The sequence below is a fragment of the Loxodonta africana genome, chromosome 2 (assembly GCF_030014295.1).
Source record: "Loxodonta africana isolate mLoxAfr1 chromosome 2, mLoxAfr1.hap2, whole genome shotgun sequence".
Classification (NCBI taxonomy): domain Eukaryota; kingdom Metazoa; phylum Chordata; class Mammalia; order Proboscidea; family Elephantidae; genus Loxodonta; species Loxodonta africana.
In genome coordinates this window covers 49,486,451-49,547,398 of record NC_087343.1, presented here as the reverse complement: position 1 = coordinate 49,547,398, position 60,948 = coordinate 49,486,451, and the positions used below count along the sequence as shown (strand labels likewise).

Below are 60,948 nucleotides of genomic sequence, written 5' to 3'. Positions count from 1 at the left end.
TAAGCTGATTTTTCAGAGGCTGGAAGAGTGTACTGAGGATTTTATCTCTCAATTCATGTGTTAGTCATATTAAAACAGGTGCATAAAGACACATGAGAAAACATCTCTGATCATACATCAATTTCCACACTGGTATCTTAAAAAAAAAGAGTCATGAACACATTATTTTAAAGTTTACTTTAAAAATGTAAGTATCTCCCAATATTCAACAGGTAAAGAAAATAGCATATTGGTTTATTTTATGTGGTTGTTATATTTTATTTTCCAAGTAATACTGATTAAAAATATTTACACACCTACTTTTAAGTCCACAGTTTAGCACTCTTATCTGTATGGCTTTAAAAGGTATAGCACAAGATCTTTACATGAAGGATCGGGGAAAAAGATTCCATTCAAAACAAAGCCTGATATATACACGTTTTTCTCTGTACTTTATTTTAAATACATTAATTTTTTAAATGATGCTCATCCTTTTTTTCATCTGGTGGTAAAATACTAGTGCAAACTTTTCATCAAAATAAAGTTTACCACAGATGTAAATGAATTTTCCCAATTGAAAACGGCCCTTTCAGCTGCCATTAAATGAAATTTCTCAACCTAACTTAAATGAAAAAGAATTGGTGGTTGACATTTGTAAGCAAAAATATAAAACACTATAGCATCATCTACATTGCTCCTTACCACACAAACTTTGAAAGAACCAGAGATGCTTTACAGAAGCTTACTTGGTTTTGAAAAGGCACATGGGTGTGGTTTTTTTTTTTTTTTTTTAAACATTCTAGAAATTTTGCCACCACCACTCTGTTCCTGTTGCAGAGATGGCTTGTGTGACTACTGGGGTAGACAAGAATATTCAAACTAAAGGAAGCCAGAAGCCAAAATTTAACTGCACAGTAACAACGCACTTTTCTTCATGCAGCCTTGTTTCCTATATATTCAATTTTCTAACATGCATTAGAATACATAAACTCGTATTCTAATGATTTTACATTTGATTTTACAACAGGGGAAAAAATTTGAGGAAGAACATGACCTGGGAAAGAGAAGGGAGAACCCTTACCACAATGAAAATAGATACATTCGTACCCAACTATATAGTAAGAATTATGATGCATTTATGTTTCCAGATATAGACTTCTCAAAGTTTCCCGTTCACTTATGGGAAAGTTCCCTCCTCTGTGGCCTTAAGTGGGGTAGAAACCAGTGTGTTTCAATAGAAACAGTCAGCACAACAGTTAACTTTGGTCCACTTTTCTGTCAACAAGGACAGTCACACTGCCCATAATCAGCTGAAAAACTCAACATGTAAATTAAAAAATATATTCGTCTGTTATTTCATTCTAAAACTGGCATCACTGTTCTGTCCTCATTCCCTGCCTTTTCAGCCTGCGAATCCACTGCTGATCCAGTCTCTAAACCCTCAGCATCTTCGTGATCTTCCCTGGTGTCCTCAGCAGGACCTGCTTGGCAAGGCTTTCTCTCCTCCTGGTTCATGATTTCAGGGGTCACTTGATCCAAGTCTGCTTCCAGAAGCTCAGTTTGTACTTCCACTGGCATCTGATTTACCCGTTCGACATGCAGCTCCTCTACATGTACTTCTGTACCTTCTTCAGTCTGAATCCGACCCACTTCCAGATAACTCACCTGGACCTGCTCTGGGAGCTCACTCATATGTGACTCGTGTACTTGGCCGTCCTGGAGCAGGTCTGGATGGACCTGCTCCACAGTCACTTGTGCTGAATCCACCTGAACCTGAAGCAACGGTAGCACGTGTACCTTCCCAACTTGTTCTATAATTGTCATTGACGTTACAGGTTCAGTTTGCACACGTGTTTCTACTGAAAGAACTTCTTCAGTTATTAGACGCTCTGAAATATTATGAGTATCACTTAGATGCCTCCTTAACTCATTCCCTTGCATAAACCACAAATCACACAGAGTACAATGGTTGGGTTTATCTCCAGTGTGAATTACTAAGTGATCTTTGAACTGGTCCCAGCTGTTAAACACACTGTTACAGACCTGAAAGAATCAAACACATGGTGTTAACAATACTTACATTCAAACAGAAGGAAAAATAGATGCATTTATTCTCTGTAAGAAAAAGTTGATTTTTTCCTGCAAATGTTATGAATACGGTATTTGCAAAAATCTAGTTCAAGCTATTTCTTAATTCTTTAGTCTTTTAGCTGATATATTGGTTAACTTCCTAAACATACTTTGAGAAACTTTTTAATATTGCCTTCATTGGTTTAAGCATCACATAAATTCTAGGAACATAAAGTAACAATACTGTAATTTCCCCCAGGAGATCAACATTTAAATCCACTATATTATTTGAGAAAAAAATGGATTAATCATGGAAGAATATCCAATTACAGCTAGTTTGCCTGTCCTCCTTTACCCTCCCCTCCTTGGGAATTCTAATGATTGCTCTATAGTTAAGAATAACCTCAGCTTCAGACTGCCTGTCATATGGAACATAATTTTTGTTGATACTGGTTGTCATCTAAGGTTGTATAAAAAGACTATTGTAATTCCCCTTATAAAATCAAGGCAATGATATTCTCCACTTTCATTTCTTTCCAACACATCAGCTCCATACCTTTGCTTTACACTGTTATCCTTCACTATGTTTTATTGTGGTAAAATATATCTAACAAAAAATCCACCACTTTAAGCACTTTTAAGTGTACAATTCAGTGACATTAATTATATTCATCAAGTTATACAACCACCACCACTATCTATTTCCGATTTTTTTTCATCACCGTTTTAACAGAAACTCAGTTAAGTAAAACCCACCTCTCTCCCCCTCCCACCCACCCCTGGTAACCACTAACAAACATTTGCCTATCCTGGATATTTCATGTCAGTGGGATCATACAGTATTTGCCCTTTTGTGTCTGACTTATTTCACTCAGCATAATGTTTTCAAGGTTTATCCATGTCATAGCATGTATCAGAACTTCATTTCTCTTTATGGCTGAGTTTATATTCCACTGGATGTATACAGAGCGTTTTATTTATCCATCCATCTCCTGATGGACACTTGGGTTGTTTCCACCTTTTGGCTATTATGAGTAATGATGTCATGAACACTGTGTACAAGTATCTGTTTCCGCTCCTGCCTTCAAGCCTTTTGGATACGTACCTAGGAGTGGAATTGCTGGGCCATTCGTAATCCTAACTTTAACTTTTTGAGAAATCATCAAACTGTTTTCCACAGGGGGAGAACCATTTCACATTCCCACCAGCGATGAGTAATGGGTTTCAATTTCTCCACATGCTCGCCAACACTTATTTTCTGTTTATAACAGCCACCCTAATGGGTGTGAAGTGGTTATCCTTCACTTTTAAATATTTCAGGCATGGACTCCTTTGTTAAGGACAGAATATACTCACACATACCTGGCACTCATAAAGCTTCTTTCTTCCCTTTTTTGCCCCCACTCCAGTTTGGCATGCTGTCAAGTGACATTTGAGCGTGCTATTTCTAGCAAATCGTTCATGACAATTTGGACATTCAAAGGGTTTTTCACCTATTAAGAGAGAAAAATATACACATACTGATAAATTAAGAAAAACAGTAAAAGCAAATAAATTTTTAAGACTTTTTTTCTTTCTGGTTAATTTTAATAACATATTCTTGAGGATCAGAATTTATAATTCAGATGTTTTTACCACATCCAGAGGCAGAAATAACTTAAGTCTTTAAGGATTATTATAATTGTACCTGTCATCTGATGAAGAAATAAAATTTTGATCTGAATTCTTTTCCATGTTTTTGTATTTCTTAAAAAACTATGTATTTTTCCTTAGATAAAAATCCAGATCCATCTCAAATTCAGGAAAACGCAGCACTATCCATTCCACAAGCATTTTTTGAGCCCTTACAGTGTTGTATGCCAGATCCTGTGCTGGGTGATGGAGACGAAAAGATAAACTGTCCTTGTTTTCAAAGACTTCGTATCCCAGGCCAGGGTGTGAAGGTGAAATACATGAAAACAAACAACTGCAATGCAGTGTAGGTAAAGGAGCAGGGAACGTGTGCAGTAGCCTATGGGGCGGTGGGGGGGGGGGGGGGGGTTTGATTCTGCCTTGAATGTGGGAAGGAAAGAAAGCAGCTCATTCTAGGCCGAGACAGAGGGTTAAACAGCATGACAGGTGGGGAGTGAGGAGGGATCAATACTGACTCTCAGACCTCTGGCTTAGAATACCAACCAGGATAAAGAACACAAGAGTCCATGCAGGTTTGGAGTGGGGTATGCTGGTTAAGAGCATAAATTCCGTTGTGTCCATTGAGTTTGAGGTACCCACGGAGCAGAGTAAAGATGTCCGGTAGGCAGCTGCATGGTGCCAAAAAAAGGGAGGACTGATTCATAGATAAGGGTTATTTAAGTGGTAATAAAAATCTTAGGGGAGGATGAAATTTCTCAATTATGTTGTATGATAAAAGAATCACCAAGTTAAAACAGCAAATAGATGAGCCAGCAAAGGAAATGGAAATGAACAGCCAGCAGAAGGAAGACTAGAAGAGAATACGGAGGGAAATTAAAGAAGAAATTTTAGAAGAATAGGGATAGTAAATAGTGCCAAATTGAAGAGAGATGTCACATTAAGACATTAATAGGGGATTACAACAATGCTAGCAAAACTGTCAGTGCTGTGGTGGGTCAGAAGCCAGACCACAGTGGATGAAAGAGTGAGTGAGAAACAAGTAAATGAAAAGTCCGTATAGAATTCTTTCAAGAAGGCTTGGAAGTAAAGAACAGAGGTGGCTAGATGGGGACAAGTCACTAAGAGGGTTCTTTAAGCCAGGGGAGGCTTGTTTATTTGTGGGGAAGAGGAGACACAATGGGGAAGGAAAGGAAGAGTGGGAATGACAGCAGGAACACAAGTCGTGGACATCAAATTTCATGGGATCTAGAACATGCACGGTGAAGAAGCAAAGGGAAACTTCTTCTAGACTAAGGGAGGAGGAGACAACAAAGATGGATGCTGCCACAGGTAGGCTGGTGGCAAGAAGACAGGCATGTCATCTGCTGAGAGGTGGGGTGTGGGCAGAGGTCTCAAGTGAAGGTCTGGAATAGCAGTTAGGAAAAGAAAGATATAAAGCAGACACCAAAGGGCCTAATTTAAGGTCTGAGATAAGAATTTTCTCCAGTAGTGCTCAGCAATCAGGAAGTAGGAGTAAATGGTTGCAATGATTCCAGGATAAAGGGTTTATTAGAGCAGGTAGAGTCAAAAACCAAGGGAATATGCTAAAGTACCAGAAACAGAGACTCAAGTACTATACAACAAGGTCCAGAAAGGACAGAGAAGCCAGAAATGAGGCAATAAACTAGGTACAGAGGGGGATGAAGAGACTGAAAGGCTAAATAAGGCAGCAGTGCACAGAGTAAGGAAAGGACTGAGTGAATTCAAGGGATAGGATGCTGCTGGTAGGGAATGGAACTAAGCTTTCAGAAGTGCAGCCATAGTGGTGAGGTCCCAGAATGAGGCCCACGTATGTCACTAGAAGGGACACTGCCAAATAACTCTGAGCCATGTTTTTTCTCCCCTGCCAAAACATTTATAGTTTATTTTGTGCAATTTTCATGTGATTAAAAAATTAATTTGGGAGAGACAATCTAATCACCTGGAATTAGTATTGGTACAAAAACTCCTTCTCAATTCCAAAAATGTTGGAGAGATTGCTAAATACAATGGTAAGTTTTGTGGTTTTATTAATAGTTTTTTTGTTGTTGTTATTCTTATTATTTTACTATAAATGAAACCTACAGATATAAATTGGCACAGCCTCTTCAAAGGACAATTTGATAAAATTTGCCAAGATTTAAATCGCACGTATTCTTTAATGTGGGAATTCTGCTCTTAAAATATTTAAATTACTTGAACATGTGCAACAGGATATATGTACAAATATGCTTATTGCAGCATAGTGTGCAATAACAGAAGACTGGCAACAACCTCAATGTCTATCGATGGAGGGAGTGATTAAGTAAATTAAGGTTATACCCATACACAGCAAAAAAGGATTAAATAGATTCATAAATGTTTCATGTTTAAAAAAAAAAAAAAAAAAGACTCCAAGGTAAACGGCTTAACACTGTGTACTGCATGCTCTTGTTTTTGTTTTTTTTTTTAAGTAGGTGTATGCGTGTTTACTTGAAAATGCAAGGAATACAACTAGAAGGATAAATTAAAAAAAAAAAAACGATAGCAGTAGTAGCTTCTGGAGAGAACTGCTGAAGTAGGAAAGAGATCCACTTTTCATTGCACACTAACTTAATCTTTTTATTTAAAAAAAAAAAGTTTAGTTAAGTCCAATAAAATCCAGAAATTTCAACTTTAGATACAGGCAGTACTGTTTACAAAGTGCTTCTACCATTATCTCTGATTTGTCACAACCTTGCAAAGTAAGTATGATTATCCTTTTTTACAAAGAAAGGAAAGTACCCCAAAGGTAAGTAACCCATCAGGTTCATTACACTGGCAAAAGTCAGAACTAGAGCTGAAATCGAATTCTGATTTCTGGGCCCACATTCTTTCCAGGATACCACACTGCCTCTCTGGGAAACTAGGGGACGGCTATTTGAAAATATGGTTAAAAGACACCTCAGGGTTCTCTTTCACACAAGGTGTCCCACAGGAATATATGTCAATGTCTGATACCCTCCCCTGCAAAACTGCCTATCCTTCTATATTCTCCTTTCTAAGTTAGTAATACCTCCAATAATGTCACCACCCAGACCAGAAAGCCTTCATTATCTAGCTGGTCACCAAATCCTGTTGATTCTGCCCACTTAAAAAAAAAAAAAAAAAAAACCCTGTTGCCATCGAGTCAACCTCCTATGTCCTAGGACAGAGTAGAACTGCTCCACAGTTTCCAAGGAACGGATGGTGGATTTGAACTGTCGACCTGTTCGTTAGCAGCTGAGCTTTTAACCACTGGGCCACCAGGGCTCCTCTGCCTACTTAGTGTTACTCAAATGTACAACACATTTCCACTACCACTGCCTTTAGTCAAATCCTCATTCTTGTTTAGATTACACCAACAGCTTTTTAATTAGAGCAAGCAGGTTTCAGCCCACTCTAATCTACCTGTCAATAATCCACCTAAAATATAAACCTGATCAGGTATCTCCCTGGTTTAAAATCCTTTAAAATGGCCCCCAGAACCTTCAGGATCAAATTCGAACTCATTTACAGCACTTACAAAAAGAACTACATGAGCTCAGCCTCACTTCCCAGCATTCTCTCTTCCTCTTGCCCTTAAGCCACTTGTAGATCCCCCATGACGCCTGGGCGCAAGCTTCAGGGTCAGTCCTTTCTACCTCTTCAGCCACATATCCTAGCATTCTTCTACTTGGACCCAATCCTTCAGCCATAACAAACTACCAGCAGTGCCCGAAACCGGCTGCTTCCTTTCGTTCCTCTATGTCTGTGTATGTTTCATTTCCTTTGCCTGGAATGCCCTTCTTCTGGCTTCTTTTCCCTTTAGTCATCATGGGGTAAACCTCCTTCCATCAATGCCCAGGCAGACGTTCCCACAGGACTCTGTGCTCACCTCCATCAGCACTTAACCCATTACACTGTGACTCTGCCTGTTCTCTTCCTCAACATAACAGGGACTCTAAAACTCTCTTATCTCCATGGCCTAGCATGTTGGTATTATTACTATTTTCCAAATGGAGACAAAATAATGCAGAGGTCAAGTAACAATTCAAATTTTGTAAATCAGGCCATAGATAACAGTGCATGTTTCAAGAATACACAAGAAATCAAACTGCTAATCTAATAAAATTTCACAAAATATAAAACCCAGGGACATGTATACGTGTGTTTCAGGGGGTAGGACATGAAGGCCCTGGTGGTGCAGTGGTTAAGAGCTCAGGCTGCTAACCAAAAGGTCGGCAGATGGAATCCACCAGCCACTTCTTGGAAACACTACGGGACAGCTATACTCTGTCCTACGGGGTCGCTATGGGTTGAGGGTAGGGCAGAGGGACAGGATCATCTTTACCATTACACTCAGTTTGTTTCAAGGGAAAAATGACCCACCTTTTATTAACTTAAACACAATTTAAAACTATTTACTTATGCTCTTCCTGAATTCACTTATTGATTATATCTGCAACTATCCTGTCACTACTAATTATTAGTATAGCGACTGGCTGAGTTTAAAGAAAACAATCGGTTTGATTTATGTGCTGAACTGTTCCTCCAACTGGCATCTGATTCTACAATTTGTAACAACTACTAAGTTATCTCATCATTTTGGAGGGAAAGACAACATATTCCATAGTCCAGTCCAAAATACAAAGCACAAGACCCGAAAAGCACATTTACAAACTTCCAAAGTGGTCTCTGCTATCCAATTTTCAAATAGGTAAATGTCACTAGACAACGTTTTGGACAAAAGAGACATTCCTAGGAAATAATACAAAAGTGACTGTTACGTTACACCAAATTTCTATCAAAGTGCATTAGCTACTCAATAACATTTATTCACTAATTTAATGTGCTGCTGGTATATCAACCCTTTCACAAAATTAATCCAGTTAACCTAAAAAAAAAAAAAGGCACATCAACAGACCATTAAAATAGATGAGTGTTTGTTTTTTAAGGACCGAAAGACATAACTATAGACAGTCTCCAAATACACAACAGACAGATACACACAATGTCTGAAAATGGGAAAGCATTTCCCCAAAGATTTCTAAATGCCTAGTACCCACCCACTGCTGTTGGGTTGATTCCAACTCACAGCGACCACATAGGACAGGTTAGAACTGCCCCATAGGATTTCCAAGGAGCAGCTGGTGGATTCGAACTGCTGACCTTTTGGTTAGCAGCCATAGCTCACCATAGCTCTTAACCACTGCACCAATAGTACCTTAAAGCCTTTTAAAATTACACTGAGCCTTAAGTACAGGATGAGATTCCCCTGCTATTCATCTGTTCGTTCAGTTCCTGAGTATTGATACCAAGAGTCTACATACATAGTGCGAGGTACCATATTATCTGAATTTATTTGCTTCCTCAATTTCAAGTGGTGTGTAATGAGCAACTTTGGACGGTGAGAGGTCTATAAAAAAAATTTCACCAGAAGTTATTCCAATTCCGATACCAAAGAGAAAAACTCTAAACAGTGTAAGATACCCAATGTTGTATTTATTATATATTAAGAGTCTAAAAGGCCTTAATCACCACACGTAACAAGGACTTGGGAACACATGTCCAGACGTAGGACACTTAACACACCCAATATAACTGCTCTCTCCACACTCCCGTTAGAGCAGGTTTAGGGACTCCCCAAGATTCAAGTCATTGGTGGTAGCTCCTGTGTCTGGTACAGGAGACCAGGAAAGAATGTTTGGGGAATGAGAACTGACAGAGAAAAAACAGGCATAGGGGATGCAAAACCATGAGGGCCAGAGGCCCAAAAGTAACCTCTCTGGGATGTCTCCCTCATGCCCAAGATGGCTCCCGGGACAAGGAACAGTATGAAGAGCTTATCCTTCTCATCTCCCTGACTGTCCACGAGTCCTCACACTTCTGCCCTTGGAGAGATGGTGGGGAGATGGAGCTATACTGCTTACTTATTTACCAGGTCAAAACAGAGAAAGACTACATGTACCCAACAGTATAAACATATAAGGGACTGTGTGCATTATATGTACTCATCTATGTAACATGTTAACATGATAGAGAAAATATAAAAATACTGAAAATTCAATGCAATTAGGATTTAATGACTTATGACTGCGTAGTAAATAAATCAGAAACCATGTTTCACATTCTTTAAAAAAAAAAATTGGCAAAGTATTAAGAGTGACAGTTTCTTTCAGAGCTGATACTGATTTTGCTGTTTAAGAACCAATATTCCAAAGTAATATTATATAAACAATGTGTAAACTGCACATTAGAAAATACAAGAGCTAGTCTCTATGGTATTAATAAAAAGAGGATTATTAGCACTTAAGACTTGGAGAGAATGTGGAAAAAATATACTTTTAACATAAAAAATTTCCTAGTTACCTGTATGTTTTCGAAGATGTTCTTTAAAATGTCCAAAGTGGTCAAACTGTTTCTCACAGTACTGACATATGTGAATTTTTTTTCCAGTTCTTTGCTTCTTACTGACTCCACCTTCTTCCAGGTGGTAACAATTGAGGTGCTGTTTCCAGGCGCTCTCCCGAAGATACCTTTTATTGCATATTTCACACTTGAAACTCTCAGTGGAGTGTGATTTCATGTGCTCCTTAAAATGGTAAAACAATTTAAATGAACGGTTACATTTCTCACAATGGAACAAGTCCTTCACATGTGACAGCTGAAGTTCCACAATTTCAATACCTTCTACCTGTTTGCTTGTGGGGTCAGATGCACAGCCATCTTCTTCTTTAATCTGCCCTTTTCTATCACCTTGACGGTACTTGCTGGTAATATCCGCCAACAGAGCTAAAGCAGAGTCATCGGAGGAACCTGTGCTCTGAATGTACTTTATAGACTGCTTGGCAGAAGCCACTTCCTCTAATGTTTCGAGGCCTTCATCTTCCACTTCGATTGTGCCTTCGGCAATCTCCACCTCAATTTCAACAGGTTCTGATTCTGCAGATGGCAATGACTCAGTGATAACATTGGAAGTTTCTGCAATCTTTCTTTTTTTTGCCTCATTTTTTCCTGTGTTATTTTCCTCAAGTGGAGCTGCATTTTCTTTGTTCCTGAAACACATAATGTATGGATTAAAAACGTCTATAAGGCCAATCAAAATCCTAACAGGCTTTTTTGAACAAATTGACAAGTTGATGGTAAAATTTATATTAAGAGACAGAAAACAAGATTGGAGGGCTTATACTACCCGATTTTAAGACTTACTTTAAAGCTATAGTAATTAAGACAACGTGATATTGATGAAAGAATACGCAGGTTGATTAATGGAACAGAATAAAGTCCAGAAATAGACCCACACTTATATAATCAATTACTTTTTGAAAAATTTTCCAAAGTAATTCAATAGACAAAAGATAATCTCTTCAACAATGGCACTGGAACAAGTGGTATCTGCATGGGAAAAAAAAAAAACCTCAACTCTTACCTCACACCCTACACAAAAAATTAACTGAAAAGGGATTACAGACTTAAATATAAGAACTCAAACTACTAAAAACTTCTAGAAAAGAAAAATTTGTCACATCAGATTACGTCAAAGGTTTCTTAAAGAACATACAAAAAGTAGAAACCGTAACAGAAAAACTGGTAAAATGAATTTCATCAAAATTAAAAACTTCTGCCCTTGGAAATAGTTTTACAAGGCAAGCAAGACTGGAAAAAATTTTTGCAAACATACATCTCTCAGAGGGCTTGTATCCAGAAAATAAAAAGAATTCTCTCAATTCAATAAACTCAGTAAAGGCCATAAAAAACTGTTTAGAGACAAGTCTCCATGGGTCTCTTGTGTCTCTGCATGTCTTGTGAACAGTCACTGACAGCTTTTGTTCCGGTCTGTCTTTTTAAGAATGTTTGCAGTACAGCCAATAGCCTTGGAAAAGAGACAGTGTCTCCCTTTGGAGCAGAGGGAACTTTTTTTTACTGTCCAATAAAATAATGTCCCTAGAGGGGAAGAGGTGAGACAGGTCTGCATGCAGGCCATTATAAAAGATTTGGGTTTCCCAAGCTGGAGATTCTTCAGCTGTAATGTAAACCCCCTGTGCACAGAATCCACCCCTGCCCCTCTGTGTCACCCCCACTGGACTTAAGAGGGGAGAAGAAACTGACACAAATATGAAATTCATGCTGCTTGCTGCACTAGAGTAATAAAGTCCTTTGCCTCTGACCCTGCAGCAGCCTTGGAAAGTCTTTCACCAGCAACCATGAAATGATGGGACCCTAACTTGTTGGCTTGCCAAACAGAATAAAATCTGAGACCCCTCAGAGTTCCTGCAAGTTTCTAGAAATGAGAATAGGACATCGAAATAGATGAGGCTTTCTGGAAAAGGAAGGATGAGGCCTTACAGAGTGATTAAAGGGACTTGAGGTTAAGTCCACCAGAACCAGAAGCAAACACGTTGACCAAATCATATGGTCAACCAGGCAATAGCTGGTCCTCCACTTTATTGCAATTAATGAGGAGAAACTGAGAAGATGGTTGCAGAATGAGTATGGGCAGTAAATTCAAGGGTAGTTGCTGGCATGGTGCACTGGTTGTTACAAACTCCCCTCTGAGTGGGGCAGGGAGAAGACAGGGAACCTTCCCTGAGAAGCTGGTGATCAGCCTTGGTCTGTTCCATCAGAACAACTAAGATTCATATTGGTAAGAGGGACAAAGGCTCCACCTGTTTTCAGACAAGTTACAGTGACGTGCACCTATACCAAGTGTAAAAGCAGGGAAATTTACAACCACCTATGGGCAGAGACCAGGTGAGTCATTAGAACTTTGGTTGGTTCACATGCAAGAGGGTGACTTAATGCTTGTCAAGCAAGAATGACACACCTCCAGCAGTTTACCGTGCCCATCTTAGATCCATTTAGAGATGAGAGTAAAAGATCTCAGAGTTTTTTTGCAGTGGGCCCTGGATACTAAAAGGGTGCTCTGGCCCTCTTAAGGAGATTTCCTTGAGACAAGCTTCTGTGGGAAACCACAGATGAGGCACTGACTAGTAATAGAGCCTTCTTGCTCAATTGGGTGTACAAAGCTGAAGAAGAAGAGCCACTGGAAAATGAGAAATGAACCCAAAAAAATCTAGATAAATTCTTTCCCTAATCCTTATGTTAAACCAGGCAACTGTAGCAAGGGCAGGGGTTTGGGGACCATAGTTTCAGGGGACATCTAAGTCAAATTGGCATAATAAAATCTATTAAGAAAACATTCTGCATCCCACTTTGGAGAGTGGCTTCTGTGGTCTTAAATGCTAGCAAGCGGCCATCTGAGATCCATCAATTGGTCTCAACCCACCTGAAGCAAGGAAGAATGAAGAACACCAAAGACACAAGGTAATTACGAGCTTAAGAGACAGAAAGGACCACATAAACCAGAGACTACATAGCCCGAGACCAGAAGAACTAGATGGTGCCTGGCCAATGACTGCCCTGACAGGGAACACAACAGAAAACCCCTGATGGAGGAGAGCAGTGGGATGAAGACCCCAAATTCTCGTAAAAAAAGACCTGACTTAAAGGTCAGACTGGGACTAGAAGGACCCTGGAGGTCATGGTCCCCAGACCTTCTGTCAGCCCAAGACTAGAACCATTCCCAAAGCCAACTCTTCAGACAGGGATTGGACTGGAATATGGGATGGAAAATGATACTGGTGAAGAACGAGCTTCTTGGATCAAGTAGACACATGAGACTATGTTGGCATCTCCTGTCTGGAGAGATGAGAAGGCAGAGGGGGCCAGAAGCTACCCGAATAGACATGAGGAGAGAGAGTGGAGGGAAGGAGTGTGTTGCCTCATTAGGGGGAGAGCAATTAGGAATGTATAGTAAGGAGTATATAAATTTTTATATGAGAGACTTACTTGATTTGTAAACTTTCACTTAAAGCACAATAAAAATTAATTAAAAAACAGGCAAAAACACAAGAGATGTTATCATGGTAACAGGGCACCAAATGTCTCAGATTAAGGTGTACTCCTTAAAAAAACTCACCACTCCGCAAGTCAAGCCTGAATCAGCCAAAAAGCATAAACCTCACAGCCCAACTAGAAAGCAATGTGGACGGGGATGCTGAATCAAGAGGTCCCCTAAATAAGTGTTAACAATGACAACTTTACTGCCTTAATATAGGGCTCTGGGGGTCAGCCAAAAACACTGGAGACTTGTTTGGTCAAGCTACAGGCAGCTTCCACACTGCTTGAAACCAAAAGTAAATGTGCTTTGCTTACTGGCACAGAGTCATTCTCTCTCCAGACCACCTGATCTCTTCCTCTCCTCTACCTTGACTTCAGCTGCTTTAAAGATAAATATGGATGGAGGTGAGGTCTCCCTACTTTCAAGTGAGACCAAAGGCAACATATACACACTCAAATACGCTGGAAAAAATCTCGTAAAGAGAGGGACTCAAACTTTTAATGGCTCTGCCAGAAACAGGTGTTCAACTCATCATTCTACCCAGTCCCATGGGGAGAAGAGGTGCCTGCATTCAACTGATGGGGTCTGGGCAAAATCCACAGCAGGAAAGGGAGGCTATCCTGATCTTGTGGGTGGGTCCCTTTGGGCTGATTTTATGTACTATTGTTGCTTCTACATCTGAATATATAGTACAAATTGGTATATTATACGCATTTACTTCCCTATCCCATAAGAACCAGAGGGGATTATCCTGATTAGGAAGAGCCAAACATAGAGAAGTACTAATGGAAAAAACCTCCCTGATACTTGCCACCAACAGAGGGTCAGGATTTAGCATGAGTGTCTGTACCTTCTGGTGGCCAAAGTTTACACTATATTGATAATGCCCCATTGACTGGCAAGTCAAAACCTCAGACTCAAAGGGCCTGAATACAGTGCTATCACACCACCAGCAGCATGCATTGCTGATAAAATTCAGAGGCCTGCTCACCAAGTTAATTTTCTTGGGCCTGTGCAGGTGGATTTACCATGCTCAATTCCTCCGGCAGCCAAGGAAAAATTACTGTCTCATCACCTCTTCTCTCCCATCACCAAAGGCGGCTCAGCATCTTATCAGATTTTTTCAATTCTAGAGACAGTATTACCTCACTTGGGCATTCTACTTGCTCTTTTATATCACCTAATCTGCAAATCAGCATTCTTCAAGCGGTATGCCAATCCAAGAGGCTGCTGGAAGCTGTCCAACGAGCTGAGATACATTATCTCTGGGGCCTCATAACTCTAAGGATCTCTTTAAGCTACAAATCTCTTAAAATGATGACTGTGGATTAGAGCTTCTGGAAAAACGAGGCAGCCTTCACACAAAAGTATTTCTTGAGTTTTGGATTTGCTGACTTCCTGACATGGCTACAAAGTACAAAAAACCCCTTTGAAAAGAAGCAATCAGCTTGCTGTTGGGCTCTTGTTGAAACTTGATGTCTGATTCACAGAGGCCGTGTGACTCTCCAGCCTAATATTCCCATTTGTGAATGGGTTGACTCAGACTCCATGACTAAAAAGATGGGACAGGTCCAACAAGCCACATTCATCAAATGGAAATGGTATATTCAAGAATGCAGCTGGCCTCTCGGTTTTACATGAAAAAGTGGCAGCTCCCCAATTCTGCTGACCAAGGTAAAGCCACTGGCTCAATGGGGTCCTTGATTCACAAGGTTTCCCTAAATGTCTAGACCTGGATTACTGATGGTTTGGCTAAACTGAAACTTGGTGTTCACTGGAATGCTGCAGCTGCTCAGCCTCAATACCAGCTATGGAAAACCAAAAGTGGACATGGTGGCTCTGCTCAGTGGGCAGAACCAAGGCTGTTCTCACAGCTCTGGCCAATATTCCCTAAAATGAACCTTGTTATATTTTTTACTGACTCTTGGGCTGTTTCCAATGGCTTAGGTGTCTGGTCTGCTACTTGGAAGACTACTGATTGAAGTCTTGGCAGATTAAAGACATCTATCTTTGGAAACGCAGCTATAGAAAGAAACAGCAGTTGCTCCAACATTGTTTTGGTCATGGCAACGCTTCCACCATCACAGACTGGGCACAAAGTAAAGGACCTTAGGTTTCTGATGCAGAGGGTGCCACTCCATGCCAGACTCATAATTTCTGCCCAAAGTTGGCCTGTTTGTGATGAAGGAGGCCACGTCGCACAGGGCACTGTGCCCACCCATTTCCAGCAGAATGACTACACCAATCCTTTGACCCCATCTTTGGACTATCAGTGATGCCTCACTGCTGATGATACTTCTTCAGGTTATACTGTTGCCATTCCAGCCCAATTAGCTGACTCTGGCCTCTGAAACCAATCTGTCATATGTTCAGCTTTCTAGACCATCTGCAGTCTGACAATGATCTAGCAAAAGACAAAAGTTGCTAATAATGGGCTGAGAGTCAAGATAAAGACGGACCTTTCTTTCACACTCACTACCATCCACATGTACTGTGTAGAATACTGGAACAGCCTTGTTAAGAATTGTGTCTCCCAAAAAGATACAGTGAAGTCCTGTGAATGTGGCCTTGTTTGGAAATAGGGTCTTTGAAAATGTTATCTGTTAACATGATGTCATACTGGAATGGAGTGTGTTGTAATCCAATATGAGTGGTGCTCGTATTTAAAAAAAAAAAAAAAGATACACAGCAACACAAGGCGAGATGGCCACGTGTCATGAAGGCTGAGATTTGGAGTGGTGCATTTATAAGCCAAGGAATGCCAAGGATCAATAGCTATCAGCAGAAGCTAAGAGAGAGGCATGGAAAAGATTTTCCCTCAGAGCCTTCAGAACAGGGACCATACCCTGACTTTAGACTACAAGCCTCTAAAACTGGGAGACAATAAATTTCTGTCATTTTAAGATACCCATTTTGTTGGACTTGTTATGGCAGCCCCTAGGAAACTGTTACTTGCCTCCTCAAATACTGACTCAAAAAGATTTGACTCTACTTCCCTCACTTCCTCTTTGTCCAAAAATTTGGGTATATATCACTTTGGTCCTTGAATTTGGTCATCCCCACAAATGGGATCATCTCAGCTGCTTCCTGGGTAATGATCAAGATAAAAGGGGTGGGAAGTTAGATAAACCTAGCTGGAAAATTCATAATACTACCCTGATCATTCCCAAGCATTATGTTTTTCTTTACCCTAACAGCAACCTTGGACTAGCCCAATTTGTATATCCTCCAGGTGATAAGTTGGTTAAAATGGGTCTTGTTGTTGTTGTTAGGTGCCGTCGAGTTGGTTCCTACTCATAGTGACACTATACACAATAGAATGAAACAAGGCCCGGTCCTGCGCCATCCTTAGAATCATTGTTGTACTTAAGTCCACTGTTGCAGCCACCGTGTCAGTCCATCTCATCCAAGGTCCTCCTCTTTTTCGCTGACCCTCTACTTTACTAAGCATGATGTCTTTCTCCAGGGACTAGTCCCTCCTGATAACATATCCGAAGTATGTGAGACATAGTCTCATCATCCTTGCTTCTAAAGAGCATTCTGGTTGTACTTCTTCCAAGACATGCCTGTTCGTTCTTTTGGCAGTCCATGGTATATTCAATATTCTTCTCTAACACCATAATTCAAAGATGTCAATTCTTCTTCAGTCTTCCTTATTCATCGTCCTGCTTTCACATGCATAGGAGGCGAATGAAAACACCACGGCTTGGGTTAGGCACAGCTTAGTTTTCAAGGTGACATCTTTGCTTTTCAACACTTTAAAGAGGTCTTTTGCAGCAGATTTCCCAATGTAATTAATTCATCTTTTGATTTCTTCACTGCTGCTTCCACGGGTGTTGATTGTGGATCCACGTAAAATGAAATCCTTTACAACTTCAATCTTTTCTCCTTTTATCATGTTGCTTATCGGTCCAGTTGTGAGGATTTTTGTTTTATGTTTAGGTGTAATCCTTACTGAAGGCTGTGGTCTTTGATCTTCATCAGTAAGTGCTTTAAGTCCTCTTCATTTTCAGCAAACAAGGTTTTCTCATCTGTATATCACAAGTTGTTAATGAGTCTTCCCCCAATCCTGATGCCACATTCTTCTTCATGTAGTCCAGCTTCTTGGATTATTTGCTCAGCATACAGACTGAAAAGGTATAGCGAAAGGATACAACCCTGACACATACCTTTCCTGACTTTAAACCATGCAGCAGCTCCTTGTTTAAACAACTGCCTCTTGGTCTGTGTAAAGGTTCCTCATGAGCACAATTATGTGTTCTGGAATTCCCAGTCTTCACAATGTTATCCATAATTTGCTATGATCCAGACAAATGCTTTTGCGTAGCCAATAAAACACAGGTAAACATTTTCCTGGTATTCTCTGCTTTCAGCCAAGATCCATATGACACCAGCAATGATATCGCTCGTTCCACGCCCTCTTCTGAATCCTGCTTGAATTTCTAGCAGTTCTCTGTTGATATACCGGTGCAGCCACTTTTGAACGATCTTCAGCAAAATTTTACTTGCATGTGATATTAATGATATTGTTCAAAAATTTCTGCATTTGGTTGGATCACCTTTCTTGGGAATAAACATAAATATGGATCTCTTCCAGTCATCTGGCCAGGGAGCTGTCTTCCATATTTCTTGGCACAGACGAGTGAACATTTCCAGGGCTACACCCACCTGTTGAAACATCTCAGCTGGTATTTCATCAATTCCTGAAGCCTTGTTTTTTGCCATTTCCTTCAGTGCCGCTTGGACTTCTTCCTTTAGTACCTTCGGTTTCTGATCGTATGCTACCTCCTGAAATGGTTAAACGTTGACCAATTCTTTTTGGTATACTGACTCTGTATTCCTTCCATCTTCTTTTGATGCTTTCTGTGTCATTTAATATTTTCCCTGTAGAATCCTTCAGTATTGCAACTCGAGGCCTGAATTTTTTCTTCAGTTCTTTCAGCTTTAAAAATGCCAAGCATGTTCTTCCCCTTTCGTTTTCTATATCCAGATCTTTGCACATGTCATTATAAAAGGGGGCGTAGCAGATTTAAACTTAATGCTGGTTCAGCAACCTGTATTCTCTTGTTGGACTGGTATGTTCTTAGATTGTAAGAAGGATGACTACTTGGCTGAATATACTGCTCACCAGATACACTTACACTGGTCCAAATAAGCTAAAGTAGGAAACATGACTGCTGGGTATTCTATCCCCCGTCAGATGGCTCTGGCCATGATTTGATCACCATTTCCCTTAACTTCACCAAAAAGTTCCTTGGTAAGACCAGGTGATGGCCAAGCTCCCCACCTCCCATCCAAATACAAGATGTTTGCCCTATTACCACTTCCACAGCAAGGCTCAGTCCATGAGGCAAACAAACGCCACTCAGCTGGCATTCAGGTGCTGCTGATGAACACGACAGACTGAACTGACTGCCCTCAATCCCTCCAAAAACAAGGACTAGACTCAGTCACTCAAACTGAACTGGACAAGGAGGAGGCCACACAGGCAACCTGTGTCCCTAACTGATGTAGGTCCCAATTTGGGGGCCCCAACAATCATAAACAATACTCTTTCCAAGCTACCGTATGTACTTCTGAGACTCTACTTGTTTAGAAGTTAGGTATTAACTTCCTTCCCTCCCAAAAACACAATGATTTGTACCTCAGGATTGGTTTTAAGAGATTAATAACTGATTCATTATTCATGCACACCCTGTAGACAGTTTTCCCTATAATGGTAGTCATCCAATTCAAAAAGGTAGTACAAAATTTGTCCCTGACTTAAGCCTATTTGATCACTGGCTTAGTTCTGGAAGGCATTCAGGTCGGCTTCAAAACACTGGCCAGAGAGAAACCAGATAACTCGGAGCTCCTAAAAATCAAACACCTATGCTCATCTAAAGACTTCACCAAAAGAGGAAAAAGACCACCTACAGACTGGGAAAGAATTTTCAGCTATGACATCTCCGACCAGCCCCTGATCTCTAAAATCTATATGATTCTGTCAAAACTCAACCACAAAAAGACAAACAACCCAATCAAGAAATGGGCAAAGGATATGAACACGCACTTCACTAAAGAAGATATTCAGGCAGCTAACAGATACATGAAAAAATGCTCTCGATCATTAGCCATTAGAGAAATGCAAATTAAAACTACGATGAGATTCCATCTCACTCCAACAAGACTGGCATTAATCCAAAAAACACAAAATAATAAATGTAGGAGAGGCTGCGGAGAGATTGGAACTCTCATACACTGCTGGTGGGAAGGTAAAATGGTACAACCACTTTGGAAATCTATCTGGCGTTTTCTTAAAAAGTTAGAAATAGAACTACCATACAACCCAGAAATCCCACTCCTTGGAATATACCCTAGAGAAATAAGAGCCTTCACACAAACAGATATATGCACACCCATGTTTATTGCAGCTCTGTTTACAATAGCAAAAAGCTGGAAGCAACCAAGGTGTCCATCAACAGATGAATGGATAAATAAATTGTGGTATATTCACACAATGGAATACTATGCATCGATAAAGAACAGTGACGAATCTGTGAAACATTTCATAACATGGAGGAACCTGGAAGGCATTATGCTGAGCGAAATTAGTCAGAGGCAAAAGGACAATTATTGTATAAGACCACTATTATAAGATCTTGAGAAATAGTATAAACTGAGAAGAACACATACTTTTGTGGTTACGAGGGGGGCAGGGAGGGAGGGTGGGAGAGGGTTTTTTACTGATTAATTAGTAGATAAGAACTGCTTTAGGTGAACGGAAGGACAATACTCAATACATGGAAGGTCAGCTCAACCGGACTGGACCAAAAGTAAAGAAGTTTCCGGGATAAACTGAATGCTTCAAAGGTCAGTGGAGCAAGGGCAGGGGTGGTTTGGAGACCATGGTTTAAGGGGACTTCTAAGTCAATTGGCAAAATGATTCTATTATGAAAACATTCTGCATCCCACTTTGAAATGTGGCGTCTGGGGTCTTAAATGCTAACAAGCGGCCATCTAAGATGCATCAGTTGGTCTCAACCCACCTGGATCAAAGGAGAATGGAGAACACCAAGGTCACACGGTAACTATGAGCCCAAGAGACAGAAAGGGCCACATGAACCAGAGAACTACATCATCCTGAGACCAGAAGAACTAGTTGGTGCCGGCCACAATCGATGACTGCCCTGACAGGGAGCACAACAGAGAACCCCTGAGGGAGCAGGAGATCAGTGGGATGCAGACCCCAAATTCTCATAAAAAGATCAGACTTAATGGTCTGACTGAGACTAGAGGAATCCCAGCAGTCATGGTCCCCAAACCTTCTGTTGGCCCAGGACAGGAACCATTCCTGAAGACAACTCATCAGACATGGAAGGGACTGGACAGTGGGTAGGAGAGAGATGCCAATGAAGAGTGAGCTATTTGTATCAGAAAGACCCTTGAGACTGTGTTGGCATCTCCTGTCTGGAGGGGGGATGGGAGGATAGAGAGTTGGAAGCTGGCAAAATTGTCACGAAAGGAGAGACTGGAAGGGCTGACTCATTAGGGGGAGAGCAAGTGGGAGTATGGAGTAAGGTGTATATAAACTTATATGTGACAGTCTGACTTGATTTGTAAACATTTACTTGAAGCTCAATAAAAGTTAAAAAAAAAAAAAAAAACACTGGCCAGGGTTATTATGGATGACAGATGCCCCGTACTTCCACCCTGTGGGCCAATGCAGAGTTTGTACAATTGCTAATACGTCTTACTATACTTAGATCAATGCCTTGAGCTGTTAATAGTGGAAAAGTCAATACAAAAACTAAAGGAGAAAGCCACCTAGAGGTAGATCCTGATGTCTTATGGTATTTGTTCAGTTGGTTGAGTCCAGGACCTTAGGAGGAAAGGGGAAGTCAGGGTACACAGTTAAGGGTCAGTACTGTAGGGTGGCCTCGTTCTGCTGCTTGGAGTCCTGTTGATAGTAGTCTTAATTAAATCCAGTATGAGATAAAACAAATGGATTTGTTCCCAATCCCTGTTAGTCAGATTAATCAGAGTCACTGAGTACTCATGGGAAAATTTATCAGAAGCCAAGATAATACAGAAACAAGGACAACGCTGAGTGACAACTCTCTCTGGATCTTATGTGTTCCTACACGTCTTGTGAACAAAGGTACTGATAATCTTTTATTCCAGACTACCTTTTCAAGGTCCTCTGTACAGCAAATAGACTGGGAAATTAGTAGTGTCTTCCTCCAGAGCAGAGGCCAGTTTTATTTATTGTCCATTATAATAAAGATAAGTCCCCCTCTGGGGAAAAGGTTGGGCAAGTTTGTTTGCAACTCTTTACAGAAGATTTGTTTCCTAAAGCTCAGGGTTCCTCAACTGTAACACAAGCCCACTGTGAGCACAGCACGCACCTGGGCCACTTTGTGTCACCTTGTGGGACTCTGGGGCAGGGAAAATCGATAGGAATATAAAGGTCATGCTGCTTGCTAGGTAGTAACAAAGTCCTTTCTTTCTGACTCAGGAGTCTGTCTTCTTCTAGCATCCATGAAACTGTGGCAAGCCAATTTATTAGCTTACAAACAGGGTAAAATCTCAGACCCTTCAGTTCTTGACAACCCAATTTAAGGAATGGGCAAAAGATCTGAACAGACACTTCACCAAAGAAAATAAACAGATAAACACGAAAAAATGCTCAACATAGTCACTAAAGAAACGCAAATTAAAACCGCTACACATCCAATAAAACCCAAAAAAAAACCCCAAACCCACTGCCGTCAAGTCGATTCTGACTCATAGCAACCCTAGAGGACAAAGTAGAACTGCCCCATGGAGTGTCCAAGGAGTGCCTGGTGGATTCCAACCGCCGACCTTTTGGTTAGCAGCTGTAGCACTTAACCACTATGCCACCAGGGTTTCCACGCATCCAACAGCACGGATAAAATGATAAAGACTGATTATGTCAAGTATTAGCAAGGATGTAGAGCAACTGGACTCTCATACACCGTAGGTTAGGATATAAAATGGCACAACCATTTTGGAAAACACTTTGGCAGTTTCTTAAAAGTTAAACATACATCTATTCCATTCCTAGGTATTTACTGAGAGAAACTGAAGCATATATATGTCCACACCAAGGCCCGCACATAATGTTTGTAGTCACTGTATCTGTAAAAGCCAAAAATTAGAAAAAACCGAAATGTCCATCAAATAGGCAAACAAATAAACAATTGTCATATATCTACACAATGGAACACCCACTGCTGTTGAGTCGATTTTGACTCAGTGACCCCATAAGGTTTCCAAGGCTGTAAATCTCTACGGAAGGAGACTGCCACATCTTTCTCCCACAGAGCCACTAGTGATTTTGAATCACCAACCTTTAGGTTAGCAGCCAACTGTTTTAGCCACTGCGCCACCAGGGTTCCTTTACACAATGGAATACTACTCAGCAAATAAAAGGAATTAGCTAACGGTACATTTAAAAAAAAAAGTTTTGTTTTTTTTTTACCACACATTTAGCAGTACAGATGAAATTTCAAAAATAATTATGGTGAGTGACAGAAATTAGACAAGTACATACCATATGATTAACACCTATGTAAAATTCTAAAAAACACAAAATAATCTACAGAGACAGCACATCAGTGCTTGCCTGGCGAAGGGGACAGGGGTAGTGAGAGAGAAATGGATTACAAAAGGCCGTGAGGAAATTTAGGGGGTGATGGATATGCTCATTATCTTGATCATGGTAATGGTTTCACAGGTATATGTCAAAACGCATCAAATTGAATATTTTGAATATACACAGCTTAGTATACATCAATTATACCTTGTTAAAACTGTTAAAAAAAAATAATAACTATAATCATATACCACCATATACCCATTGCTGCTGCTGCCGCTGTGTGCCACAGGGGTCAATTCTGACTCACAACCACTCTTCAGGACAGAGCAAACTGTCCCACTGGGTTTCCCAGGCTGTAATCCTTACAGGTGCAGACGGTCAGGTCTTTTCTCCTGCTGGTGGTAACCCGAACTCTTAACTACTGCACCACCCATGGCTCTCATATACCCACCCATTAGACTGCTTAAAGTAGGAGTCAACACACAGCCTTGCAAGCTATTTTCTGTACATAAACTTTTACCGGCACACAGCCACACTTGTCTATTTACATATTGCCTATGGCTGCACTGATGCTACAACAGCAGACCTGAGCAGCTGCAACAGATGTATGGCTCACAAGTGTAAAATATTATGTGGCTCTTTACGAAAATGTTTGCCAACCCCCAGCCTAAATTAAAAAAAAAAACACCTGACTAAGTGCTGGTGAGGATGTGGCAAAACTGGAACTCTCCTGCACTACAGGTGGGAATGTAAATGATACAACCACTTTTTTAAAAACTGTTTTCCAGTTATTCCACTCCTACGCAATTACTAAGAGAAATGAAAGCATATGTCTGCTCAAAGACTTATAAACAAATGTTCACAACAGCATTATTCCATTAGTAAAAAACGGGAAAACAACCTAAATGTCCATCAACTGATGACGGAGGCATAAACTGCTGTTGAAAACCCTATGGGGCAGTTCTCGCTGTACACACAAGGCCACCATTAATCAGAATCAACTCAACAGTAACTAACAACAAACCATACTATAGAATACTACTCTGCAATAAAAAGAACAAAACAGTAGTAATATCCACAACAACGCTGACAAATCTCTGTAACAATTTGGTAAGTGAAATTTAATTTATAGGAAATTCTAGACAAGCAAAACTACAGTGATAAAAATTAGATCAGTGGTTGCCTGCGGCTGGGGGGATCACTATCAACTATATATAAAGGGTTATAAGAAAACTTTGTAGGGTGATGGAAATGTCCCTATATTGTGACTGCAGTGATGGTGACACCAGTGTATATGATGACCAAATTCATCAAACTCTACACTTAAAATGGGTGAATTGCACTGTACGTAAATTATCCCCCAATAAGGCTGGGGAAGAAACATCCATAAGCAACTAAGAACACTGACTGCCATCAAGACGACTCTGACTCATAGCGACTCTACAGGACAGAGTCGAACTGCCCCATAGTTTCCAAGGAACACCTGGTGGGTTCCAACTGCCAACCTTCTGGTTAGCAGCCATAGCACTTAACCACTATGCCACCAGGGTTTCCAAGAGAGAACAGAAACCTTAAACAATGATGCAATTCTACCAAAGCAAAATAAGGCCCTAGCATTTTTTTTTCAATGTCACTGAAAAAGTGTACAGTATACTCCAAAAAAACCCTTCCATACAGCAAATGTGGTGACAGCATCTTTTGAATCTACACTGTTGCAGGAAGTAAGTTTACACAAAAATCAACTCAATATATAGTTGTCTTAACCAGTCCATTTAACCACAACTAAATTAATCTAATCCCAAATTGTTCAGCCTGTAAGATCACGTATCTTCCATTCTCAGGTCCTATAAAGCTCGTGTTACTGCTTTCTAAGAGAAAATAAGATCTTCCCTCTGATAACGGATAACTGCTCCATTAACATGAAATTAATGCCCCACACTGGAATGGTCCAATTCCACAATAACTTTCTGCTTTCGTATCAACTCCCTGTATAATCATTTTGGTATCAATAATGCAAATAACTGAACTGACATAACTGAAACCAACTCAGGACTACTGCCTAGCCACTCAGTTTAAAGAGGCTTCATTCACAGTGGTTAAGAGTTCGGCTGCTAGCCAAAAGGTCAGCAGTTCAAATCCACCAGCCACTTTTTGGAAACCCTACAGTGCAGTTCCACTCTGTCCTATAAAGTTGCTGTGAGTTGGAATAGACTCGATGGCAGTGGGTCTGGTTTTTTGGGTTCCAATTTTGAAAGAAATTAAAATATGAAAAAGATGTGCTTCTCGTAACAAAGAAGTTGTTTCTATTTTGTTTTTTCTAGCACACACACAAAAGAAGCACACGGTAAATCATAAACTACTTCTTAACCAGCTTTCTTATGTTTGTTTATTTCTGAGTAAGACCTGGTAAACTCAGATCCCTGCCGCAAACAAGCATAATTAAAGAAAAGGTGCTGTTATCTCAACTGGTGAATAGATAAGCAAAATGTGATATACATGTACAAGGGAATATTACTCAGCTATAAAGAAGAATGAAATTTTGATGCATGTCACAACATGGATCAACCTAGAGAATATTACACTGAGCAAAGTAAGTCAGACACAAAAAGACGAATGCTGTATGACGTCACTCATGTGAAATAAGCATGTAGGAACCAAAAGTAAAAAGATGCTGTCTATAAGACATACACTTCAGGTTCTGTCTACAGAAGACACACTAATTTAGATTTAAAAAAAAATAATAAGTTGAAAGTAAAAGGATGCACATGCACACACACACACATTCAAGTAGCTATACTAATATCAGACAAAATAAAACCTCAAAACAAGAACCTGTACACCAATGTTCATTGCTGCACTTTTCACAATAGCCAAAAGGTGGAAATAAGAGAAATGTCCATCAACAGATGAATGGATAAAGAAATCTGGTATATATACATCATGGAATACTACTCAGCCATAAAGAAAAATAAAGTCCTGATACATGCCACAACATGGATGAACCCTGAGAACAGCACACTGAGTAAAATAAGTCACAACTGGACAAATATTATGTGATCTCACTTACATGAAATAAGTAAATATATAGAAACCAAAGATTACTGGTTACAGGGGTGGGAGGGAGTAGGAAAAGGGGAGGTTCTGCTTAGGGAGCACAGTTGGCCCTTCCTATCTGACGGTTCCACATCTGAAAATTCAACCAACCGCGGATCAAAAATATTTGGGGAGAAAAAACTTTGTCATTATTCCCTAAACAATGCACTATAACAACTATTTATGTCGCATTTACATTGTATTAGGTATTGTAAGTAATCTAAAGATGATTTAAAGCATACAGGAGGATGTGCGTAGCTTGTATGCAAATACTACACCATTTTATCCAAGGGACTTGAGCATCCTCGGATTTTGGTATCCATGGGGGTCCCGTGGATACTAAGGGACAGACGACTGAGTTTATGTTGATGGTGGCAGAATGATATGGAAAAGGATAGCAAAAACAGCTGCATAACTTAAAAAATGTAATCAATATCATTGAATTGTACATGTAGAAATTGTTGAGATGACATGTTTTGTTACGTTTATTTTCACCTACGGCTTCAAACCAGTTCAGTCGGGTTTGACCCGCTGCTGAGAATTTGCATTTCTACCCCAGATATTCTGAATCAACTTGCAGGGCCTCAAGCCAAATTAAACTGTTCAAAGCCCTGTTTTCACCACAATAAAAAAAAAAACCTAGCAAACTGAATTTAGCAACACGTAGAAAAGGTTTATACATCGTACCAAGTGGGATTTATCCCAAGAATGCAAGGGTGGTTTAACATATAAAAATTAATCAGTGTAATACAATATATTATAGCATATTAATATCCCATGAAAGATAAAGATAATATCTCAATAGACACAGATAACCGAGTGTAAAATTAGTGGGTATAAATTAACCATGTCACCTACATTCTAGAATATACAAAACTAACTTTATCACTTAGAATTCATTTGAGTAAGTTTTTACTCTCGTTTTTTACTGATGTGCTTTGGGTTAGTCCCTGAAACTTACGAGTAACTCAAAATGCAACATACTAACACTAGAAAAAGGAGCCCTGGTGGCACAATCGCTAAAGCGCTAGGCTGCTACCAAAAGGTCAGCGGTTCCAACCCACCAGCCGCTCTGCAGTGAAAAAGATCTGGCAATCTGCTCCCGTAAAGATTACAGCCAAGAAAACCCCACGAGATAGTTCTACTCTGCCCTAAGAGTTACTGTGAGTCAGAATCAATTAAAAGGCACACACCACCAACACCACTAAAAAATTTACACATGCACACACACACCCAATGTGTGAGTGTATATAAATATTTGGATAATTCAAAATAGGTTTACTGAGCACCTACTATATGCCAGTCACTGTTCTAAACATCTTACAAGAATAAATTAAGCCTCACGACAACCTAACTACTATCATATCCAGAATACAGATGAGGGAACTGAGGTATGAAATGAAGGGAGCTGCTAAGGTCCTCAGCCAATAAATGCTCCCCCACTAACCAAAGCACATACGTAAATAAACATCATTTTTATGCGCCATTTGATGCACACAACTAAAAAAAAAAAAAAAAAACTACTTGGTTCTGATTTGCTCAAGGTAGCTAGAATCTGAACCCAAGTTTATCTTAGCTTGAAGCCAAGGCTGGGTTTGATGCTGATCAGTGAAGCTATTCATTTTTGCAATATCCACTTATCTGTGGCTTTACGGGCAGTTGGATAGTCACATTTAATTCAAAGTGCAAGTTCCTTAAGAACTTCCATGATTTAAACTCACAAAATAAAAAACTAGTTTTCAAAGAAGTAAATGAAAAACTGGAGAATGGCTCTTAGGATGCATAAATTTACAAATATTGTTTATATTTCATGCTTTTATATCTCCTAGCCTTCTTAATGGGTACACAATCCTAAATTACATCATGGTGGTGGTCTGACTTCTTAGGATCTGAAAAGTTAATTTGGGCATACATGTTTTAGTACTAGCTCCACCACTCAATAACAATCAAATGATACATTACAGGACATAAGGTATTAAATTAGAATGGTTACTCTTAAAGAAAGAAAACACTGGAGACCCCAAATCACTCAGTTTCTAGTACACATAAACACCACAGTTCATATAATAATGACAAGATGGGGAATAGTTTTGCTTACCAACCGAAGTATTCCTGCCATTAAAAAAAAAAAAAAAAGTTCCAGAATTTATATTAAAGAATTTTTATAAAGTTAGGTGCTGTTAATATTTGCATAAAATGTAAACCCACGGTATGTAAAAACTAAAATGAAATGATTGCTCATTTTCTACCTAAAAGGATTTCATGTAGCACTAGGGTTATGCATACTATGCTATCACTCACACTGTACTACAATCGTCCCGCCTTTAAAATTTTAACATAAAAGACCAAAATGCAGTAAGATGATGGAAAGGCAACACAATAATCTATGGAGGAAAATAATTTAAGATTTTAAATTACACTTATACCAATCAATCCAAGCCCTTAAACCAATGTGGACCTTAGCTGTTGCAGTTACTAGAACTTCCCTTAGCCTGCTAAATATAGCATGATGTAGAATACATATGTATTGGTTTATGTGTTTGGAAAGGGAGGGATAGGTAAACAGATCTCTAAAACAGCAGCTGCTACTACTGAGTTATTTGATTTTCTTTCCAACCTTGAAACTGAATATTTCACCTTAGACTATAAAGCCATCCTCACTGTCAGGCTTCTTCCTCAATGATTCTAAACACATCCCCAATCCTGTCTGTCTGATACCAACAGCAGAGCGACCATGCGGGCTAACTGGCATCACTGAGCATATGCTGAAGCCCATAAGCCTTGAAAGCTGACATGCTCAATCTCTCACAGGATCCAGACGCCTGCTATATTTTCCCTTGATAAAGTGGAGGAAAAGACACTAAGTAACTATAATTGTAACCATGACCAGGTAGCCCCTACCAGTCTCAAACACTTCAATGCACCACTCCTCCCACCAAGATACAGGATTTGTTTCCCTTGCTCCTTGAATCTGGGCTAGCTCTGTGACTTGCTTTGACCAAGAGAATGCCACAGTAATGATGCTGGGTGATTTCTGGGCCTTGTTCTTATAAGACCTTGCAGCTTCCTTTTTCACACTCTTGGACTCGAGCTGCCAAGCTATCATGCTGGAAAAACCATGTCGAAGAAACGGAAGCACCTCAGCAATCATCAGTGCCAACTATCAGGCAACACCTGAGCTCCCAGCTCAGCACAGCCACATGAGTGACATCAGCCAGTAACAAGTGGAGCAGAACTGCCCAGTTAAGCCCAGTCAACCAACAGAATCTTAAAAAATAATACAGTGTTGATGTTTTAGGTCACTAAGTTTGGGGACAGTTATGCAGCAATAAATAACTAATAGACCTCTGCTGTTCTTCCCAGAGAAGCCTAAAATCTGCTGGGAAAATCCTCAGCTATAACTAGTGTATAATATAGCTGGTTTCACAAACAACTGAAGACTGTATTACACGTTGATTTACTGTCCTGTGTGCTGCTTAAATTTACTTACTGTGGAACATCAGTGGGAAATTTTAACTGTTGGGAAGGCATACGGTACAATGAAGAGTTTTAGACATGGGGTCAGATTTGGGTTTAAGTCCTAGCTCTATTACTTACCATCTATATGACTCCAAACAAGTCAACCTCCTTGAGCCTCAGGTTTCTATTCTGCAAACTAGAAATAATGATCTGGCAGACAGAAGGATCAAATAAGAGCATATGTGACAGTGGGTATAAATAAATTTTTTTTTTATTGTATTATAAACCAAAAAACACACACACACACACACACACAAAACCCACTGCCATCCAGTTGATCCCGCCTCATAGGGTTTGAAAGGCTGTTAAGTCTTTACGAAGCAGACTGCCACATTTTTCTCCTGTGGAGCAGATGGTGGGTTCAGACCTCCGACCTTCTGGTTAGCAGCCAAGCACTTAGCCACTGAGGCCCCAGCGTTCCTTACTTATTATCAACAGCCAATATGTAACACTGCAGGCTTCCTGTTTTAAAAGGAACTCTTCAGAGTATATTGTATGCCTATTTGGTTCAAGAAACAATGGAACGTTACTGTATTTATCCTGAAAGGCACTCATGTTGTAATTACTATTCAGAACCTCTGAAAGGCCTGCCTGAGGAAGTAACTGTACCCAGCTGTTCTCACCTTCATTTCCCAATGAATATATACGCATGAACTCAATGAGTTTCCAAACCCCAACCTAAGCCAGTGTTACAGAATAGGTTCTACTGTTCTGTCAAATTGCCAAAGACTTTCCCCTTGAGATACTAAGTAGCAAAGAGGCCACAGACAAAACTTTCCAGAAGGTTCTCATTCAAGATTTAATCAAAAAACTGATATGCTCCACCCACAATTTATTCCCTAGCCTGCCTCCATCTGGAGGAGGGACTGCCTTCTAATAGGGTATGTATCTTCAGTATACCACTATTTTGCTACCCATGTCTCAGCTCCCTATAGGACAGCATGATCCGGTCTTAATCAGCATGCATGGACGCAACCATCCATTCACAAATGTTTATGGAACATCTACTATGTGGCAGGTACTAAGCATCAGAAAATATAAACACACCAAGTTCTTGACAGAAAAGTTTAATCTTGAACTCTGTCATCAAACTAATTAAAAACTCATTAGGAGAAATATTATCTATGGATGATTACAGTTCAATTATTTCTTATAATTTTTTCTAAATTTCATCTTTCAATTAAACCACACCAGCGAGTTGGACTAAATCATTTTGCCCCTATGTGAAACTGATTTTACCACACTGCGCTTTGGTGTCATGACAACGGCCTACACTGAGGGTCATTATAAGAAAGAGCATCAGCAGGCCATTACAGTAACAATAGTTCACATTTAGAACACTACATGCCAGATACTACACTTAGCATTTTTTACACGCATTTAAAAGATCCTATATGTTCTCATTTTATAACCATGAATAACATATCTGACTACTTTTTTCTCTTCAACTACTCTTCTTTTCATTGTACTGGGTGTGAAAGAACTCAGGTTAGCCCATCTGGCAAGTAAACAGACCTAAATGGTACGCATTTTTGCTACCTTATTTCTAACTTCACCGTTATCTCCTTGCCCCAACCTGGTCTATTTATTTTATCTTCACCGATTTCCTCACTTTATTTTAAAGCAGTACTACATTAATCTTTGTAACCAAAAAACCAAGCCAATTGTCGTCAATTTCGACTCACAGTAACTCTACAGGACAGTAGAACTGCCCCATGGGGTTTCCAAGGAGCAGTTGGTGAATTTGAACTGCCGAGCTTTTGGTTAGCAGCCATAGCTCTTAATCACTATGCCAACAGGGTTCTCAAATCCTTCAAGTAAGACTTCGTAGAAACGATCAACTTAAATCCAACAAAAAGGTTTACAGGGATGCAGAGTACTACTCCTTAAAAGCTGTTAGGAGATTCTGCCTAGTCCTCATTTTATTAGATACAAAAGAAGCTACTTTACTTACTCTTATGACAGTTTTCACTTAAGAGCACGAAATCACGTGTGAGTGAAAGAATAATCAGTATCCAGAAGAATTTTTATAGATGCTTAAATATTCTTAATTCCAAAACGTCAGTTCTTCACTGCATGGTGAAAATGACTAAATATGGCTATATGCACTTTACTAAAGGAATAAAGTAATTACCTGACTTCAAGGGCTTTAATGGCTTCTAGCATTTGTAGAAATTCTGCTGCTTTCCACACATCATTGGCTTCCTCTTCTCCTTGTATCATTAACTTTGCTGTATACGTGAACTCAATTAAATGACGAAAGGCCATCTTACTGACACCTGTAAAGAAGATACGCATTAACACTCATTCACACTGATTCAAAGCTTTTAACGCTCAGCAAAGACAAAGCTCAGTGCTTTTATTTTTCAAAGATTTCCTGGCAGAATTCTCACTAATAGTACAGTAATATCGTAGCGAAGTTCCAGCGCTAACAAACTAAGGCTTTTTCCAAAGGCTTTTACACAACAGTAAGATCTATCACCCAAATATATTTGTTGGTTAAGTATTACATGTCAAATATGCTATGTTTCCTGCCAGGCAGACTGCAGCTGTGTCAGTCTAGTGTCAAAATCCTCAGTGGTTCTCCAGAGCTGAGTAAATCAGGTGCAGTACCTCTCTGCCTTTATTTCAAGACCCCTTCACATTATTTTTCTATTTACCACCATTTTGCCTCTCAAATTTTAAACTACATCATAACCAAATTATTTATTATTCCTCAAACCTTGGACTTTCTAACAGCTTCCCTGCCTCTCCTTTCTGAATGCTTAAACCACTTTACATCTGGTTGTACAAATCCTATCATTTTTGAAGTCTCCACTATAATGCCACATCTTCAAGAAACATTTACTACTTCCTCCAGGCTGCGCTCTGTACCTGTCCTATTACAATTCGTGGACTCCTCTTGAGGAAAATTATTTTTTCTCTTTAAGTTCACCTCATAGTACTCAACACTGTGCTTCATGAAAAGCAGGTACACAAAGTAGGAATAAATGGGAAAATTACAGAATGCTGCCCCCTTGAGCTTCTTCCTAAGCATTGCTGTCAGGGCAAAGAGGTTAAGTGTAAGAAATCGGTTGCCCTTGAGTCAATTACAACTCACAGGGACCCTATAGGACAGAGCAGAACTGCCCCACAAAAGGTTGGCCTGTGGAGTTTGCTCACCTTTTGATCAGCAGCCCAATACTAAACCACTGCACTCACTACCAGGGCTCCAAGACATATCTCAGAGCCCTGGTGGCACAGTGGTTAAGAGCTCAGGCTGCTAACCAAGAGGTCAGTAGTTCGAATCCACCAGCCACTCCTTGGGAAGCTGTCCTGTAAGAGCACCGTGAGTAGGAATCAACTTGACCGCAAGAGATGTATATCTATATGAACCCAGGTGCTTCCTACGTGGCTGGCCCAACACTGTCCTAGGAAAATCTCAGTGGCCTGACTAGCTAACATGAAACAAACTCATTAACACCTGCCCAGGTAAGCAAAGCAGTGGTAGATGATGCATGGTTTCAAAAATATTTTACTCTCTATCAGAACTAATTTGGGAACTTATAAATCTCAGTCCATTTTCTCATCAACAGGAGTGTGCAGAAGGATACAACTTTTTTAAGAGAGTCTCTAAGAAAAATGTTAATATGAATACCTTAACCTGAATCTTCACCCTGACAGCAATGCTTAGAAAGATGCAAAAGGGAGCAGCATTCTGGAATTTCTCCAGTCTTGGCAAATTCCCAAATTGATGGAAAACTCCTACTTACAAAAATGAATGAACATGGACTTGGATGTTCTGTCCTCAATACTTGGGGATAAAGTTTCTGGACATGACAGTAAAGCAGCTATTAGAGAGAAACTAGGAGCTTACTGACCTGTGGTTTCAGGAGGGGGAGGAAAAAAATGCATTTAGAAAATTGTAGGTTCAGAATAGGAGGAGGCTATGTGTTCTGAGCAAGGCAATATCTGTTGAAGGTTTTATGTGGTGTAAAACCAAGTCACAGAGCTGAGCTGAGATGCAACTGGCTTTAAGGACAATTTTGATTGGAAGCCAAGGGTGAACCTATGGTTCTAATCAAAGGTAAGTCACCAGGGACCCAGAAAACAGAGATAATAGTTTACACTCATAGAGCATATTACAATTTAAAGTTTTTTTTTACACACGTCATTTGCTTTCACAAAACACTATAAGGCAATGGTTCTCAACACTGGCTGCACACTGGAAGCATACCAGGGCAGTCCTGCTCTAGAAATCTTTTGAGAATTTTGTTAAAAATAGATTGATTCAGTAGGTCTGATTCAGTCGCTTGAGGGTCTACAGTCCTAACAAGCTCCCAGGTGATACCCATGCTACTGATCCTTGGACCACACCTCAGATAACAAGATCCCTCGCTGGTGTAAACGGTTAACGTGCTCGGCTGCTAACCAAAAGTTTAGAGGTTCAAGTCTACCCACAGGCACCTCTGAAGAAAGGCCTGGCAACCTACTTCCGAAAGAATCAGCCACTAAAAACCCTATGGAGCACAGTTCTACTCTGACACACATAGGGTGTCACACAAAGATGCTGTGAGTTGGAGTCCACTCCACAGCAACTGGTTCAGGAAATTCATAAACACAGAGGCCTGGATTCTACCTTACGAAGACTGCTTTAATTATCTGGAGATGCAGCCTATTGGTATTTGAAAAAGCTCCCCTGGTAATCCTAATGTGCAGCTAAAGATAAGAACCACTGCTACAAGTCATTATCCGTATTTTACAGATTGTTCCAGTTCTGGCTAAAATGAATAAAGCACATTCCACCCCATGTCACCCATTAATTACATCTAAAAACTCTAGACAGAATACATAAAACAAATATGTGAGACTCTGAAAAATACACAGAAGCAAGCACACTGGGGAGAGAAAACCCCTGCATTTTCCTTCTCTCGTCCCTGCCTCAAGGCGAGCCCCAGTTCTGATGCTGCACACCTGCGGCTGGCCGCAGCTGCAGCAGGCACCCACACTCTAACAAAGTCCTTCTCTCTGACTGAAGAACTGAAGAGTGTGGAAGGAATTCCTTTTATTTTTTCTCTCCCTTCCTTCTCTTGCCACTTCATTCAGGAGATGGACCCCGCTGCAGGAAGTGTACAACAGCATAGGGAGGCTAAAACTCCAGCCTTCTAGCCAGAGGACCAGGAAAAGCTGTGCAGAGGAAATCATGGAGAGGAGGGAGCTGCAGAAAGGGATCCTCTAAATCTGTGTAGGCAGGCTCAGGCTCACCACCTGGGCTGCATGAACGTAGAACTGACCCAAAGCAGCACAGCAAAGACTCTGAGAATTGCACTGTGGAGTCTATCACCACTCCAGGTTTTGAAAACTAATAAACTGGCATCGGATCCATAGCCAGAAGGCAGTCTGAACCTAACTAGGTTGACTGCCTGCTAAAAGAAACAAAACTGCAGTATTCTCCGGAGGATTTCAACAACAACCAGAGACTCATAATACTCAAAATATCCATGAAACACTCAGTTACCCGACATATTTTACAGATTAAAAAAAAAAAAGGAAGCCAAGATGTCCACGGTCACAAACCTGACAAATAGTAAAGATAGTACAAAAACTCAGGCTTTGTAATTACACGCCCAGTACTTTCTCTACTGCCGAGCGACCTATCCAGATAGTATAGTAATCCTAAAGTGAAGGGCTTAAGAAGACAGAGCCAAAATGATTCTTTAAACCTGGGTCTAGCAAAAAAAAAAAAAACATTTTCACATTTTCCTTTCTTGTCTGTATATACTTGAATACTGAAGGTCTGTGTATGCTGTTGATGTAATTAAGGACATAGCAGGTCAGAAGTACTGAAAGATACAACAGCAAACCCCAAATCAGGCAGTCTTTGGTAAAGAAGACTCTACTTTTCCAGGTGTTTCAGTCATTCTCAAGGGGGAGGGTCTTCTCCCCCCACCCACCCCAGAACATTAGGCAACAGTTGGAAGACATTTTTGATTGTTAAAAGTGGGGAAGTGCTATTAGCATCTAGTTGGTAGAGAGCAGGCCTGCTGCTAAACATCCTAAAACACACAAGACAGCGCTTGTCAACAAACAGCCTAAAATGTCAACAGTGTTGTGGTTGAGAAATCCTGAGTGACTGCTGATGGAAACTTGCTCAAGGGCTTCATTTTAGTGTCTGTGGGAGGAAAGCAGGCATTTCATTAAAAAATGATAAGCTACATAGATTTCAATTAAGTACATTATCAGCCTTCAACTGTAAATTCGTATAACTCTAATTTGAATCCAGACTAACTGCAAGCAACTGTGAGTCACTGGGAAACACATAAATAAGAGATGGCCCCTGACTTCAAGGAGTTTACCACTGTCTACTAAGAAGTTATCTACATGAGAAAATTCCAAAACAACAGAAAAATATAACCGTCTTCTTTATTACTGTAATCTTGTCAACAACTTCAGTAGGTAATCATAAAAGCCTCCTTCTTTAATGACACAAAATCAACCAAGCACATGAGCTGATTAAGCTGTATGGATCACTTAATCAGTGATGTTGTTTTTAGATGCCTTCTAGTCAGTTCCGATTCATAGCGACCCTATGTACAACAGAACAAAACACCGTCCAGTCCTTCCTCTGCCATCCTCACCGTTGTTGCTATGCTTTAGCCCACTGCTGGGGCCACTGTGTCAATCCATTTTGTTAATAGTCTTTCTCTTTTTCACCAACCCTCTACTCTACCAAGCATGATGTCCTTCTATTATCAGTGATAACCAAAACACCAAACCCATTGCTCTCGAGTCGATTCCAACCCAAAGCAACCCTATAGGACAGAGTAGAACTGTCCCACAGGGTTTCCAAGAAGCAGCTGGTGGATTCAAACTGCCAACCTTCTGGTTTGCAGCCATAGCTCTTAATCACTGGGCCACCAAGGCTCCTCTAATCACCAAGAGCAACTGTAATTTTAAATTGTCATATTATTCTTCATTTCAGATGGGCATATAGTGGCCTCCTTTCAGCAGTTCCTTGGAAACACCCTTATTTTAATGCCCCAAAGTCCTTAGCCCTCTTCTCACTCTATAAATCTATTCACATACTTTCATCCACTCAAGTCCAAGCACCATTTATATTGATGCGTTTTAAGTCTATAAGCCTTGATCTGGAAACGCTGGTGGCATAGTGGTTAAGAGTTACTGCTGCTAATCAAAAGGCCAGCAGTTCAAATCGACCAGGCGCTCCTTGGAAACCCTATGGGGCAGTCCTACTCTGTCCCATAGGGTCACTATGAGTCAGAACTGACTCGGCAACAACAGAATGAATGGAAAAGCCTAGATCTTTCCTGAGCTTTAAGGCCCATGGGTCCAAACTACCTGCTGGACATCCTAAGCTTATGTCCCACTGATAACCTCAAATTTAACATAGCCAAAGCTCATCTCGTTATTGTTTCCTTACCAGCCTGCTTTTCTCCCCGTATTTAAAATCTAATGACACCATCATCTAACTTGTCACCCAATGTAGAAACCTGGAAGTCATCCTCTTAACTTCCCCCAATGCAGTAATCAAGTTCTTTCAATTCTATCTCCCTATCTACTCTCGAATTCATCACCACAATCAAATCCTCAGCCTTCGTTTCTCATCAAGACTAACTTTCTCTTCTCTACCTTCAGTAAAATCTTTCCTTTACATCAGTTTATTTGCTTTTTTTAACTACCAGGTATGGATTCGGGGAGTTTTGAAGAGGCCACAGAAGTAGGGGTAGAGAAATCAAGCAGGCCTGTGCCTCTCATCCCCATTTCAAGCTGGGAAGCTCCACTTTCATCTGTTTAACATCCTGGACATTCTTATATTTCATTTAAGCCAAGTTTGACAATCACTGCTCTACATTGCTGCCAGTGAACTACGATTCTCGAACTGATTATGTCATCCTTAACTCGTCCCTTCAATGTTTATATTTATTCAAAATTGTAAAAAACCTAAATGTTCACTAGTGGAAGTGCAGATTAAATAAATTAAGGCCTATCCACTCCTTAGAACACTATGCAGCCATTAAAAATTTTATTTTTTATAGACATGTTCATGTTCTACCACTGAGTTTTGAAAAATGTATGTTATAGTGCTATTAGGCTTGCATTTTTTTTAAAAATACAAACTTTACATCAAATTTTATGTATAGAAAAAGCATGAAAAAATATATACACAAAAACATTAGCAGTAATTTCAGGGTGGTTAAGATTATAGATCTTTATTTTCTTCTTTTGTTTATTTGCATGTGCTAATTTGTCTACAGCAGCGGTTCTTAACTAGGGTGGTGCACCCCTTCCTCCCCAGGAACATTTGGCAATGTCTGCAGACCATTTTGATTATCATGACTAGGACGATGTTACTAGCATCTAGTGTATCTAAGCCAGGGATGTTGCTGAACCCCCTAGAATGCACAGGACAGCCTGCCCCTCACAATAATTATCAAGCCCAAAATGTCAGTAGTGCCAAGAATGAAAAACTTGCAAGCATATTTTATTTACTTTTGAAAATAAAAAGCTCAAACTCCTTATCATAGGGTATTAAGACCCTCTGTGTACTTCGTGGGAGTCCCTGGGTAGTGCAAACGGTTAACACACTCACCACTAACCAAAAGTTCGAGCCGATCCAGAAATACCTGGGAAAAGCCTAATAATCTACTTCTAAAAAACCAGCCTTTGAAAGTCCTATGGAGCACAGTTCTACTGTAACACAGAATCGCCACGAGACAAAGCCAATTCAATGCCAACTGATTTTTTTTAGCTGTCTACATTGTGACTCACCTTTTGCTATATACACTCTTAAAACCTATGATCTTACTTCCCCAAGTTTGTTGGGCACTTTTATACCCCAATGCTTTTCACTCAAGTTGTCTCCTTCCTTTACCAGCAATGTTTACCCCAGCCTGAGCTACTTATTTTTAGACTTTAAGATTCTGCTAAAAACTCAACTCCTCTTTGAAATTTTTTCTATCTAAAGTAGACTACTTATTGTCCATCCTCAGACATACCGTTCCACAATAACACCCTCTATAACACTTTCTGCTCCCTTTTCTTTACCTGTTGCTTATCCCCTAGTAAACTGGAAGTTCTTTAAGGAATGTGTAATTCATCGATTCATCTCCTGGGTCTAGCACAATACATAATATACAATAGATATTCCATATGATAAATAGCCTCCATTTATTGAGCTTTTACTTTGTGCCAAGCAGTATGTGAGACACTCTGCATGCACTATTTTCAATTAATCATTAGAAGCATATTAACACACTTTTAGGATGAGAAAGCAAATAAGCAATTCAAGTAAAGGAACCTGCCTAGACTCATACACTTAGTAAGCCTCTGCTGAATGAATAAAAAAAAATGAATGGACCCTATAAATGGTAGCTATTATTACAAAAAGGTCAACCAAGTACAAAAATTAGGGCAGTACCTAGTGGCTGACCCCTCCCATCCTAGACATTCAATAATCACTAGAAGGTCCTCTGAATGCTACTTCAGTTCATCTTTCCTAGCCCTTTCCACATTATGGCAACCCATTTCACATTCTGGATCTCAACTGTACCTGTGCTAGTACCTCACTACTTTCGCTGGTACAAAGGCCTCTAATGTAACTTGTACCATCCCCACCAGTATGAAACATAAGCCCACTGAACATAGCTGACAATTCACTTCCAAAACATGGTTTTCAAAAGACAGTGACCGGTGGTTTCAGCAATGGAAAAGGCCTCAGATCAAATAAAACTCCTTTAAGAGACCAATATCCACCATCTAATTTAAGTTTTTTCCTGGCAGATCATCTTACCAAGCACTTTAGTGAAAAGTAAGAATTCTCAAGTGCCAAAAGAACAATTTATCTAGTCACTTAATAGGAACTACTGATGCCTGCTTCCCATGGTGTCTTGCAAATTTAACTGTTTAAACCTTCTTCATTGGTTATAATGTTTACTCAAGTGTTGCATTTAAAAGAAGTATTTACCTTCTATCTCCACCAAAGGTTCCTGAGTAAATTCCTGAAAGAATTTGTAGAAGAACTTACTGCAAGCGGCCAAAACAGCCTTGTGGGCCTTAAAATGGTGCCCTAAGAAAAAAAAGAAAAACAATCACAAAAGGCAAGTGTAAAACCATAAACAAGTTAAAAAAAAAAAACAAAACTATATAAAGTAACATGTTTTTCTTTATAATGTAAATATATAAACACAAATTACTGGAAACATAAATTGAACTAAAATCAATATTCTTGGCAGCTATTTTGGCAAATTTTAATCTCTGTTAGACAGGAAGCAGTAATCTTCCTCAAACGCCTTACTAACTCAGTTTAATAAAGGCCAGTTTATTGCACTTCAGGAGATAAGGTGCTTCACACCACTGAAAAGAAGCACTTTCTGTTACTTTCAATGAGGGAGTAAAAGGCATATCCTATTAACTTGAAACTGCTAAATATAAAAGTTACATACCACTTCGAAAGAGAGAAAAAAAAACCATAGAATAATCACAGACTTGGATGTGTCTGCTCTGGAAAACATTTTAATATGCCTAATATTTGCAAGTCCAATCTACAGCAGACCTATAATAAAGAAAAGTTTTCCTTGAGAAGCCTATGTTCACTAAACAGCTAGATTTTCACCTCCTTTATATTTACAATCCCTGAGAAAGACTAATAGAGACTCTATTTTATTTTGGGGGCTCCCAAAGGGGAGCAACTGCTGCAAAAAAGAATCTGTCACATTCTCCCTCCAAGACCATTTGAGAAACCAGCAACGAATCAACACTTCCCAAATGCTTCCTGTGAGAGACTTCTCAAGAGAAGCTTATCAACTGAAGATTATTAACCAAAAAAAGAAAAAAAATAGAGAAATCTTCCCTATTCCTAAGGCATCAGCTTGTGCTCGTGTGCAATGAGACCAAACTTCAAGGGGCTGCAAGAACTTAAAAAGCAATGAACGCCAGACTGTGCTAAAAGCGTGACTGGCCGAACAGCTTGGGGAGCACGGTCTCCATGGCGGACACAGGCAAGTGCCCCCTGGTCCCTACGCACACCCTCCGCGGACTTTTGGAAGAGACCCCATAGCGGGTGAATAAAAGGTGGGTGAAGGAAGGGAAAAACTGAAGCCACAAAATCGTTCCTCTGCCCACCACCCTACCCACCGTCGACAATCAGGGTGATGTCAGTAAACCGGTCCTGCTCTCGCTGTTCATTCAATCGGTCCAGGATCATTTTATGATGTTCAGGGAACTCCTGAAGGCATTCCATCGTCTCTTCAGCCTCCATGGCCGTCGGGTTGCTCTACAAAAGAGGAGCATGATAATGTACACCCATGAGCTCGGACTGAGGCACAACAAATCCCCTAACACATAAAACAACAAAAAACAAAACCCCAGCAACGTGAAAAGAAGGGGGGAGGGTAAGGCAAGAGGAGAGGAAGGCGAGGGGAGAAAGAAAGGCTAGCCGGGTGGCCGCCGCGCGTTGGGGGCCGGAGCCGCGGCCGCGGGACTCCCAGCCTGACCTAATTGGAGTCGGGAGACGCGAGCTGGAGCGGGGTGGGCGCAGCGCCGGAGGCTCCGGGTGCCAGGGCGCGCAAGTCCGGCAGGGGAGGGGATCCGACAGCAGCGGCGGCCCGCTAACGGCCCGCCAAACCCTCCCGCCCGGCCCGGGCTACCGCCGCCCAGAGACCCGGTCCGGCCCGCGGCCCACAACGACTCCCGGGTCGCCTCTCCCTCCCCCGCCCTCCCTCTTCTCCCCCGCCCCGACCGGGCCGGCACTCACTCAAGGAAGGAGGAGCGGCCCGGGCCTGCGCGTCACTTACGTCGCCGTCCTGCGTCACCGCGTCAAACTCCGGCTGACGCGGACGCCTTCCGAGCGCCGACCAAGGAAGAAGCAGGCTACGCCCCCGCTCTTCCCTCCTAGGGCTGGGGCGGAGCGAGCCAAGGATTTGGCGCCCGCCGAGGGCGAGACCGCGCGCTTTGGGAAGAACCTATTCGACTGCGGTGGGGTTAGGCCTATTCAAGGCCTGGCTGGGCAAGGCGAGCCTAAATCGCAGCTCTTCCACTTCCCAAACCTCCCCGCAGACTGGCGCTCCAGACGCTCAGATTAAACTCGCTAGCCGTTCCCAGCGTGCTTTAATTCCGCGGCTTCCCCAGCCCCGCCCCGCCCCGCCCCGCCCTCTTTCCTCCCAAGCCATAGGTCGGCCCGCCTTACCTAGCTCCAGGCCCTCCCACTCTCCTTGCTTTCCCCTAAATCCTTTACTTCCCTGCTTTCCCTTCCCGGGGCGTAAGTCGCCCCACACCTTTCCGTACCCCTAGGCCGCGGCTCGCCCTCCATTTTCCCTGCGAGAGCCTCGGTGTTCCGTCCGCTCGCGTCCAGCCGGCGCACGAGCGCTGCGACTGCCACGGGGGCGAGCACGTTCCGGCCACCCAGGATCTTCCTCCCCTGTGCCCGCCCCTGGCGCGCCGGGCGGGCCGCACGTGTTTGCTATGCTCGGAAACCTGGATCAGCTCGGAATTATTTACACTTGATGCTATTATTACAGTCCCTCCTCACAGAGACCCAAATCAAAAAACCAAACCTGTTGCCGTCGAGTCAGTTCCGACTCATAGAGGCCGGTGATCCATAATCGCATGCATGTGACTGACTCATTCATTCAAACGAAGAAATGCTTCCTGAGGATAATATGGTACTTGAGATTTACTTATTCTCTTCTCTCAAGTAACTTGGGAATGGGGTTTAGGCAAAAACACAAATAGCTACATGCAAGGGTGAGTGTAGTCCTTGTAGCCGATAGTCATTGAGAGCCAACAATGTGCTAGGCACTGTGTAAAGGGCTGGGGAATACAACTGTGAACAAAACACATGTAGTGCCTGCCCTCAGAATCTGTCTGATAGAGTAGATAGACATTTGAATAGTAATCACCTGGGTATTGACTGCCCAGTGTTATGAGAAGCTAAGAACAAGGTAATCTAGGGGTCAAAGAAAGCCAGTGACCTAAGAGAAGCAAAATAAAGTTTGAGTGTTCCACCCAAGGGTGCAGCACATGCAAAGGTGTTAAGATTAAAGCATTCCAGAAGGAGAAAGCATGATGCTGGGTCAGACCTATGGGGGGCCTTGTAAGCCATGTTAAAGGTGTTAGACTTTCTTTTAATACTTAGGGCTCTGAACAAGGTCTAGCAGGGTGATGACAGCATAAGATTAAAAAAAGTAACAGTTAAGAGGTCGGCTGTCTGCTGCTAACTGAAAGGTTGGCAGTTCAAACCCACCCAGCTGCCCTGCTGGAAGAAAGACAAGCTCTGGTAAACATTACGATTTTGAAAACCCTGTGGAGCAGTTTTACTGTGTCGTATGGGGTCGCCAGGAGTGAAAATTCACTCCACAGCACCTAACAACACAACAGCCCTGTCTTAGTCATCTAGTGCTTCTATAACAGAAATACCACAAGTGAATATCTTTTAAAAACAGACGTTTATTCTCTCACAGTCTAGTAGGCTAGAAGCCCCAACTCAGGGTGTCAGCTCCAGGGGAAGGCTTTCTTTCTGGTAGTTCTAGGGGAAGGTTCTTATCACCAATCTTCCCTGGTAGAGGAGCTTTTCAGCGCAAGGACCCTAGGTCCAAAGGACTTGCTATTCTCCCAGCACTTGTTTCTTGGTGGTGTGAGGTCCCCTATGTGTCTCTTTTCACTTCTCTCTTTCATATCTCAAAAGAGATTTGCTTAAAACACAACCTAATCTTATAAACTGAGTCCTGCATCATTACCATAACTGCTGCCAATCCCACCTCATCAATATCATAGACATAGTATTTACAACACATAGGAGAATCATATCAGATGACAAAATGGTGGACAATCACAATACTGGGAATCCTGGCCTAGCCAAATTGATACACATATTTTGGGGGACACAATTCAATCCATGGGAAGCCCCAATATGGAAAATGGATTAAATGGGACAACAGTCAAGGAATAGTGAGGCTCCTAGCAATCTAGGTAAGACCATGGCGGCAGATACGACATAGAGAGCTAGATGGATTCTGGAGATAGAATTAACAGGGCTTGCTGATTCAATGCCTCTAAAGCATGTTGTAAGTACTAAATATATATTGCTGGATGTAATCATAACAAGGGAGAAGGAATAGTCAAGGATAGTTCCTAAATTTCTGGCTTGAGCCTGTGGATTGGTGGTATCGTATATCAAAACAGGGAATGCAACTGCGGGAGCTGGCTAAGGAGAGATGAAAGGAATAGGAGGGATAATTTCAACAAGACAGCAAAGTGGAGATGTCAAAGAGGCACTTAGATCTATGGGTCTGTATATTACTTGCCTTGTCCCTAAAGCATTTGAGTTTGGACTCCTGATCGAAATGGAAGAGGGTGTAAGACTTTAGCCCTGAGAAGCATTACGTAATGTTTATGGATTGAGAAGAAAAGGAAGAACCTGTAAGGACTGAGTATAGCAGCTAGAGAGATAGAAGGAAAACCAGAAGAGGGTGACATCAACGAGGCAATGAAATAAAAGTGTTTTAAAAGAAAGGGTGTGATCAGCAGTGGTAAAGGCTGCCAAGTAGACGAGCTAAATAGTAGGAATGGTCCATTAGATTTAGCATTGTAGATGCCTTTGACAGAAGAATTAGCAATAACCGTTTTAGTGGAGTTCTGGTGGAAAGAGTAGGGAAGTGAACAGTCCATATCCAAGCAAGTTAAGGTATAATTAGGTAAAGAAATTGAGATGGCCAATGTATAACTCTCACTTAAAAATGAAAGGAGAGGTGGGGCTAAGATGACGGAGTAGTCAGATGCTTCCTGTGGTCCCTCTTACAACAAAGACAGAAAAAAACAAGTGAATCTTTTGTATACGACAATCTAGGAGCCCTAACATCAAAGACAAAGTTGCGGGGTCAGAAGGAGTGGCAGGGGGAGAGAGAGACAGTTCAGAAGCAGCAAGGATTTGCTAGATCTGACCTGGCTGGCACCCTGGAGGCTGGATCAGCGGGCATGTGCGTGCTAAAGCAAACGGTAGAACTCTGGACTCATTTTCCACACCGGAAGAAACCCTGTGGTGGAGAGTCTCCTCAAGCCTCCAGAACGAGGAAGAAACAATGCTGAATCTGCGAAAGTTAAGTGCAAGTGTCTAACCTACCCCGGGATCAAAAAAACCCTTCCCCCTTCTGGGACGTACCTCTCTCCCATTTACTCACCCCCTCCCTGCTCTGCTCCAGTCCTGGTCGAGCTTCAGCAATTGCCACACCCCCTGGGTTGGAAGTGGGACCCATTTTGTGTCCTGAACCATTCTCCCAGCTTTGGAAATGGAACAGACTAACGAACAGGCAAAAATAATCTGCCAGCTCCCCTAAGTTGGGAACTCAGGTCAGGCACAGCCCCTTTGCCTAGGCACAGGCATAAGGGGTACACATAATTTGAATGCCTTTCACACGTGCCTACACCTGTGTGGATCCATTTCAACAGCATAGGCCCTCATTAACACAGTACAACAGGGGATATACCTGAAGCCTATTTTCAACTGCAGCAGCTTAGGGGGAGTGGCAGATTCATAACATTTGATAACTGCTCTGTCCATTAAGCAGTGTCTTTGCCTACTCACATCAAGGCCCTGAGAACAGGTGGATCCACCCACTCCACCTAACCACCCATAAAAGGGTCTAAGAATAAGTGTTACCACCCAGTCCTTATAGCCAGCACCATTGGGTACCCAAAGTCCAGCTGCAAAACCCACCCACCTATGTGCTGTAGGGAACAGGGACACATCTTCCACACAGCAGTCAGGGACAGACATCATCCCCCTACCTTGCTCAGCACATAACCCCCTACTCCAGCCAGATACCTGTGCCTACTCCAATCACCTCTACATAGTCCTGCCCACCTAGGACTGTAGGTAAGAACCTGCACCCACACACTCAGTGACTGATGACCTAGACACCTCAGCTGAATTCACACAAGAAAAGTAAACGGACTCCTGGGCTCACATACCTAGTAACAGCTCTAATCACCTGGTGACAGGACATGATAGCTTCAAATATACCAATAATCAAAGTAGCTCACATGACCAGCCTATTTGGGCATATCAAAACAAAACAAAACAAGAAGCTAGGACACAGTAAGCAAACATAAAATAAGTAAATATAATAATTTATTGATGGCTCAGAGACAATGGTCAATATCAAATCACATAAAGAGGCAGACCATGATGGCTTCAGCAAGTGACCAAAACAAAGTACAAAGAAACCTTCCAGAGGAAGTTAAGATCTTGTAATTACCAGAGGTAGAATTCAAAAGATTAGTATACAGAGTTCTTCAAGAGATTAGAAAGGAGATCAGGCAAAATGCAGGCCCAGCCAAGTTACACACAGGCAAAGCAACACAGGAACTTAGGAAGGTTATACAAAGCATAATGACAAATTTAACAGGCTGCAAGTATCCATAGAGAGACAGCAAACAGAAATCCAAAAGATTAACAATAAAATTTCAGAATTAGACAACTCAATAGGAAGCCAAAGGAGCAGAATTAAGGCAATGGAAGTCAGCATTAGTGAGATTGAAGATAAAGCACTTGACACCAACTTATTTGAGGAAAAATTAGATAAAAGAATTTTAAAAAATGAAGAAACTCTAAGAATTATGTGAGACTCTATCGAGAGGAATAACCTATGAGTGACTGAAGTACAAGAACAGGGGGATAACAGAAAATACAGAGAGAATTGTTGAAGATTTGTGATATTGTGAAAGATGAGAATATATCTGTATGAGAAGCTCATTGAACCCCACACCCAGTAGATCCCAAAAGAAAGTCACCAAGACATACTATGATCAAACTCACCAAAACCAAAGATAAATAATTTTAAGTAGCTAGGGATAAATGAGTCTACATCTCCATCTACAAAGGAGACTCAGTAAGACTAAACACTGACTACCAGCAGAAACCATGCAGGCAAGAAGGCAATGGGATGACATATATAAAGCCTTGAAGGAAAAAAAATTGCCAGCCAAGAATTGTATATCCAGCAAAACTGTCTCTCAAATATGATGGTGAAATTATGGCATTTCCAAATAAACAGAAGTTTAAGGAAATTGTAAAAACCAAACCAAAATTACAAGAAATACTAAAAGGAGTCCTCCAGTTACAGAATCAATAACGTCAGCTAACAACCCAAGACTAGAACACAGGAGAGAATAACCAGATATCAATCCAGATAGGGAAGTCACAAAAATAAATCAAGGCTAAAACAAAAAAAAGAGGGGCTAAATAATGTAGTCATGGAACTTTCGTATTGAGAAGAAGTCAAGGCAACATCAAGAAATGAAAGACTGGTTTAAACTTAGAAAAATAGAGGTAAATATTAAGGTAACCACAAAGGAAACTAGCAATCCTACACATCAAAATAAAAGAGAAGAAAAACGTAAAGACTCAGCAAATACAAAATCAATAGCAATGAAAAAGCTGAAAACAAAATACATGAAGAAAAATGACTCAGCACAGAAAAGTAGTGGAACAAAGAAACTGTCAACAACACACACAAAAAATACATCAAAATCACAGCACTAAACTCATACCTATCAATAATTATGCTGAATGTAAATGGACCAAATGCACCAATAAAGAGACCAAGTGGCAGAATGGATTAAAAAAACACAATCTGTATATATGCTGCCTACAAGAGACACACCTTAGACTGAAAGACACAAACAAACTAAAACTCAAAGGATAGAAAAAAATATATGAAGCAAAGAACAATCAAACAAGAGCAGAAGTGGCAATATTAATCTCTGACAAAATAGGCTTTAAAGCAAAATCCACCACAAAGGATAAGGAAGGACACTATATAATGATTAAAGGGTCAATACACCAGGAGGACATAACTGAAATAAATATTTACTTACCCAATGACAGGGCTCCAAATTACATAAACCCTGACAGCATTGAAAAGAGAAATAGACAACTCCACAATAATAGTAGAAGACTTCATTGCACCACTTTTGGCGAAAGACAGAACATCCAGAAAGAAGCTCAGTAAAGACACGGAAGATCTAAATGCCACATTCAACCAACTTGATCTCATAGACATATACAGAACAATCAACCAAACAGCAACCAAGTACTCCAATGCACATGGAACATTCTCCAGCATAGACCACATATTACGCCACAAAGCAAGCCTTAACAAAATCAAAAACATATTACAAAGCATCTTCTCTGATCATAAGCCATAAAAGTAGAAATCAGTAACAGAAAAAGCAATGAAAGAAAATCAAATACATGGAAACCGAACAATACCTTGCTCAAAAACTACTAGGTTATACAAGAAATCAAGGACGGTGTCATGGATTGAATTACGTTCCCCCAAAAATGTATGTATCAGTTTGGCTGGGCCATGATTTCCATTATAGTGTGGTTGTCCTCCATTTTGTGATTGTAATTTTATGTTAAAAAGGATTAGGGTGGGATTGTAACAGGCTTACCTAGGTCCCATTCCTGATCCAATGTAAAGGGAATTTCCCTGGAGTGTGACCTGCACCACCTTTTATCTCTCAAGAGATAAAAAGGAAAGGGAAGCAAGCAGAGAGTGGGAGACCTTATACCACCAAGAAAGCAGTGCTAGGAGCAGAGCACAACTTTTGGACCCAGGGTCTTCTAGTCTGGGGGAAGATTGATGAAAAGGCCAACAGAGAGAGAAAGCCTTTCCCTGGAGCTGACACCCTGAATTTGGACTTTTAGCCTACTTTACTGCGAGAAAATAAACTTCTGTTTGTTAAAAGCCATCCACTTGTAGTATTTTTATTATAGCAGCACTAGATAACTATGACAGACAGAATGAAGATATTCAAAGAATCAAATGAGAATGAAAACGCATCCTACCAGAACCCTTGGGACACAGCAAAAGCAGTACTCAGAGGCCAATTTATAGCAATAAATGCACATATCCAAAAAGAAGAAAGGGTCAAAATCGAAACTTTAACCCTACAACTTGAACAAATACAAAGAGAGCAGCAAAAGAATCTCACAGGCCCCAAAAGAAAGGCAATAATAAAAATTAGAAAAGAAATGAATGAAATAGAAAAAAAATTGAAAGAGTTGAAAGATCAATGAAATCGATAAACCATTGGCCAAACTGACAAAAGAAAAACAGGAGACAAAGCAAATAACCTGAGTAAGAAATACCATGGGAGATTTCACAACAGGCCCCACTGAAATTAAAAGAATCATAACTATTCTTTGAAAAATTGTACCTCAACAAATTTGAAAACCTGGAGGAAATGGACAAATTTCTAGAAACACTAAAAAAAAACAGAGGAAGAACACCTAAATAAACCTATAACAAAAGAAGAGATTGAAGAGGTAATTTAAAAACTCCCAACAACAACAACAACAAAAACCCAGGCCTTGATGGCTTCACTGGAGAACTCTACCAGACTTCCAGAGAAGAATTAACATCACTACTACTAAAGGTATTTCAGAGCATAGGAAAGAATGGAATACTCCCAAACTCAATCTTTGAAGCCAGCATAACCCTGATTCCAAAACAAGGTAAAAACACCACGAAAAAAGAAAATTACAGACATATACCCCTCATGAACTTAGATGCAAAATCCTCAATGAAATTCTAGCCAGTAGAATTCAACAACATATCAAAAAAATAATTCACCATGACCAAGTGGGATTCATACCAGGTATGCAGGGATGGTTCAACATTAGAAAAACAATCAATGTAATCCATCACATAAGTAAAACAAAAGATAAGGGTCACATGATCTTATCAATTGATCCAGAAAAGGCATTTGACAAAGTTCAACCCCCATTCATGATAAAAACTCTCAGCAAAATTGGAATAGAAGAGAAATTCCTCAACATAATAAAGGGCATTTATACAAAGCCAACAGCCAACATCATCCTAAATGGAGTCTGAAATCATTCCCCTTGAGAACGGGAACCAGACAAGGATGCCCTTTATCACCACTCTTATTCAGCATTGTGCTGGAGGTCCTAGGAGAGCAATTAGGCTAGAAAAAGAAATAAAGGGCATCCAGATTGGTAAGGAAGAAGTAAAAGGATCTCTATTTGCAGATGATATGATCCTATACACAGAAAACCCTAAAGAACCCACAAAAAACCTAGTGATACTAATAGAAGAGTTCAGCAGATTATCAGGATACAAGATAAACGTACAAAAATCAGTTTGATTCCTCTACACCAGCAAAGAGAACATTGAAGAGGAAATCACTAAATCAATACCATTTACAATAGCCCCTAAGATGATGAAATACTTAGGAATAAATCTTACCAGAGACATAAAAGACCTATGCAAAGAAAACTACAAGACATGACAAAAAGAAACCAAAAGAGACCTACATAAGTGGAAAAACATACCTTGCTCATGGATAGGAAGACTCAACATTGTGAAAATATCAATTCTGTCCAAAGCAATCTACAGGTACAATACAATCCAGATCCAAAGTCCAATGACATTTTTTAATGAGATGGAGAAACAAATCATCAACTTCATATGGAAAGGGAAGAGGCCCCAAATAAGTAAATCATTACTGAAGAAGAAGAACAAAGTGGGAGGCCTCACACTACCTGATTTTAGAACCTATTATATGGTCACAGTAGTCAAAACAGACTGGTACTGGTAAAACAGCAGATACATTGACCAATCGAACAGAGTTGAGAATCCAGATGTAAATTTATCCACCTGTCAACAGCCAACATTTGACAAAGGCCCAAAGTCCATTAAATGGGGAAAAGACAGTCTCTTTAACAAATGGTGCTGGCATGACTAGATATCCACCTACAAAAAAATGAAATAAGACCTAGACCTCACAACATGTACAAAAACTAACTCAAAATGGATTAAAGACCTAAACATAAAATCTAAAAAATCATGGAAGAAAAAATAGGGACAACACTAGGAGCCCTAATACATGGCATAAACAGAATACAAGCCATAATTAACAATGCACAAACAGTAGAAGAGAAGCTAGGTAACTGGGAGCTCCTAAAAATTAAACACTTATGCTCATCAAAAGACTTGACCAAAAGAGTAAAAGACAATCTACAGACTGGGAAAAAATTTTTGGCTACAACATATCCAATTAGGGTCTAATCTCTAAAATCTACAAGATATTGCAAAACCTCAACAACAAAAAGACAAATAACCCAATTAAAAAATGGGCAAAGGATATGAACAGGCACTTCACCAAAGAAGACGTTCAGGTAGCTAACAGATACATGAGGAAATGCCCATGATCATTAGCCATTAGGGAAATGGAAATCAAAAGTACAATGAGATACCATCTCATCCCAACAAAGCTAGCACTAATCCAAATAATAAATATTGGAGAGATTGTGGAGAGACTGGAACACTTACATGCTGCTGGTGGGAATGTAAAATGGTATAACCACTTTGAAAATCTATCTGGCGCTTCCTCAAAAAGCTAGAAATAGAAGGATCATACAATCCAGCAATCCCACTCCCTGAAATATATCCTACAGAAATAAGAGCTGTCACACGAATAGATATATGCACACCCATGTATTCATCGCAGCACTGTTCACAATAGCAAAAAGATGGCAACAACCTAGGCGCCCATCAAAGAACTAATGGATAAACAAATTATGGTATATTCACATAATGGAACATTATGCAACGATAAAGAATAGGGATGAATCCGCAAAACATCTCACAACATGGATGAATCTGGAAGGCATTATGCTGAGTGAAATTAGTCAGTCGCAAAAGGACAAGTGTTGTACGAGACCACTCTTATGAGAACTCAAGAAAAAGTTTAAACGTGGAAAAAAAATTATTTGATGGCTATGAGGGTGGGGAGAGAGGGAGGGGGGAATTCCTAATTAGTAGAGAAGAATTATCTTAGGTGTAGGGGAGGACAACACACAACACAGGGGATGTCAGCACAACTGGACTAAACCAAAGAAGTTTTCTGAACACAACCAAACACTTAGAGGGACAGAGTACCAGGGGTCTGGGGACCATGGTTTTGGGGGACACCTAGGTCAATTGGCGTAACAAAGTTTATTAAGAAAATGTTCTGCATCCCACTTTGGTGAGCGGCATCCGGGGTCTTAAAAATCTTATGAGCAGCCATCTAAGATGTATCAATTGGTCCCAACCCACCTGGAGCAAAGGAGAATGAAAAACACCAAAGACACAAGGAAAATATTAGCCCGAGAGACAAAAGGGCCACATAAACCAGAGACTTCATCAGCCTGAGACCAGAAGAACTAGATGGTGCCCAGCTACCACCAATGACCTCCCTGTCAGGGAGCAGTACAACAGAGAGTCCCTGACAGAGAAAGTATGGTGCAAAACTCAAATTCATGTAAAAAGACCAGACTCAATGATCTGACCGAAACTAGAGGAACCCCAGAAGTCATGGCCCCCAGACTCTCTGTTAACCCAGAACTAAAATCATTCCTGAAGCCAACTTTTCAAACAAAGATTAGACTGGACTATAAAACATAAAATAATACTCGTGAAGAGTGTGCTTATTAGTTCAAGTAAATACACGAGACTAAATGGGCAGCTCCTGTCCAGAGGTGGGATGAGAAGGCAGAAAAGGATAGAAGCTGGTTGAATGGACATGGGAAATCCAGGGTGGAAAGGGGGAGTGTGCTGTCACATTATAGGGATTGCAACTACGGTCACATAACAATATGTGGATAAATTTTTGTATGAGAAGTTAACTTGAGCTGTAAAGTTTCACCTAAAGCACAATTAAAAAAAAAAAAGTGAAGGAAGAAAGAAATACCCATGGAGGGTGATGGATCAAGCCAGTTTTAATTTTTTGTGTTTTTATATGGGAGATACTTGAGCAATTTTAACGCTGATGTGGAAGGATCCAGCAGAGGGAGATGATAAAAATACAAAAAGCAAAAGGGGCTAATTGTGCAAGAGAGGGAGACACTAGAGAAGATGAGGTTGAGAAAACAGGTAAACAGATCAGCCTTAGAGGGACGGGAGGAATCTCTTTCATCATCACAGAAGGGATTAATGGATTAGCTGTTCTTAAGAGCGTAGATTTGCTTTTAAGAAGTTGAGGGAATTCCTACATAACTGAAACCCTCTACTTTCTCCGTGATATAGGTGGCCAGGTCATCTACCAAAAGCCAAGAACAGGAGAGAAATGGTGTGTACGTGAAGTCTGAAATTGAATGATGTATGTAATGGTTAAGATTGTGTGTCACCTTGGCTGGGCAATGATTCTCAGTGTTTTGGCAGTTGTATATTCTGTGATCACTTCCCTGTTGAAATCTGATAAGTGATCATCTCCATGATGGAATCTGCTGAGTGGTACTGGTAGGGGCACAGCCCGTGGCAGCTCACCTTCCCCTCAGCCTTCATCTCTCTGCCTTCTGCAGCCTACTTCTTTCCTGCTCGTCTTGCCAAGGCTTTGGCTTGTTCTGGATCCAGCAGCTCCCTCTTGTCTGACCTCCGGTTCTTGGGACTTGAGCTAACAGCTTACCTGTCCATCTCAGGATTCGTAGATCTTCACAGCCTGCAAGCAAGAGTCCTGCTCCCAGACTTGCCAATCTTGGGCTCGCCAGCTCCTGCAGCTACGTGATTTAGGAGAAACCTCATGGACTTCCCTGTCAACCTTGGGATTCCCCAACCTTCATAGCCTGTGAGTGGGAGCCCTTCTCTCCGACCTGACACTCTTGGGTCACCAGCTTCTGCAGCTCTGTGAATTGGGAAAGGCCTCTATCCTAATCCACAGACTTGGGATGTTTCAACCTCTACAATTGAGTGAGCTGTTTCCTTGATGTAAATCTCTCTATATATACATTCAAAGGCTTTACTGGTTTTGGTTCTCTAGAGAACCCAGCTAAAAATAATATTTTATTTTTTTTTAGAGAACCCAACCTAAGACAATGTATTAGTTATCTACGGCTGTGCAACAAATTGCCCCAAAATGTGGTGGTTTAAAGCAAACATTTATTATGACACAGTTTCTGTGGGTCAGAAATCTGAGTGCAGCTTAGCTGAGACCTCAAGGTTTCTCACAAGTCTCCAATCAAGATGTCAGCTGAGGTTTCAGTCATCTCAAGTCTGGACTGGAGAAGGATCTGATTCCAAGCAGTAGATGACAGAATTCAGTTCCTCCTGGGTTATTAGACTGAAAACTTCAGTTCTTTGCAAGGTTTCCCTCAATCATTTGCCAAGTAGTTCTCTCCACAGGGCAGCATACAACATGACAGCTGGATTCCATCAGAGAGAACAAGTGAAAAAACAAAACAAACAAACAAAAAAAAACAATTGTCATTGAATTGATTCTGACTCATAGCCACCCTATAGGATGGAGAATAACTGCCCCATAGGGTTTCCCAGGAGCAGGTGGTAAACTCCAACCTTTTGGTTAGCAGCCAAGCTCCTTAACTGCTACATAAGCCAAAGTCTTTGAAACCTAATCTCAGAAGTGACTTCCCATTATTTTTGCCAAATTCTTCTTCACAGAAGCAAGTTACCAGGTCCAGCCCACATTGAAAAGAAGGTATTTACACAATGGCATGAATACTAGGAGGCATGATCATTAGGAGCCATTGTAGAAGCTGCCAAGAAAAGATTTGAAATTGGTCTTGGAGAAGTAACATCACAGAAATATCAACAGGAAACACAGTAGAATTAACAGGATCAGCAAGAAGTTGGTGACTTCAGGATTTTATATGATAGCAGCCTGTTGGACATTGTGATTTCCTCCAGAAGCATTCGGTAGTCAGGTGCATATAAAAGATAGGTGACGTAGGAGGCAGGGCCAAGATGGAGGAGTAGTAAGACACTTCTGGTTATCCCTCTTACAACAAAGACCCAAAAATACAAGTGAAATGATTATATTTATGACAAGCTAAGAGCCCTGAACATCAAAGGCAAAGTTAGAAAATGGACTGAGTGGCAGGGGAAGGAAGAGACGGTTCAGAAACAGAGAGGAGTTACCGGAACTGAATCGCTGGGAATGCTCAGGCACCATTCCCCAGAGTGACTGTGGCAGGGCTGGAGGTAGCATTTTGGATGCGGTTTCCTCAGGTAGAGACAGAGGCCCACACAGCCTACACACACCTCCGGAACCAGAGAAGAACTGTGGCCTTGGCACAAGCTAAGTACTTGCATTTATTTTATCACACCCCCAGCCCCCAAGCTGGCTTTAGTAGCCGTTGATTTCCCTGGGCCTGAGATAGGCTCTGCTGCGCATCCTGAGCCATTCTCCCAGCCTTGGAGAAGGAATAAATTCACAACTGGGGGAAAAGATAATCCGCCAGCTCCACTAAGGTGGGGAGCTCAGGACAGAAGTGGCTTCTGTCCAGGAATAAATGACCTGTGAACTTTGAATACCTTTCCCCCCTGCATGGACCTGTGTGGGCCTGTTTCAGGAGAATAGGCCCTTCTTGACAGACTGCAACTGTTTCAGCTGTGTGGTGAAGAGGTGGGTGTTTGATGTTTCACATTGCTTTGCCTATTAAACAGGGTCCTCACCTACCTACGGCAGGGGTCTAAGGACTGGTGGCTCCACCCATATCATCTAGCCACCCGTGACAGGGGTCCAAGGATGAGCAGTACCTCCCAGTCCTTACAACGAAAAGCACTGGGTGCCCATGGTCCATCTGCAAAATCCACCTGCCTGTGCACTCTATGGAGCAGGGACATGCTTTTCTTACAGACACTTGGGGGATGGTTATCAGCCCCCTGCCTTGTTCAGAGCATGACCCCCTTCTGCAACCAGATAGTACCTGTACCTACTCCAATCACCCCTGCCCCTCTAAGACTGTAGGACAGAACCTGTACCACACACTTGATGGCCAACTACCTGGACAACTGAGCTGAATCCATACAGGAAAAGTGAATGGACTCCTAGGCTCTTATACCTGATAATAGCTCTAGCCATCTGGTGAGAGGACGTTAGAGCTTCAAAGGCAAAAATAATCAAGATAGGTCACTCGAGCAACTTATTTGGGCATATCAAAACAAAACAAAGCAAGAAGATAGGACAGAGTAAGAAAACATAAAATAAACTAATATGATAATTTATAAATGGCTCAGAGACAATAGTCAATATTAAATCACATAATGAAGCAGACCATGATCGCTTCAAGAAGCTCTCAAAACAAAGAATCACGGAATCTTCTGGATGAAGGTACCTTCCTGGAATTATTAGGTGCAGAATACAAAAGATTAATATATAGGACTTGTCAAGACATCAAGAACGAGGTCAGGAAGGAGATCAGGCAAAATGCAGAACAAGACAAGGAACACACAGATAAACCAGTTGAAGAAATTAAAAAGGTTATTCAAGAACATAATGAAAAATTTAATAAGCTGCAAGAACCCATACAGAGACAACAATCAGAAATCCAGAAGATTAACAATAAAATTATGGAATTAGACAACTCAATAGAAAGAGGAGCAGTACTGAGGAACTGGAAGGTAGAATTAGTGAGACTGAAGATGAAACACTTGGTACCAATATATTCAAAGAAAAATCAGACAAAAGAATTAAAAAAAATGAAGAAGCCCTAAGGATCATGTGGGGCTCTATCAAAAGAAATAACCTACGAGTGATTGGAGTACCAGAACAGGGAGGGATAACAGAAAATACAGAGAGAATTGTTGACGATTTATTAGCAGAAAACTTCCCTGATATCGTGAAAGATGAGAAGATATCTATCCATGATGCTCACCGAACTCCACATAAAGTAGATCTCAAAAGAAAGTCACTAAGACATATTATGGTCAAACTTGCCAAACCAAAGATGAAGAGAGAATTTTAAGACTGGCTAGGGAAAAATGAAAAGTCACCTGCAAATCAGAGCCAATACAAATAAGCTCGGACTACTTGGCAGAAACCATGCAGGCAAGAAGGCAATGGGATGACGTATATAAAGCATTGAAGGAAAATAATTCCCAGCCAAGAATCATATAGCCAGCGAAACTGTCTCTCAAACATGAAGGCAAAATTAGGACATTTCCAGATAAACAGAAGTTTAGGGAATTCATAAAAAACAAACCAAACCTACAAGAAATACTAAAGAGAGTTCTCTGGTTAGAAAATCAGTAATATCAGATATCAACCCCAGACTAGAACACAGGACAGAGCAACTAGATATCAACCTAGATAGGGAAATCACACAAAAAAATCAAGATAAAAAAATGCTCAAAACAGGGAAACAGCAATGTCATTATGTGAAAGAAGACAAAATTAAAACAATAAAGAGGGACTAAGAAATGTAGTCATAAATCTTTCATATGGAGAGGAAGTTAAGGTGATATAAAGAAATAAAAGTTAGGTTCAAACTTAGAAAAATAAGGGTAAATATTAAGGCAACCACAAAGGAGGCTAACAATCCTACTCAACAAAATAAAATACATGAAAAAAATAAAGACTCAGCAGAAACAAAATCTACAAAAACGAATTAGAGGAAAAGACAACATATAAACTACTCAGCATGAAAAATTAAGTGGGAAAAAGAAAATGTCAACAACACACAAAAAAAAGACATCAAAATGACAGCACTAAACTCATACCTATCCATAATTACCCTGAATTTCAATGGACTAAAGGCACCAATAAATAGACAGAGAGTGGCAGAATGGATTAAAAAAAAACATGATCCATCTATATGCTGCCTACAAGAGACACACCTTGGACTTAGAGACACAAACAAACTAAAACTCAAAGGATGGAAAAAAACATATCAAGCAAACAACAATCAAAAAAGAGTAGGAGTTGCGATATGAATTTCTGACAAAATAGACTTTAGAGTTAAATCCACCACAAAAGATAAGGAAGAACACTATATGATGATTAAAGGGACAATATACCAGGAGGATATAACCATATTAAATATTTATGCACCAAAAGACAGGGCTGCAAGATACATAAAACGAACTGCAACAGCATTGAAAAGTGAGCTAGACAGCTCCATAATAATAGTAGGAGACTTCAACACACCACTTTCGGTGAAGGACAGAACATCCAGAAAGAAGCTCAATAAAGACATGGAAGATCTAAATGCCACAACCAACTTGATCTCATGGACATATACAGAACACTCCACCCAAAAACAATCAAGTATACTTTCTTTTCTAGCACAGATGGAACATTCTCTAGAATAGACCACGTTAGGTCATAAAGCAAGCCTTAGCAGAATCCAAAACATTAAAATATTACAAAGCATCTTCTCTGACCATAAGGCCATAAATGTAGAAATCAATAATGGGAAAAGAAATCAAACACTTGGAAACTGAACAATACCCTGCTCAAAAAATACTGGGTTATAAAAGACATTAAGGATGGAAAAAAGAAATTCATAGACTCCAATGAGAATGAAAACACTTCTTATCAGAACCTTTGGGAAACAGCAAAAGCAGTGCCCAGAGATCAATTTATATCAATAAATGCTCACATACAAAAATAAGAAAGGGCCAAAATTAAAGAATTATCCCTACAACTTGAACAAATACAAGGAGAGCAACAAAAGAAACCCTCAGGCGCCAGAAGAAAACAAATAATAAGTATTAGAGCAGAATTAAATGAAATAGATAACAGGAAAACAATTGAGTTAACAAGACCAAAAGATGGTTCTTTGAAAAAATTAACAAAATTGATAAACCATTGGCCAAACTGACAAAAGAATAACAGGAGAGGAAGCAAATAACCCAAATAAGAAATGAGATGGGAAAATTACAACAAATCCAACTGAAATTAAAGAAATCATATCAGATTACTACGAAAAATTGTACTCTAACAAATTTGAAAACTTAGAAGAAATGGAGGAATTTTTAGAATCACACTACCTACCTAAACTAACACAAACAGAGGTATAACAACTAAATAAACCCATAACAAAAGAACAGATTGAAAAGGTAATCAAAAAACTCCCAACAAAAAAAAGCCCTGGTCCAGACAGCTTCACTGCAGAGTTCTACCAAACTTACAGAGAAGAGTTAACACGACTACTACTAAAGGTATTTCAGAGCATAGAAAAGGACGGAATACTCCCAAACTCATTCTATGAAGCCAGCATATCCCTGATACCAAAACCAGGCAATGACACCACAAAAATAAAATTACAGACCTATATCCCTCATGAGCTTGGATGCAAAAATCCTCAATAAAATTCTAGCCAATAGAATTCAACAACATATCAAAAAAATAATTTACCATGACCAAACGAGATTCATAGCAGGTATTCAGGGATGGATCAACATTAGAAAAACAATTAATGTAATCCATCATGTAAAAAAAACAAAAGACAAGAACCACATGATCTTATCAGTTGATGCAGAAAAGACATTTGACAAAGTTCAACACCCATTCATGATTAAAACTCTCAGCGAAATAGGAATAGAAGGAAATTCCTCAACATAATAAAGGGCATTTATACATAGCCAACAGCCAACATCATCCTAAATGGAGAGTGTCTGAAAGCATTCCTCTTGAGAATGGGAACCAGACAAGTATGCCCTTTATCACCGCTCTTACTCAGCATTGTGCTGGAGGTCCTAGCCAGAGCGATTAGGCTAGATAAAGAAATAAAGGGCATCCAAATTGGCAAGGAAGAAGTAAAATATCTCTATTTGCAGATAACATAATCTTTTACATAGATAACCCTAAAGAATCCTCAAGAAAACTACTGAAACTAATAGTTCAGCAGAGTATCAGGATACGAGATAAACATACAAAAATCAGCTGGATTCCTCTACACCAACAAAAAGAACATCAAAGAGGAAATCGCCAAATCAATACCATTTACCTTAGCCCCCCCAGGATAAAATACTCAGGAATAAATCTTACCAGAGACATAAAAGACCTATACAAAGAAAACTACAAGACACTACTACTGCAAGAAACCAAGAGACCTACGTAAGTAGAAAAACATACCTTGCTCATGGATAGGAAGACTTAACATTGTAAAAATATCTATTCTACCAAAAGCAATCAATAGATACAATGCAATTCCAATCCAAATTCCAACAACATTTTTTAATATGATGGAGAAACCTCATATGGAAGGGAAAGAGGCCCCGGATAAGTAAAGCATTACTGAAAAAGAAGAACAAGGTGGGGGGCCTCACACTACCTGATTTTAGAATCTATTATGCTGCCACAGTAGTCAAAACAGCCTGGTACTGGTACAACTACAGATATATAGACCAATGGAACAGAATCGAGAATCCAGACATAAATCCACCCACATAAAAGCAGATGATATTTGACAAAGTACCAAAGTCAGTTAAATGGGGAAAAGACAGTCTCTTTAACAAATGGTGTTGGAATAACTGGGTATCCATCTGCAAAAAAATGAAACAAGACCCATACCTCACACCATGCACAAAAACTAACTCAAAATGGATCAAAGACCTAAATATAAAATCTAAAACAATAAAGATCATGGAAGAAAAAATAGGGTCAACACTAGGAGCTCTAATACACGGTATAAACAGTATACAAAACATTACTAACAATGCACAAACAGCAGAAGAGAAACTAGATAACTGGGAGCTCCTAAAAATCAAACACCTATGCTCATCCAAAGACTTTACCAAAAGAGTAAAAAGATTACCTACGCACTGGGAAAAGTTTTTAGCTATGACATTTCTGATCAGCGTATGATCTCAAAAATCTACATGATACTGCAAAAACTCAGTAACAAAAAGGCAAATAACCAAATTAAAAAATGGGCAAAGGATATGAACAGGCACTTCACTGAAGATGACATTTAGGTAGCTAACAGATACATGCGGAAATGCTCACAATCTTTAGCCATTAGAGAAATGAAAATCAAAACTACAACGAGATTCCATCTCACCCCAACAAGTCTGGCATAAATCCAAAAAACACAAAACAATAAATGTTGGAGAGGTTGTGGAGAGACTGGAATACTTACACACTGCTGGTGGAAATGTAAAATGGTACAAACACTTTGGAAATTGATTTAGCACTTCGTTAAAAAGCTAGAAATAGAACTACCATAAAAAAAACCAAACCAAACCCAGTGCCGCAGAGTCGATTCTGACTCATAGCAACCCTATACAACAGAGTAGAACTGCCCCATAGAGTTTCCAAGGAGTGCCTGGCGGATTTGAACTGCCAGCCCTTTGGTTAGCAGCTGTAGCACTTAACCACTACGCCACTAGGGAACTACCATAGGATCTAG

At 40.4% G+C, this 60,948-nt stretch overlaps 1 protein-coding gene across 6 annotated transcripts; it reads right to left on the bottom strand.

Annotated features, from left to right (window-relative positions):
* Window positions 1-739: 739 nt before the first annotated feature.
* ZNF131 (zinc finger protein 131) lies at window positions 740-42,179 on the bottom strand. 6 transcript variants are annotated; one of them, XM_064271699.1, is made up of 7 exons: window positions 42,075-42,179; window positions 40,926-41,064; window positions 39,757-39,858; window positions 31,927-32,071; window positions 10,048-10,733; window positions 3,412-3,542; window positions 740-2,022 (listed from the first exon to the last, which is right to left on the bottom strand). In XM_064271699.1, exons 2-7 carry the CDS (start codon window positions 41,047-41,049, stop codon window positions 1,336-1,338), a joined length of 1,875 nt encoding a protein of 624 aa, XP_064127769.1. In that variant the 5' UTR covers window positions 41,050-41,064; window positions 42,075-42,179; the 3' UTR covers window positions 740-1,335. The 6 variants fall into 6 exon arrangements, with proteins under 6 accessions (XP_064127769.1, XP_064127780.1, XP_064127772.1 ...); XM_064271710.1 differs by lacking the exon at window positions 42,075-42,179 and adding an exon at window positions 41,545-41,879; XM_064271702.1 differs by lacking the exon at window positions 42,075-42,179 and adding an exon at window positions 41,585-41,879.
* Between the last annotated feature and the right edge of the window lie 18,769 nt (window positions 42,180-60,948).

Coding starts and splice junctions, on each gene's coding strand:
- ZNF131 (XM_064271699.1), bottom strand. CDS start 41,049: ATGGAGGCTGAAGAGACGATGGAATGCCTTCAGGAGTTCCCTGAACAT. Junction 3,543..10,047: donor ACATCTTCGAAAACATACAG/GTAACTAGGAAA, acceptor CTCTCTTAATAG/GTGAAAAACCCTTTGAATGT. Junction 2,023..3,411: donor AGAAGCTTTATGAGTGCCAG/GTATGTGTGAGT, acceptor TGATTCTTTCAG/GTCTGTAACAGTGTGTTTAA.